Genomic DNA, 68,960 nt, shown 5'->3' on the forward strand with positions numbered 1-68,960 from the left:
ATGGCGGTGGCCAGAGGACATATGTTCAGGGCCAAGCCATTGTCCAGAAGGACAGATGGAACTCGGCGACCTGAATAATAATAATAATAATAATAATAATAATAATGGGAAACGGATGAGATGAAAAGGGGGTTGCCGACTGACAGTGACTCGCCGGTGGCTCTACCGGCGACAGTGAGGATGCACGGGTTTTCCGGAAGCAAAATAAATTAAAATTAAAATTAAAATAAAATGGGAGGAAGAAAATGGGGATGGAGGGACACTGGAAAAGGCGCCGGCGGGAGTGGGTGTTGAGGTCGTGCTGCTGGAAGGGAGGTATGGTGGAGTGCTGTGAAAGAGGAAAAAGAAGGAGAAGGAAAAAAAAATTTGGGGGCTGGCGTGTGAGAGTTCCGGGGGAGGGGGGGGGGGGGGGAGGGGAGAAGAGAAAAGGAATAAGAAAAAAAATGAGGGGGGAAAGGAGGCCGGAGAAAAGCCAGGGATCCCCCAAAAAAATTGGGGGCCGCTCATTCCTCCTTTGGGATTCGGGGAGAGGAAAAAATAAAAAAATGAAAAAAAAAAATCAACAAAGAGAAAGACGGGCTACCGGCTGGAAATGGGGGAAAAAGTGGAGGAAAACCCATTGGGGGAGGGCCAGCCAATCTTGGGAAATGGAGGGAGAAAAAAACAAAAAAAAAAAAAAAAGGAAAAAAGAGGGGGCTTTTGGACGTGGGGAGAGCATGGGGTAGGTGGAGGAAGAGAAGAAAGAGGAAAAAGAAAAAAATAATAATAATTAAATATATATATATATATATATATATATATATATAAAATATAATATAATAATAACAAATAAAATAAAATAAAAAATTAACATTTTTTTTAGAAAGTATTTTCCAAATAGTCTTTAAATCATTAATATAATTTTTTAATTTATAATTTAAAAATGAAAAATCCAAAAATGGTTAAATAAGAGATAATTTGATGGTTGTGGCATGTGAAGAGTAGTAGAATAAAGATAAAAATGAATCAAAAAATAGTATTTTTGCCCATTACTATTTCAATTTCTTGTAATCAATTAGGGGTGATTAAAGGACTTTATCTTAATTATCAAACTCAATTGGGCTTAAAACACAATTCTCCCAAATAAAAAAGCATAAAATACGGAAAGTGTTATTCTAATAAGGGAAGTTTAAGCGCCATTCTAGAGGGTGCTCAAGTGCCTGAGTATTTTTGTTGAAAGAGAGAGAGAGAGAGCAAGCGAGAGAAAACACCATTGTTCTACCCTCGTTCCAAAATCTCTCAAAGTCAAGATTTTATTTGGAAATTTTTGAAATCCCTGTATAACTCAAGGATTTGAGCTATCAAACATGAGCATATATAGTTTTGAGGTGATCTAATAAGGAGCATGGGGAATAGTACATTGCAAAAATGAAAAAGATGAGTAGATGCTGGTCAATATATGTAGGAGTTGTACCATAGTAGTTTCTAGATCAAGTGAAACTATATACATTTCTATCTAATTTGGTGGATTTTTATCACAATTGATGGATCATACTTTATGCATTTGTAGAGGCCGAAACAATTTCTATAGGTGGATTTTCACATATGATTAGTGTCTCATGTGTTTGATTGAATTTTGTTGTTTTACCTGGACTGTACCGATTCTCATATGGCTAATTAAAAAGGGAAATAATGGATTTGTTTTACCTGGACTGTACCAACGAGTTCGGTAACTGTGAGAATCGCCTGCGTAGAGGGATAGAAAAAACTTGGCTAATTAAAGACAATGATATCCAACAACTTGTGCATGTGTATAGAAATATTATCAATATTAGGAAGCAATTTATAGTGTTCAAGAAATATGTCTAAGGGCGCCATATACGAAGAGAAACTAAGGATGACAAAAGGCATGGTTTAATGGTTGCCAAACTCAAAGGACGATAAAATGGCTCCTAACAACACCTGAATATAAAATAGCATTGAGGAGAACGTGCACCAAAGGCAATTGCTGGCTACGCTGGTGGATTTTCTCCGACAGTACAGAAAGTAGTAGGTTGAGGGATAGGAATAAAAACCAACATTAGAGAGCTCAGAGAACTGAGGGTAACGATCCACTCTCCCGGCAGGCAGTTAAAATGCTAGTCCACTTGTTTGAATTGGCTCGAGCTTGGTGGCTAACCCCATGGCTTTGCCCGGTCCTTCATTGTGTATTGTCCATCTTCCTTCCGTATTGTATCATTCTTCTCTTACGAAAATTGTCTCAGCTCCCAAAGCCTAATCAAAGAAATAAACGATAATTTATAACACCACCTAAGAGTAGCACATGATATCAGGCTGAGTTAATGAAGCTCAAGAAAATACTAAAACGATAGCATTCGATATAAGTTTCACATAGCAATTTCTTATACACCCTGGAGGCGTCAACCATACCTTTTGCGGAGGAGGAGAAAATGCTGCTCGTTATTTACTTGGACTTGCTTTCTGCTGTGAAATTCATCTGTGGTAACTCTAAAAAGCGGGCAATCCTGCGTGTGCAGTTGTTCCAAGGATGGGCATTGAATACTTGCAAATCCGGAGTAGAAGCCTGTGAGCAGTGGAAGATTTTGCAGAGATAAATTCTTCAATTGCGGTAAGATGATCTTCTCCATTGCTTCTTCCTTCTGTTTTTCAACAATCTCCTTCACTCTTGATTTATGGGACATGTTACTGGATGCTTCTCCCTTATCTTCTCCAATTATTACCTCTAAACCACCACAATCCTCGATCCATAACTCTTCAAGTTGCAGAAGACATCGAGACACGGTGATGGCAAAGAGATTTCTTAATTTCTTGCACGCAATCACAGTTAAAATCTTGAGCTTGTTGAAGATTGCTAGTTCAGCAGGACCATTCCAAATGTTCTTCAGCTGAGGCAGCTTATCTAACTTCATTTCCCTCAATTTTCTCAACAAGATTTGTTCTTTCCCGAGCCCTTCAGACCTAAAGATGTCTTCCAAACTATTGCCACTCACATCAAGAACTTCCAAATTCTCTAGTCTTTTCAACAAATTTGGCTGCAGCAGTGTACCAACCAACTCATCACACTGTTCCACCTGAAAAAACTTCAGTTTCCGCAATGAACCGGGTGGTAGTTCACCAACGCACATCACTTTCAAGTAATCCATATTGTGGACACGCAGCTCTTCAAGGTTGTCAAAAACCGGTCTATTTAAAACATGTATGTCCGTATTCATGAGCTGCACTATCCCATAGCAACTCTGAACAAGGAGAGACTTGAGGCCATTTAGCCTACCTTGATCATACTCTGAAATAATGTTATGTAAACCACTGCCATGTATGTAGAACAGTTTCTCGGTTTTCTCAGTCACCACGCTGTTAAACCAATCTGGCAAGGTGTTGATGGTTGTGTTGAGAATCAAGGCTCTTGAACGAGCAGCCATGATTTTTGACAAATGCACATCCATGAGCCGCACGAATAAGTCCTCGCTCATGCATATGTTGAATTTTACCCAGTTTGGATTGGATACAACAGTTTGTGGAATGCATCCAGCATCTGTTATGTCCACCTTCAAAGTGTTTAAGTAAGGCAACCGTGTCAACTCATCGAACCCTGCATTTGTTTCTTGGTCCATCCCTTCAATCGGCTTCCCCCAGTCTCCAAAACTACCCTGCAGGTAGATTTCTTCTAACTGGGACAAGCTTAATAACAAGTTACTTCGAATTCTTTTGAGGTCGCTACTCATGGTGAAATCCAACATCCTTAGGCTGACTAATTTTCCTATTTCTTCGGGCAACTCCTCAATACAGGATTCTCTGAGGCTGAGAATCTCAAGTTTTCTCAACTCTCCAAGTATCGATATGTCTGTTGACTTGCATCCATCTAAACAAAGCGTCCTAAGGTTCAGCAGAAGCCCAAGTGACGAGGGTAGTGATGAGATATCCGCACCGTTCACATCCAAGACCCTTAGAGATTCCATCCTTTCAAAAAAGCCATCAGGAATCTCTTGAATGTCAATGTTATTCTGCAACAACAGTGTCTGGAGTTTCGGGCATACTAGGCCATCAGGGAGATCCTGGATTTCATTGGACATGAGTGAGATGGCTGTGTAGGCCTCATAGCTGTCCCTCCTTGGCCACTTCTTTAAGGCAGCACCAGAGTGCACAAGAAAGGCAAGTTCATCTCCAGCTGAAGCAATTGATATGGCGGTGTCCCGGACAACATCATGCATTTTCACGCACCCCTCTTGATCGCTGTTTAACAGCAAACTGCAAGCTTTAAGATGTTTGAGGAGGGAACTTGCTGCAGCCCTTGCTTCTTCCACTGTATTAGCATTTTGAAACAACCCTTGCCCGATCCCATACTTCACCAAGTCTTCGATGTTGATATTGGTGTCCTCCGGGAACAGGCAACAATTCAAAAAGCACCGCTTGGCGTCTTCATGTTTCAAGTAATCATAGCTAAACTTTATACATCTGAAAACCGTGTGATCATGATCATCTTTTGTAGGATTCGACATTTCAAGTTGTCGAGCAGCCTCTTTCCATTCTTCCAGGTCCTTGTCCCCCAGTGCTCTTGCAACTACTACTAGAGCAATTGGGAGACCCCCACATTCTTTGACAACCCTCCATGCTACGTCATGGAAATCAGGGGAATCGACCGCATTTCCTGCTTTCTTCCTAAACAACCTCCAAGAATCCTGCTCAGAGAGGATATGAAGAGGGACTTTTGCTTGGCTTTCCATGGCATGGCACACATTCTCCAGCCTTGTGGTCAATATGATTTTCGATTTGCAAGCTTCAAGGTCCCTGCCACTAGGAACTCCTATTTTTGCTAACTCTATTCTCCCCCAGAGATCATCCAAGAATATGAGGATCCTCCTTCCTCTCATTATCCTTTCCTTCAAATGGCCTGCCCTTCCGGCCTCAGTCTCATCGTCTAGCTTCACTGCCAACATATCTGCAATTTGACCTTGAATCATCTTCAGGTTGATGTTTTGCGAAACAACAGCCTTGACCACATGATCAAACAGTTCATCTCTACGGGCCTGCACGCTTACTTGCTCCACCATGGTTGTTTTGCCCACGCCCCCCATTCCATAGACCCCGATGACATTAACGTTATCATCCCTTAGTGCCTTCATGACCTCATTCATTGCCTGTTGTGTTGATTCGAAGGCCTCAAAATCTCCCGTGGAGATCATGGACTCAATCTCCAAGGGCTTCCTAATTTGGAGCGAGACCCTGTCAAATTTTCCTTTATCTTGAAGTTCACCAATGGTGACTGCATCTTTCACTGCTTTCCTGCTTAGCTTGTACCGCGATGTGCAATCAGGACAACACCCCCAAAAGCATCTCTTGTTCAATTTAAAATCATCTATCACTTTCTCCACCTCCACTATAGCTGCATCAGCCCCTTTCAGCCATATCTGCACCTGAGCTTTGATTTCTTCTCCATTCATTTCAGCTGCTCGCACAGATTCTTGGTTATCTTTCCTTAAGGCCTCTAGTGCTTCTACTTGAGCTTTGAGATTCTCCAAATTCTTCTTATAGTGGACCAGATAGCCTATCTGATGAGTAACCGGCCCCCACAGCTTCGTTCCAACACCCCAAATGAAAGTCACAATATCCATATATAACTATAGTTTTTGTCTTAAGATACCTTTGCCACCAGAACTTGAAAGTTAGTTATACTTCAAATGAACCTATGAACATCATGCATAAACAATACACTAAAGATTAACTAAAAATTCTTTCAATTGGCTTTGTGTAATACTTTTTCAAAGAATTGATCACCTAATAGTTACAATAGCAATTATCTAAAGAAGTGGATTATATATGAAAAACAAGATTAATTAGTGATTTTTCTTGAGCTCATGCATAAACAACTACACACACAAAACATAGTGAGTTAGGAAAGTACCTGATGAGGAGTCAGTCAGTTTCCAGCTTCAGTTGTTACAGACAGGCAGCAAAGAAGCTTAAAGCCTGAAAGTATGTAGCTGGTTTAATTTGGTTTCTTTGAGGAAGGACAATAGATAGTGGAGTAGTAAAGAGGACACAGACAAGCATATTTTCAAGATGAAGTGGGTGGTGGAATAAAGCAAAAACAAAGCGGGTTCAAATATTTGATTCTTTTGTACTCGTCCTATATGTTGCAGTCTGGCATGTTAGAATGAGCTGTAAGGGCATTGTTGCTATCTTTTCCATATGATTGTGTTCAGAACATTCTAGTTTCTTTTTGGGTTTGGATTAATTTAATTGAGAAAGGATCAAATGTTAAGATTGAAAATTTTGAGAACTTTCTCTTTTAATCTCTTTCCATCAATTTAATACAAGGGAAAACTCAATTGGCTTTACTTAATCCAACCCGATATTTGAATGGGCCTGAGTAATTAATTAAATTAATTTTAGTAATTTAGTATGGTTGTGGTTGAATCTTTTAACCCAAACTCAATTTAATTAAGATGGAACTAAATCAAATCTAGTTTAATATTTATATAAATTTATAATTTAGGTTTGATGTATGATAAAATCTTTTTAATATGCTTTTAACATATTTATGAAAAATGTATTAAATTCTAACTATATCATATATTATTTCATTTAATATTCAAGGGAATGGTTATTCAAATTGATTGTATGACAAAGTACTTTTCTTTCTTTGTATCCAAAATAATTTATTCCAAATGCCTTCTTGAGTCTGGCCGAAGTATGATTGGGCAATCTCAAATATCACTTGGACTATCTATCTGTGTTTACTCATCTTATGTGCCCTTTTATGAGTTGGTTTTGGAGGAAAAGTTCTTGTTAATTTGTGTTTTGGTGATGAATTTGAACAACATAAGCCCTTACAAATCCAGAAGGTTTCTTCGTTAAGAGTCAATGAACCATCACATTATTAATGGGTCCAATGATCCACATTTTGCTTCAAAAAGACAAGAAAAGAAGGCTAAAGCCCTAACCACTAAGGAGGTTTGTATAGGCTTTCAATGGGCTTAAGTGACTTGAGCTCATATTCGATTTATGTCACTTAATCCAACTCACTTAGGTTATAATCAATTAATTAAACTATTGGGCTTCAATTAATCAATTAACTCAATCTAGAAATAACATTCACAAGCTTTTGTACAACCTTACCTTTTCACCAAAACACTTTTATGCACTCATGTGTAAAAATAGCTCAACCCTCAAATACTATCACCTAGGAATATAAGTATAAGCAGAGACCATTAGGACCCATAAGAAAATACAAACTCCTTAAAAATTTCAATTCTGAAATTGACTCAATATCCCACTATTGAAAATCAACTACATTCCAATACCCTATGATATTAAATTGAAATTAAAAAAAAAAAAAAAAACTTAGATTTGTGTCCTACTATCCACTACTTGCAAAATCCCCATGAATGTCCATAATCTAAGGAGATATATACTATCAACCTCTCAAGATTACTTCTCCAATCTTTAAGTAACATATCTTCCTATTATGTGATCAAATGATATATCTAGCTCACAAAATGCATATGTCAAATTCCACTAAAAGAATTACTACGACACCATAGATTTCATGATCACAAGTCCTCAAGATCACCTAAAATAATATATTGTCTCAATGTCATGAAATATTAAGGTGACTATATTAAGAATACCTATTGTCATCAACCTCCATCAATATTGACCCAATCCATAAAGAATATATAACCACCTTAGAGTCTCACTCGTAGGTCAAAGCCTCTTAATGATTTCAGCACAAACCTAATATCCTTTTAAAATTGAGAATTCATACAATATAATAGTTTGACAAATCATAACTATTAGATAACTCCCATCATGATTCATGTAGGTCTTGTCTAATATATAACCATACTTATTAGTACACTCATTATGGGAAACTCATCCTAATGCATAAATTTCGTGAAGTCCTGCAAAATTAACAAAACTATAGGAAAAATAATGTGAATAAAAATTTGTATTAAAAAATTAATAATTGTGGAATACAATCTCAATGTCAATATTCTTTACAAAAGAATATTTTCCCTTTATTCTTTCACTTTGATCACAATTTAAAAGTAGATGACTAAAGTGTTTTCTTGATTTTGAAAGTCAATCGAGGGTTTAGAATAGCTTATTTCTAAATGGCTTTGTCAAAAGACGAAGAACACGTGTATAGTTCTTCTATAATTTTTCAAACTAGTAGGAAGATTTTGTGAAGCCTTAAGTCAATTGAGGGCCTAGAGTGGCTTATTCCTAAATGACTTTGATTACAACCCAAAAGTTGATGATGAAGGTGGTTTTTTTTTTTTTTACTTTAAAAGTCAATTGAGAGGCTAAATTGGCTTTTCCTTGATGACTTTGTCAAAAGGCAAAAAACACATATATAGTTTTTTTGTAATTTCTCAAACTTACAGGGAGATTGAATTAAATTTGGAATCCTCGAGACTTAGTTGTTTAATTCAAAGAATTTGGTTCCTTAATTTTGGTAACTTGTCTCTTTCATTAAAGAAATTTGTTAACAAGAGAATATTTATTTTTAATTCTCTTTTGACTTCGGAACATTTGTTTCCTTTATAAATTTGTCAACGAGATAATATTTATTTTTTTAATTCTCTTTTGACTACAATTAAAAGATTTGATTTTATATGCCAAACTAAATTTTGTGACCGTCCAAATTTCACCATGTGTCATCTTTTGAATATATGCCACATGTCATGCCCAAATTTGATTAAATTGGGAAGCCACAATTTTAAAGACCAATTTAGTAATAATTTAATTTAATAAAAAAAGTTGATATCTATATTTTAGTTATTAGAAAATTTGAAGGAAAATGTGAGGAAAGGCAAATATAGAAGAAAAGTAGAAGAAGAAAAAATAAAAAAAAATAAAAAAATAGATTTAAAGTTAGTAAATTATTTTTATGTACTACTTTAAACTCTTTTCACTTATTTAACTTGTCTATGTAAAGATTAAATAATTTAAAACTATATAAATTTCTTAATAATTTTAATTATATTTAATTTTCTTCAATATTTTTTATAGTAAGACCAAATATGAAAAAATTATTTTCCTTAATTTTTTTTTTAAAACCAAACATAACTTTAAAGTTCCTCTATCAAAATTTTCCCTCTTAATAGAATAATATCTCAATATGGTTGCTAGGAAACTTGAATTGAGAGTGCGGGAAAATGTGAAAATAGGCAACCAATATGATTTCAAATGGTTACAACATTTAAATGTTTGGAGGGTTGAAATGGATGTCGATCTCTTAACTTAGGAAATGGTTGAAATGAAACCGATTTAATTTAGCAAAATGAGAGGAGATTCCAAAGTCACAACAAATGTCTGAATAAAACATGATAAAGGAATACAAACTTACACATTGTACCTTATACATTTTGACTTAAATTGCATGGAATTGACATGTCACCTTCCAATACAACGATCATTTACTTTGCACTCATCAAATTAATCCAAGTATCTCATCACCCGACACCCTTGAATGGAATAAATTTTCGATGTATTGTATGATTGGAGCTGATGTAACAACAAAATTTTGCATTTGAGCATTCACTGTTGCCTCTGAAAACCAAAGACAATGCCATTAGAATGTTTTGTATATATTTATGTTTGCTAGTTTTATACACATATATATACATTAAAAATTGATAAATAAATGTAATTGGTCATCTCAACTTCAATGAGGATTTGGATAAATCATTAACTAGTGATTTTAAAAAGTGTTTTTAGTTTTTTTTAGTACTTAAAAAATAAAAAAAATTCAAGTATTAAAAATGTTAAAAATACTTTTTAAAATTAGTACCAAACGCACTTTAAAGAGCATTTGATAGTGATTTTAATAAGTATTTTTAGTCTTTCTAATACTTGAAAAATAAAAATTTTCAAGTATTAGAAAAGTCAAAAACACTTTCTAAAATCAGTACCAAACACACTCTAAGAATGCGTTTGGTAGTGATTTTAGAAAACATTTCTAACTTTTCCAACACTTGATGACATAATTTTTTAAGTATTAAAAAAATTAGAAACATTTCCTAAAATCACTATCAAACAGACACTAAAAGTATGTTTGACAATAATAGTGTTTCTATTCGAAAAGTTTTTAATGGAAATATTTTCTTAGAAAGTATTTTTAGAAAAATCACGTATCATATGTTTCTTTAAAAAATATTACAAATTATTTTTTAATATTATAAGTGATTTTTTAGATTTTTTAAAGTGTTTCCTAAGCTTTATCAAATACTTAATTTTTTATTTTTTTTTCAAAAACACTTTTTAAGTTAAAAGCACTTCTTAAAACGACTGTAAAACAAACTCTATGACTAAATTTAAGTACTACCCCATGGTTATAATGCAATGTGTTGACTGATCGTAGCAATCCTTACTAAGTTATATATTGAAACTAGTTCAAGTTTAGCACTATTTCACATGGACTTACCATTTTCATTCAGTTTCTTCATGAGCCTTGCCTTTGTAGGAAGAGTCGGTAATGAAGCAGAAACTGCTGTTCTGATCGCCCAGCCATGGTAGGGAGCAAAAACCTGTTGATATGCTGTGGAAACTGGACCCATGATGGAGTTTCCTCTATGATAATATCATTGCATTATCCGTGATCAATCCAAAAGCTCACTTATCGGATTACAAGTCAATAATATATATTAACTCGCTATACACCACCACTTAAAACTTTAACACCATTTTAAATTATCAATTTTAATAGAAACTTACCCTATGTTTGGTTCTCGAAAAAATTGAGAGAAAATATAAAGAAAATAAAATAGAGGGGAAAAGTAAAAAAAAAAAAAAAAATTAAAATCAATAAATTATTTTATATGTTTTTTCAAACACATTTAATTTATTTTCCTCAATTATTATAAAGATTAAATAATTTTAAAATACTTTAATTTTTAACTAATTTTAATTATATTTGATTTTCTTTAATATTTTTCATATTGAAACCAAATATGATAAAACCATTTTTCTTAGTATTTTTTTCTTTCTTTAATACTTTTCGGAAACCAAACATAACCTTAAATAAGCAATATAAAGAAATTTATTAACATACCTTCTGGCTAAAATTTGTTCGAAGATCACCTTGAGCATGTCAATTGAACGCTTTACTCGAACAAGGTTTCTTGAATTACTATTCGAGCTCTTTGCACAATTCAACCCAATTTCACGATCAATCATAGCATCTAGTGTACTAACATACCTTGATGCTTCCATGAGATTATCAACCTTTCATTGAGAAACAAATGAAATTGCTAGTTATGAAGCTAGCTTTTTTCACACAATTTTAATAACTAATATATTTTTCTTTATGTCAATAAAAGAGAATTTTCATATTCATACTATACATGTGAAAATATAAAACCCAAAAATAAACTTCTTAAGATTTTGTGTTACCAGACATTTAGAATAGATGCAAATTCTCCCAATTTGTGGCCTCCCATACGATATGTTATATAAATAGGCAAATGCTCATTTCCACTATAAATGGCAATAATATGACCGATCATTGTGGGTATAATGGTAGATGTTTGGGACGAAGTTACTATTATTTCTTTTTTCCACTTTATGTTAAGCATAGCAATTAACTTAAATAACATAGTCACTCGAATTCAAGTAGGATTTGACCTTGATTCAGAGCTTTAAGGTTTCACTTTGTTTAAAGCTTTAGATTCAATTCATTCTAGGGGCGGAGCTGCCATTGATTATAAGAAATATAACTTTATTAAAAATAAAAATAAAGGGGAGAGAGGGAGGATGCTTAACCACTAGGCTAAATTTGTATTTTTGCTTAAACCAGGTCCCTCTAATAACTTTGTAACAGTATTGAACTTACTGCATGCGTGCCTATTTTGAAAAAGAACCTGAGATCAAATGAAAAAGAAAATGAAACCAGCCTTCAAGGGGTGAACTTCTGTGATTAGAAAATCACCTTAGAAGAGAATTCTATCTCGACAAACTTGAAAGCAATGCCCAGGAAACCGATGAGAGGGGAGACAAGGCGGCAGGCACGAGCAAACTGGCTGACCTCAAGCCGGGGATTAGGAGAATTCAGAGATTCCGCAAGCTCTATGAAGGCATCTGCAATTTTTGTGAGGGGTCTATCTCTTGCTGCCATTATTGAAGAGAGCTTGCTGGCTTCTTCCTTCTAAGCTTTACTTATTCTTCATCCATGTGGGGTGCTGAAGAGGCGAGGAAAAAAGCAGTAGAAGCAGAAGCTGTTCCATCCATGAAAATATTCTCTACAGAGAAAAGGGAAGGGAAGTACGCACTTACATAGATGGAATATTTGTAGGCTAAAGCTAATTTATCAGAGACTGTGCTTTGCTAACTGTTAGCTTAAAGTAAAAGCCAATTTGCTGTCTCTTCACTATAACATTTTCTTCTTCTATCCTCTTATTACCAAGCAGCTGTGGCTCAAAAGAAGGCTTGTGTGTGTGTGTGTGTGTGTGTGTGTTAAGGGGTGATTATATTGATAGTTGACTCAGCAGGTCTTGACACAAATTGATCACAACATTTCAAATTGATATTAGGGTGTATAATATGTATATCTTAAAGAGCATGATATACATTTTGAACTGAAATCAATTATTCAACATGGTATCAAAGTTTGGTTTAACTTGAGGTTTGGTTTCTCATCTCTCCCAATGTGCAGTTCTTTGTATATGAATCTCTCCCTCAACTTGCAGTTCTATCTTGCACATGATTCTCTCTCCCGTCTATCATTCCACAAGTTGGGTATGGGCCACTAGTGAAGGAAGATGTTAAAAAGATGATATTATGTTTTAAAAAAATATAGAAAATGTCTTTCATTTCTATCTGATCCGAGTAGAATTATTATAAGTCTACATGCACGAATTGAGCTATATTTTTTTTTTATAATCGTGGATGTCCGAGCCAGTTTACGCGTACCTCGATTAATCCCATGAGCCCCTGAAGTTAACGACGGGGTAAACCTCTAGTGGTCCTGAGGGGACTCAAATTGGTGACCATTGGAGAGCAAATCCAAGACCGGACCAACTGAGTTAGCCCTCAGGATTAGCCAAACAGTTCATATATGAGGCATACTCAAGTTGATGCTAGCCTATAAATCAAAAGTACTCAACTCAACATACTCAACATGAGCCTCGACCAATACTCAACTCAACTCAACTCAACTTGTTTATATTTATTATATTAAGAACTAACCTAGTCACTTTTAGAAAGTAACTTTTGGGATATGAATTGATTTATTTACTTGATAATGTTAACAAGTTCAAAATATGTCAAAAACTTGAATACGATGTTAAGTTATTAAATTAATCTAAAACTTAAGTTATCACGAAATGAATCAAAGTATATTGAAAGTAAACTTGGTTGCAATCTTTGATAGTATTATAGGGTTAATTTCACTCACTTTTTTTTAGGATTTTGTTAAATATATTTGACCTTCTTTAATTTGAAATTTCATCGAAAACTTCATTTATTTTAATTAAATGAGAGAAATAAGTGAAAATAATAAAAAAGAAAGTATAGAAAATATATTTAATGAAATTTCAAATCAAGGATTAGATATATTTAGTAAAACTTAAATAAATAAATAAATAAAAGGTTAATGATATTTTTGGACCGGTATTTTTCACGTGTTTTCCCACTCGAACGATGAGATTCGCTTTTTATTATGAAAATTTGATTTTTTTTTTTTAAAAAAAAAAGTTGTTACTTATTTTGAAAAAGAGGAAAAACAAAATAAAATAAACCATATGTGACTCCTTATTTGGAAAAGACATATGTGCAACAACCGAATCTGAATTTAGGAATCAGGTTACTTATTAGGAAGATACGGTAGTGAACCCTAACACACCCCTTTAAACTCGTAAACCTATAGTCTGTACTAAACAAGTGAAAGTAACTGTGACAATTAATTAATTAATCATTGATACAAAAAAAAAGAATCATATAAATAAATATGTACAAGTCATAATAAAATCAAATCACAAGAATAAGCAAAATAAATAAAAAGAGAAAGACATGAATCGAATTATTAAATTAGTTTTAAAAAAAATCTTATTTCAAATGTCACGACAAAGAAATTTTGAAAGAATTTATTTGCATTAAAAAAATAAAAAATCAAAAAATCAAAATTGGAGGTAATGATTTCAATTTATAGGAAAATGTTTCAATTTATGAAAAACAAATGATTTGATTTGGTTTAATTTGTATGCAAGAAAATTATTTTCGCTTATTTTATTAAAAAAATTTATTGAAAACAATTTTATTTACAAGAAAATGATTTAATAATAATAAATAAAAATTACAAGTTATTTAGAAAAATATACTTTTTATACTCTATCTACCAAAGATATTTCAATTAAGTAAAGAAGACTTTTTACAATTTCATTTACAAAAAAAAAAAAAAAAAAATCAAAATTCAATCTAATTTTATTAATAGGAAAATGAATTTTTAGGAAATTATTAAAAAAAATGTTTCAATCCCCTTTTTTTATTTGCCAAAAAGATTTATTATTTAATTTTATTAAAAAAATTATTGAAAACAAATGTTTTATTGAAAAAGTTTTACAATTTTAGTAAAACTTTAAAAAAAAATTATCTTTGATTCTATAAAAAAGAGATTTCAAATTTATTACTTGTCTTCAAAGATTTGGAATTTATAAAAATAAAATAAATAAATAAATAAAAATAAAATAAAGAGTTCATCCAATTTTCCAATTTTTCATTTTTTATTCACAAAAGCATTCTAATTTGATTTTTTTAAAAGGAATTTATTTGAGAAAAAAAAAAAAGGAAATCTATATTTTGACAATTTTATTGTTTGGAAAAGGAAAAAAAAAAAAAAAAAGAACCTATGAGAGAATTTTATTTTACTTGTATAGAAAAAAAAATGATCCGTGAAGAAGTTTTTAAAAAAAATAATTTATATATATATATAATTTATTTCTTAACTTTATAAAAAAATTAAAATTAAAATTAAAAAAATCATTTTAATTTTAAAAAAAAAATACCTTAAAAAATAAAATAAATAAAATTATGAGTTTATCTTAAAAAATAATTTTTATAAACCTTTATTAAATACAGATTTTTTTACAATTTTATTTAAAAGAAATTTTTCCTTAACAAAAGAATTTGCACAAGTTTATAAGAAATTTGATTAAAAAGATTGTGTCTTTAAACTTAATTAAAATGTGATTTTTTTTTGGTTCAAAAAAAAGAAATTATTCCAATCTTAATTTTATTTAAGAAGACCTTAATAAATTATTTGGAGAAAGAACCTTTGCAAAATTATTTACAAATAAGTATCGTGATTTTCATTTTTATTTAAATATGACTTTTTGCTTGACTTTTATTATGTATTAAAAAAATTGTTTAAAATTAATAAGAAAATAACTTCAATAAATAAAAAATAAAAATAAAAATAAATAAATAAACGATTTTGGTTTCGGAAATGAAGTGGTTTTATTTAAGGTAAAAATAATAATAATAATAATAAATTAAAATAAAAATGAGTTTAAAATATTAGGTTAAAAAGATAATAATAAATAAATTAATTAAATAGGAAAAATTTGAGGTGTACAATATTACAAAAGTTCTATTAAATATGTATAATTAAATGAAAATAAAACTCTTATTAAAAAATATTTTCCAATTTTTCATATTCAACTATTATCTTCCATCCTCCCATCATTTCTCACAAATCACTAACATCTTACTCGTTAATGGTTGATCAAGTTTAATAGATTCACCCTCTGAAACAAGAAGTTCTGGTCTTGGAGGGATAATATCAACCACTTGACATCCATCTGATGCATCCGCTATGGTTATTTCGTACCCCTTTTTTCTTTTCGTATGATTTTGCTTACTATACATGTCGTTGTAGCATTATAAACTGTATTATTACTCTTACTCCCGTCAGGATAAATCTGACCCCTTCCCCTGTTCCCACTTACGTATATGGGATATTTTAAGAAGTGAACTTGTAAACCTAAGAGCACTTCACGAAATTTTTCACATAAATAAATAAGAATTCATTTGGTAAGAAATATTTTTAATCTAAAAAGTATTTAAAAAAAAAGTGTTTAACAAAATTTAAGAAACCCTTAAAAATCTAAAAAAATATCATTTTCTAAAAAATTACAAAACACTTTTATTAAAAATATTTCGAATAAAAATACTACCAAATACAAAAATAGTAAAATAAATTATATATAAATTTTTTATATTAATATAAATATTCTTTTTTATTGCTATATGTTTAAGGAGTCCAAGGCTTAGGATTTGATTTACCTTTTAATTATGTTTAGATTATGTTTAATTAAAAAATATTTAAAATAATAATAATTTTTCTCATATTTAATTATGTTAAGAAAAAATTATCAAAAAAATTATATATTTTCAAATTATTTAATTTTTCATAAAAATAAATCAAATTTGAACTATTACATAAAATTAAATTATTATCTTTAATTTTTTTTTCCTTTACTCTTTTTCTACTTTTTGTTTCTATATATATATTTTCTGTTAAGTTGAGGATTATTTTCTTCCAACCTTTGTTCATGACAATAAAAATAACATAATGAAACAAACAATATAAAACTCCTTTTTCATAATTAAAAATAATTTTTCTTTCCGCTCCAAATGGTTCAAGAAAGTAATGAAAAAATTATCTCTTCTTACCTTTTATCCCATAACAATGACATTTATATAAAAAATAAAATAAAAAATAAAAATCTATCAACATTTTCTCTTCTTTTTTTTTATTACATTCAAGCATTTAATGTTTGGTTACGGAAAATTTGAGAGAAAATGAAAGAAAATAAAGAAAAAAATAAAAGAAAAGAAAAATAATTTTTAAAAATTTATTTTACTTATTCTAATCCATTAAATAAAGATTAAATAATTTAAAATTTTATGAATTTTTAATTAATTTTAATTATATTAGATTTTTTTTCCGAAAACTATTTTTCAAAACGTAACTTAAAAGAAAAACAAAATCATTTTCGTACGGTTTTTTTTTATTTTCTTTTCTCGGTAATTTCAGAGGAACCTTGATATGAATTTCTCAAGAACCAAAAATAGTTAATGGTTTTGTACGATGAAACAATCACGATAACAGGTGAAAAACACAAAATCATTAATAAAAACAAAACCTTAATTCAAATATAATAGATAAAGAGAAGCATACACATGAGCCCAACATTATATTTCAGTCAAGAGAAGAATCAGTTTTGTGAACAGATCTGGAGAAAACCAGCACATCTTCAGCATCCTTCACTCCAATCTTCTCTTCATCTTCTCCACAGTTGGATTTGGTGATGATGGCTTCACGTAACACTGCCTTTGCCATGGGATCAAACGACGCCGTTCCCTTGGTACTCTTCTTTCCCTTTTCATCTTCTTCTTCCTTCTCCAACTGCTCTTTCCTCTCCTTGTACGCTTCCATGGCCTTTCTTCCTCAATGGCAAAGCCACCGCGCGCACCTCTCTCTTTTCCGTGGTTTATTTTCTCTGAATTTTGTTATACGTGTCAGGTTTTGAGGCCTGTTTCACATGCAAGCAAGTGGGTGACTACACGTAGTATTTCTTAATCCGATCATTTTTTATTTTTAATATATATATATATATATATATATATATATATAATTTTTTAAATAAAAAATAATAATATTTAAGAATCTAAGATAGTTTCTTATATTTTATATGAGGTATTATTAATTTTTTATCTTTAAAAATAAAAAATAGAAAATGCCTTGCAGGAGCTTTACTCTTTTGCACTATCACAAGCTTCGGGTAGGGCAGATTGTCTCAGGCAAAAGACTAGGAATGAACATTGTATCACTTCACATGCTTGTTAAATTGTTAATTTTGGTTGAGACAAAAGGGAAAGGAAGAGCGCTTATCCATGCAGTGCTTCTCTCTTTCACCCTGTTTCTCATATTCCATTCAGTGTTTCTCGAAGAAAGCAGGACCCCTGGTGAAGCATTGTTCTATCTCCCCAAGATTCTCGGTTCCAAACAGTTGGTCCATAGGCGCCTTCCCAATCCCCCCGATCACACTTTATCAAATCAAGAATAGGACTCCTTTTTGGCCCTCTTTCGCTCAATTCAATCCTTTATGATAAAAGTGAAAGCGAATAGGATTCATTTACCAGTACAGACATTGATGATGGAAGGTAGAAAAATACTCATTTTCAGCTAAACAAAGCTCGCGTCTCTTTGGTTTTCTGGGAGAAGAGAGACTGAGTGGAGAGATTTACTTTTTGAAGAAATTGACCACTAAAATGAAAAATTGGAATATATGAGGGAAACAGCAGGCATTCTATTAACCCATAAAATGCAAATTCCCAATAGAAATTATTTCCGCAGTACTAAAGAGAGTAGCAGGGGATCAGCCTAAGACCAAAACTCCAAAGAAAATGCTAGAAAATATGCAGATTTGAGATCTAAGCAAGGGATGAGCCGAGACGCCCAACCCAATCACCAAGAACTAAATGCAATACTAAGGAGGCGGAATGTTGGAATTCAAGGCGCAAGCTAAACTTCCATAAAAACAAAAATCTTAAATCCAACATCAAAATAGCAATGCTAATCAGTTTGCAATGTTCAGTAATGAAAGATAGGGAACTCTTGTCTGATAACTTCAATGGCCAAAAATGTAGCACAAAGAACCTCAAAAACTTTAATGAAACCATATTCTGCAAAAACCTAGTTCATCCTCCTGATGAGTTCATTAATGTAATCTTCACGGTTTCCAGCATCACCACCTTCTACGTAGTGATTTCTCTTCTTTTTAAGGCCACCCAGTGGTGCCTTAAGCTTGAATGGCCACAGGAAGTTGTTTGCCTCCTTGAAGTGTGGCCCAACAGTCATAATCTCATGGATGAGATCTTCAATGCAAATGATTCCAAACTTGCCCAAAGCCTGCAATAACATACCAAAATGTCATTGAAAAGCCAGTTTATAGCAATACATCGAACATATAAATGTTATTTAACCTACAACAAACCTGTTCAATGATTGAGTTATCAGTCAGAGCAGTTCTCTGCTTGTTAAGTTTTCCATAACCCCTCTTGTAAATCAGTTCCCTGACACTCTTTAAATTGGGATACCTGAAACAATCTTCAGTATATGAATAACAGATTGCATGTGGAGATATGATCCCTGAAGGTTATGAAGTTGGCAGTCAGAACACATACCCGTATGTCACATAAGGCTCAACCCTGTGCAGCATATTCATTGTTGCCTTGTTTACTTTCAGAAAGACACCATTAAATATCTGAAACCATAAAAGAATTCTTTTAAATACGACTACGAATCTGTAAGGTAACAAGGAAAAAATAACTTTGACACAACTAAAACACAAGGAAAACCACATGAATGACCAAAGACCATTCACAAAACAAAAAGTAAAGCCCGAGTAGAAATAGCATTATCACTGTAAAAAATGAATAAATAAATAGCAGCAGTAAGTATCGATCATTTCTCTCCAACAGAAATTTGGCATAAAAATTAATCAAGCCCAAAGACCAAGAAATACTGTGCTCCACGGTCCAATAAGATCAATGACCTCAGTGGATATGAGAAGGCATCTCAGGTACAAGTAAAATACTGTTCATCCAACTGAACCATGTTTAGGAATCAAATTCAGTAGCATCTTTAAGTTCCCTGTCTCAAATAAGATGAAATAATTGTGCTCAGAATGAATCATGTGAACCATTCAATCAATAAAAAGCAAATAGAGTTAACTATGATGTAAAAAATGGGCCACCAACCCAAACTCAACCACATTTACCGAACAACACAATCTGAAGTTCCCTCAATACCATAGCACTTAAGAGAGACTTAGATATCAATGAATCCATATAAGGAATATGGTTCAAATGAATAGCAATTTTCGATATCCATATCAATTTTGTCTTTTACATGTTTGGCCAACTGCTATATGAACAAATGGCATACATCTTTTCTCTAGATAAAAGTAAAAATAATCTTCCATATTTATGACATATAGCAGTTGGCACTCAAATATTCAGCATTACATGCTTAGGGCCACATAAACAAGAAGCTGCCAGGCACAGCATTAACCATTTCCACTGTTATCTTTGAACATATCAAAGAAAATAAATGAGAGTTATTGAAATCAATTGAAACTTTTCAAAAGACAAGAATTTTCAAACATATCATTCAAAGTATAACACTTTCAATACAATATAATTCTTGAGGTAACCGTGTCCTATTGGATTTCAATAATTAATACTATCATAGGCATTAATATTAAACGAGAAAAAGAGAACTACACAAATACACCAAAAGCTTCCTATCCTATCATTTCTTGAATTCATAAAGAAATCAACTGGTAAGCATCCTTGAACACATTGAAGAGGGGCATGGGTTCTCAAGCTTATTACTCTGCAAATTGTCATGCAATAGCAAAGAAGCATCCCTTGGGTAACAGAAGTTGAAAACTTTCACCTAATGACCAATCCTCTCATCCCCTTACCCCAACCAAAGAAAACCATTGAGTCAGTTCTGCTAGGTCAGATTCAATTTGATAAGGAATAAGGACACAGATAGGTGATAATCTAAATGTTTAGCAAGGAAGAGCAGGTACAGGTAATCATCTGACCTCATTAGCATCAGACATACCACTCATTCAACCACCTAGAGTAAGATTAGACACTGCTCATCAAATCACAAAGTTGCTTATTAAGTGTAACACAAAAGCAACAACGAGAAATCATAATCTTAGGAAAACCAAAGGAACTGAGCCCTAACAATCTAACCTAGGCATGCTTAAAATGACACCATTAGCATTACTATCAAGGTCCAAAGTTAGCAAAATTACAGTCAAGTGTTGACATTGTGCTGGATCAAAAAATAAATACAGAAAAAGGAAGTTAATGGATTCCATACTGTTGCACCAATAGTTTCCTATTATAAACAACATACTCATATTGACAACCAAATACGACTGCCGTTTAAGTTGTAGAAAGCATAGCAACCTCAAGGTTGCTGACTCTAAATCAAAAGGCACCAAAGCAAGCACTATGAATAATAAAATATGGATATTCTATTGGAGCTGTAATCATCAATAGCACATAAATAGCAATAAATTTCATGTGGAAAACCATCAGCAGAAACTTTTTTTTTGTCCAGTTATAATTATTAAAGAAAAGAGCAAAAAAACCAAAAAGAAAACACAAAAAAAAGTATCAATCTTTACCTGTCTCAATCGTAGAAGCTGCAAAATCTTCCTGGTCTTCGGGTGCATAGCATTGATCCTAAAAGATTCATAATTATAATCAACACTCCTTCACACGCAACAAGCTAATTTATTGAAAGAACATTGTAAATGACATACCCACGAATTCTGATAATGAACAGCAACTTGGCTTCTGGGCTAACATAGAAACCACCCTTCAATTTGGCCTCTCGCTTCAATTGAATCAGCTCCTTTTGCTGAACAAGAAGAAATAAGTATATAACACCCACTTAATCAAACTACTGCTATAAAGCATAAACTTCCACACCATCAATAATTTACAAATCCCAATAGTTACCTGCTCATCGTATTCCTTGGCATACTGCTTAGCCCTAACATAAATCAACGTGCGGTTTGTGGCATTCTTCTTCTTGGTGCATTCCAGCTCCTGCTTTTTGGCCAAAGCCCATTCTTCACTCCTCTTCCTCTTCTTCAGCACCGATTCTGGAACCACAACTCCCTTCACTTCCTCTCCACCCATCTCTCTCTAAAATCAGAGCCAATTAAATTTGAGTTAGAAGGTCACCCAATGACAAGCTAAATAGGCATTGCAGAACAATAACAAGTTTGACCATCAAGGATCAATTTTAAATGGAAACTTCATTCTGTTTCAATGCAAAATTTCAGGGGGCAATTTTCCCATTAAAAAAAAAACACCAAACATAAAGCTCTGCTCTAAAGATAATCGTAGGACATTTTACATTTAACAAATGAAAATTTCAAATCCTTAATCACAAACCAAATCTGCGCTCTGAACAAAAACAATTTTGATCATAAACAATCAATTTTTTTTCAATGGCTCCTTTTTCTTCCACCAAAACTTCAGATAAAATTTTTTTGGTAAAAGAATACAAAAAATCTGTGGTCTAAGGAAAATTATAATGAATATCGCATTAAGATTGATAAAAAATTTGACCCTAGCTCAATCAAAAGCCAAAATGGCCTATGAAAAACTTAATACTAGCTCAATCACATGCGAAAAGGGGCGGGGCAAACAACTAACAGCTTCCACCTTGAACAGTCAATTATCCAAATAAAAATAAATAAGTAAACTAGTGTTCTAGAGAGAGTAACAACAGAATCTTCATCGACACAAATGAAAAATGCACATCCAGCCCAATGGCAAGCCAAGTGGGCATTGCAAAAAAATCAACAATTTCGACCATAAACAGTCCGTTTGCTTCCACCAAAAATTGTCCAGTGACGAGAAAAGAAAACACGAACCGAATGCCAAGAGAGATCATAATAGATTTTCCATCTATCAAATGGAACCCTCGAGAAACAAAGAAAAGGAACTATCCTCAAAAGCTAAAATACGAGATCTGAAAGTCCATTTTCTTTCATCTTCATCCATTTTCTTCCATTTTCCTCACTTTTCTCATAAACCAAACAGCGGGCAAATCAAAAAGAGTATAAGATTTCAAGACATAGAAATCATATGATTACTCGAATCACAGATCTAAAGAACATAAAACAAAGATCAGAATAAAGTATTTTTTTCGGACTCACCGTCCTGTAGCTGGCGCTGAAGCGAGGGTTTTCGCAGCTCCTAACTCAAAGAGAACATATTTAGACTATGAAATTAGGGTTTTATAGTTAGGGTTTTGGTTTCAGTGTCGTGGGCTCAAATCATCCAACGGTTCATATTTGGCTAGCGACGGAGAGAAAGATCTGTGCCGTTGATTGGGATGTTGAGGTATCAATTGTCTGAATTACCCTTCAGGTCGATTGAAAACGTCCTGACTGCCCCCTGATTTTCCAAATGTTTTTTCTTTCTTCTTTTTTTTTTGAAAAAAAATCATAATTTAAATTATCAAACAAAGAAGTATTTAAAAAAATTATTTAAGTAATTACCCTAAATATGTGTTATATTGTTTTTCAAAATACAATTTCTTAATATTATTTTTATTTTAAAATTTAAGTCATTTTAACCTATAAAAATTTATATTAATCAATCCTCAATTGCCTTTTTGTATTGAAAAATAATTAAAAAGTTAAAAAAATGAAAAATACATTTGATAACCAGAAATTATTTTAGGTTTTCAAAAACAAAAATAAAATATTTTTGGATAAAAAGTTTTTAGTTGTTTTCAAATGTTTTTTAAAAGTTATTCTAAAAAATAATTATACAAGCATATATAATAATTAAAATAAAGTTACAGATATAAAAAGTATTTTTAAATATATTTAAAAAAATATTAAAAATATTTTGCCTTCTCAAACAAACTTTTATTTAAAAAATATTAAATAATATTTTTTTTTTTTAATCTTAAAAGCTATTTTTCAAAATTGTTTTGAAAAATAGTTATCAAACAAGAATATATATTTAGTCATTCTTTCTTTTAATGATACTAAAAAATTCTTCTAAATTTTATTAATTTTAGTTTACCATTAGCACTAATATTACAAGGATATATTTTTAAATTTAATTTAATATTTGTATAAGTAACTATATTAATAATTAATTAAGTATAATACTATAATTTTATAAAAAAAATACATTTTCTTTTAATGCTTTGATTGATAAGGTAAACTAGAATTGGAACAAAAATAAAATAAAATGTTGTGGACCCCGCATTTCGGCTCAATGCATTTCCCACTCGAATGGCGAGCTCAATTTTTATTTAAAAATGATTTATTGATTATTTGAAAATGACTTGGAGTCGCCACTTGTTTTTGTTTTATTTTTAAAGGGTAAATAAAATAAGAAAGAAAAACCCTAAGTGTGACTCCTAGTTTTGGAAAAGGCGGCCTGTGAAAAACCGGATCGAGTTCGGGGGTCAGGTTACTTATCGGGAATGTATGGTAAAGACCGTAGCACCCCTCTAAGTCCCTAAAGTCGGGTCTCTACTAATAGAATGAAGCTGACGTGGCAATCAACGAGAGAGTCAATGGATATTCACCTAAATCATGCACAATATGAGAATCAAAACACGCAATAGAGATTGACTAGAAAGGAAGTGGATGCGTACCTCGGCCACGAGCCACAATGCGCTATCAAGAAACGGGATTAGTGCACAATTAATGAATACAAAACATAGCTCATACATATTGGAGTGCAAAACGAAGCTCAAGCGAAATACAGTAAGCACGATAATTGACGGTCGAAATGGATCAAACATCGGGCCCCCACCAAAGCCCAATTTATGGTTCATGAATTAGTGTTACAAATTTCGTGTCCTAGAATTATGAAGAATTTATTTTCGTTTATGTAGAATCGAGAAGATCAGAAGACTATTTAAGAACCGAAATGTAATTAAAACTTTTCGAGTGAAAACTGGATTCTTGAAGTTTATTGGAAAATTGGAGTCTTGGGAATTAAATTTAAAAGATTAGAGCTTCGGTAATTAAAATGAAATTTGCCAAAGAAAATGAGAAATGAACTTTAGGGAATTAAACTGCAAGGATATAGATTTTGAAAGTTGAATTTGTAATAATAATAATAATAAGGGATGAGCTTTAGGAAATTAAGTTACGAGAATATAGATTTTTAATAATAATAATAATAATAATAATAATAATAATAATAAATGAACTTTACGAAATTGAACAGCTAGAATATAGATTTTTAATAATAATAATAATAATAAGAAATGAAATTTAGGAAATTAAATTGCAAGGGTATAGATTTTTAATAATAATAATAATAATAATAATAATAATAATAACAATAATAAGAAATGAACTTCAAGAAATTGAACTGTCAGAATATAGATTTTTTAATAATAATAATAAGAAATGAAATTTAGGAAATTAAATTGCGATGATATAGATTTTTAATGATAATAATGATAATGATAATAATAATAATAATAATAATAATAATAATGATAATAATAATAAATGAACTTCAGGAAATCGAACGGCTAAAGTATAGATTTTTTTAATAATAATAATAATATAATGAACTTTAGGAAATTAAATTACGAGGACATATATTTTTAATAATAATAATAAGAAGAAATGAACTTTACGAAATTAAATTGCAAGGATACAAAATTTTAATAATAACAATAATAATAATGATAATAATAATATTAGTAAATTGAACTGAGAGAGAGTATATATTTTTAATAATAATAATAATAATAATAATGATAATAATAATAACAATAATAATAATAAAAATAATAATAACAACAATAATAACAATAATAATAATAATAATAATAATAATAATACTAATAATAGTAATAAGAATAATAATAATAACAATAATAACAATAATAACAATAATAATAATAATAATAATAATAATAATAATAATAATAATAGTAGTAGAAATAATAATAATAACAATAATAATCCCTAGCAACCCTAGTCATAATAAAACCCTAGTCCGGTCCAAGTCCATCAGCAAACCTCAAGCCCATAATAATAATAAAATCACCCTAACAACCTTGGTCCAGCCCAAGTCCATCAGCAAACTTCAAGCCTCCAAGTCCATCAGCAAACCTCAAGCCCAAATCCAAGCCCATCATCAAAAGGGCTTTGGAAGTGGACCAATGATGGTGGCCCTGCATCTTATCTACAACTTGGGCTCCCAAGTCTCTAGCCAGCACCACGAGACATTGCCCCACCTGCTGAAATTCCCCTGATCTTCACTATCCATGACGGAACCTTCTAATGTCGCGAGACGCATGCGCGTGTCAGAGGAAAACTCAAACTTTGGGCAATGGAGCCACCAAGTCGGGCGTGTGTTCCAGTCTCATGCTCGGGCCTATCAGGGAGCACGACAATGGCATCCCTACACCTTGCAACTGTGACAATGAAGCCTTGATTTTTATAGTGAAAACGGACAGCACTCATCCTTGCCATTCTCCAACTGATTTAAGCGCTTAGTCCATCTCTTCTTGATGAGACAACTTGCAATCCAGCACACGGAAAAAGTCTAAGTCGGAGGAGAAAAAAAAAAGGTTGGCGAGCATGGAATGTAAGGAAATGGTGTACACGAGCAGAATAGTTTTGGTGGATATAGGAGGCATGGGATAGGTTAATGAAAACGGGCAATAGCATGGGTATAGAGACATGAAACGGATGAGTTAGTGTACACGGGTATGGAATGAAGAGGTGAGTTAGGCAGTGGGCATGTGGAATGAAGGTGGATGGTGGGTTTCATGGGATCGATGATGCATGGCAGGACAGGTAAGGGGGTGTCTTGAAGGGTACGTACATGCATGGATGGCATAGAGTGGTGTAAATTAATGAGAAAACCATGAGTGTGAAGGGTTGTGGTGTAGAGAGAGAAAAGGTGGCGAAATGTTTATGAGTATTGTGAAGGTTTAGGTGACATGCATGAGGGGTATAGAATGAGAATGGTGGTGAGAAGAATGGGTAAGCGGGTTTGGGATGGTGAAAACGGTGATGAGAGAGGTGTATAGTGAGAGGTATTGGGGAAGTGGATTTGATGGGTATGGGTACAGAAGTAAAGAGTGAGAATAGTGGTGATGAGCATGGTGGATATTGGAAAAACTGATGGTGCATAGCTATATGGTAATGGGTGTGCGGGTAGTGATGTCGGCTTGTCAAGCTAGGCAGAAAACCACACCCCGGGAAACTCTTATACGACCTCCAGAAAAAGACATCTCTACCTAGACTTCTTAGGTAGAAATGGGAGAATGGACACGACTTGGATCAAAAACCAAAGACAGGGAAAAACAACAAGGAGAGCAAAACAATGGGAAACCAAAATGGAGCCCCGCAAACCTCATTTCACATATTAATCAATGAGCTCAGGAATGGGCTGAAGTAAATTTCAAATGAGCTTTAAAACGAGACTAAAACGTGAATGCCAATGTTCCATATGAAATCCCAAAACAGAGGATACAAAATGGGCTAGAAGTCAAGGGTGAATCAAGTGAAAGCAAACCCGGATACCATAGAAACAAACTAGAGATACAAATGAACAGATATGGACACCAAAACAGAACCTAATGATACTAAAAAAAAACTCAACAAAATGATATGGAAATGGAAAAACCGATAGCTTGTAGGAACACATGCCTGTATCGATTCCTATCAATGCGATCCTTATGCGTGTTTCTCCTTCTCTCTGGCCAGTTATCTCTTCCTAAGCCCTCCAACTCTCACCGGATCTCCCCCTCTCCAGGACCTCTTCCCTCTCTGCCCTATCATTCCTCTGTTTTGTCTTCCCCCACAAGCCACGGACCTGCTCCACTGTGCGTCCTTGGAGCAGGTCATCAGCATCCAACCACCACCATGGCGAGCCAGCTCCACAGCCACCTATCCACGCATCTCCGCTTCAGTGGGAAAGGGTCCCCCCGTTTTCAAAAGGAATGAAAAAAAGAAACCAAAACCTAAGAAACAACTTACCGGGTGTTTTTAAAACCAAAGAAAGGACCCCCCCTCTTCCCTGTTTTTAAAGGGGTCTACAAATATGCCCCTTTTCGGTAGAATTCACGAATGTAAGGAACATGAACACTAAAGTAAAAAGGAAGTGTGAATAGTGAGTAGAATGAAGTGAACTCTACCGAAGAACCTAGGAGACCCCCATAACGACACTAGTGAAACACGAACTCACTTAAACTAACAGACAAACATGAAGGCTCTAAACCTGAGAGAAAATGATGTCTCGAAATGTCTCGGAAGCCACGCTGAGGACCCAGGCTCCCTCTAAGAACGTCTCCAGAAGTGACTCGAAAGACCATACCAAGGATGAGTAACGGTCAAACCACTCTGGAGAATGGAAAAGACTACGTCCAAAGGAGACTACCCGATCTGAGCTTCATGAAAAGGACGAATGTAAGGTGCCTAACAACACGATCAAGGTATGTGTCGTGAACTCAAGGGACTGTGTCGTGTGCAAATGAACAGGAATCTGGACAAGCAATGATGAATAAGCGATAAGCACAGGGTGACTGGGTGAGGTAAGTAAGGGTGAATGTCAAAATCAAGAGAATCAAATGCGCAATGCCAATGAATACAAATGCCGGGGGTCGTGACCCTGGATGATACAACCAAGGAGAAATGACTTTGAATGTCGACAGGGAAAAAAAACGTGGTGACTCAAAATGCATGAATGGGTATGTGCAATGGCTTTGAAAGCCAAACTAAAGAAAAGATGATAGCGGCACTGAATGCCAAATTGAACTATGGCTCTGAACGCCGACACTAAGGAAAGAAAAAACTCAAGATGCTTGAAAGGGTATGTGCCTAATGGCTCCCAACATCGGAACGAGTGATGCAGTGGCTCTGAACGCCGAAGTAAAGGCAAGTGATGTCTCTAAACGCCTGAACGAAGACGTAGTGGCTCTGAATGCCTAAATGAAGATAAGGAATGGCTCAGAACGCTAAAACGAAAATAAGTAATAGCTCTGAACGCCGAAACCGAGAATGCGACTCTGAACGTCAATCTGGGAAATGGTGATGGCTCTGAACGCCGAACTGAAAACACGGTGATGACTCTGAACGCCGAAACTAAAAAGTGACAATGGTTCTGAACGCCGAAGCTGAGAAGTGATGATGATGACTTTGAACGTCAAACTGAGAAGTGATAACGACTTTGAACGCCAAAATCGAGGATGCAACTATGAATGTCGATCTGAAAACCGATGATGGCTCTGAACGCCGAACTGAAAACACGGTGATGGCTCTGAACGCCGAGCTGAAAATGTGATGATGGCTCTGAATGCAGACAAATGGAGAAGTGGCTCTGAATGCCGAAATCGAGGATGTGACTCTGAATGTCGATCTGAAAACCGATGATAGCTCTGAACGCCGAACTGAAAACACGATGATGGCTCTGAACGCTGAGCTGAAAATGTGATGATGGCTCTGAATGCAGACAAATGGAGAAGTGGCTCTAAATGCCGAAACCGAGGATACGACTCTGAATGTCGATCTGAAAACCGATGATGGCTCTGAACGCCAAACTGAAAACACGGTGATGGCTCTGAACGCCGAAACTAAAAAGTGATGATGGCTCTGAACGCCGACAAATGGATAAGTGGCTCTGAACACCGAAACCGAGGATGCGACTCTGAATGTCGATTTGAAAACCGATGATGGCTCTGAACGCCGAACTGAAAACACGGTGATGGCTCTGAATGCCGAAACTAAAAGGTGATGATGGCTCTGAACGCCGAAGCTGAGAAGTGATGATGATGACTTTGAATGTCAAACTGAGGATGCGACTCTGAACGTCGACCTGAAAACCGATGATGGCTCTGAACGCCGAACTGAAAACACGATGATGGCTCTGAACGCCGAGCTGAAAATGTGATGATGGCTCTGAACGCAGAAAAATGGAGAAGTGGCTCTGAATGCCGAAACCGAGGATGCGACTCTGAATGTCGATCTGAAAACCGATGATGGCTCTGAACGCCAAACTGAAAACACGGTGATGACTCTGAACGCTGAAACTAAAAAGTGATGATGGCTTTGAACGCCGACAAATGGATAAGTGGCTCTGAACACCGAAACCGAGTATGCGACTCTGAATATCGATTTGAAAACCGATGATGGCTCTGAACGCCGAACTGAAAACACGGTGATGGCTCTGAACGCCGAAACTAAAAAGTGATGATGGCTCTAAACGCCGGAAGAAATGAATGACTCTGAATGCCGGAACTAAAGAAACGATGATGGCTCTGAACGCCAAACTGAGGAACGATGATGATGGCTCTGAACGCCGAAGCTGAGAATGAGGATGGCTCTGAACGCCAAAACTGAGAAGCGATGATGATGGCTCTAAATGCAGACAAATGGAGAAGTCACTACAAAAAAATAGATTTTTAATGACGAATCTTTAGTCACGGCCACAAATATTGTGACCAAAGATATTATTTTGTCACGGCCAGGGTAAGGCTGTGACTATATGTGTTAATCAAATTTGAAAAAAAAAAAAAAACATGTTTAGTCACGGTGATTTTATCAACCGTCACCAAAAGGATTGATAAGAGGTATTTTAGTCACGGATTTATTTAAAACCGTGACTATTTGTAAAATTCTGGAGGGAAATTTTGGCGCCTATAACTTTAGTCACGGTTATTTTATCATCCGTGACAAAAAGTGTAATGAAAAGATGTTTTAGTCACAGATTTTTGTGAAACCGTCACTAAATAGATATTTTGTGACTTTTAGTCACACCATTGATTTGACCGTGACTGTATGAGAACCTATTGTCACAAATTTCGTTTGACCGTGACCAATGCATAGAGGTTTTTTTTTTAATATTTTGAACATATGGTCATGGGGTTCACACAATCGTGACCAAAGTCTATTATTTATTTTAAACAATTTTTGGGTTACCTATTATAATTTTTTAGAAAATCTTATATATATATATATATATCATAAATAGAAATTATTATTAATAGTAAGAGCTCTTATTAATTATAAAAAGTTTAAAATTATATTACTATTTTTTTTTTAAGTTAAGAAACAAATTAGTGTGTTACCTATTTTTCTTTAGTTAAAATTATTTAATTTCCTTGTTATGATTAATGTTTTAATAAGAAGCAAAATAAAGTTTAATATATTAGTTTAAAAATATGATGGTTCAATTTGATATTATTTGATACAAAGTTTAAATGCAAGTGAGTGAGCAAATTAAAAAATAATTTTGATTTTATATATGATAAATAATTCTTATTATATTTAAAGTATCAATAGTCATGATAACTAAATTTTACTATGAACAATTACTAGTAAAATTGTTTATAGTTTTATTTAATTTTCAATCATAAAATATTATTTAATCTTTATGATTTTTGCAATACAGAAACAATTTATAATTACAAAAATAGCATTCTCTGTTTATGATTAAAAATAAAAGTTCTAAACTTTTATAATTCTTAAATTTGTAAAATTAACAAATTTATAAAGTTAAAATTCATGGAAAAATATTCTTAAATGCACCATTCTCTGTTTATGTTTATTATATTTAGTACCAAATGAAAGTCTGAAATTTTATTGTCCAAATGTATGATGAAATTAAGCTACAAGCATATGGGATAAGGTAGAAATTAATATCGTCAAATATGAAAAATGATACCATATGATAAAATAATAATAGATTGGTATAAGATATAAAGGGACACGTGGCTGAAAATAATGAAGACAAAGTAGGAGTAGGATGCACGTGTAACATTTCCAAGCACCTAAGGCCCACAAAAATACCAATAAATTATAGTTTTATTTGTGAAGTATTTTTTTATTTTTTTATTTTTATTTTTATTTATTTATTATTATTATTTTTTTATAACCGTGGATGTCCGAACCAGCTTAAGCGCATCTCGACTAATCCCACGGGACCCTGAAGTTAACGACCGGGTAAACCTCCAATGGCCCTGAGGGGACTCGAATTGGTTTATTTGTGAAGTATTTTGACATTTTCATAAACAGTTATACAAAAAACAGTTTTTTAAAACATTTTTTAAAATTTGTTTGCCGATGTATTTTAAAATAAAAGTTGATTTAGAAACCTAAAATATTCTTAATATATATTTTTTATGTTTTTAAATATGTTTAAAAAAATAATTTTTATATGTTATATTTTATTTTTAATTATTCTTTTTATTTATATAAAATTTTTAAATTTTAAACTTGATAATTTTAAAGCTTAAAAAACTTGATAAAACTTAATAAAAATTTTAAAATAACACTTTGAGTAAAACATTAAACTTTCAAAATTAATTTAAAATTTTAAAATAATTTTAAATTTTAAATTTTAAAAATAATTGTAAATTTAAAATTTTAAAATAATTGTAAATTTTAAAAACTTGATAATTTTAAAACTTGAAAAACTTTCAAAATTAATAGTTTTGAACAAAGAACAATAACAATAACAACAAAAAAATTTTAGGGTATAACAATAAAATTAAATTAATTTTTTTTGGGTATAACAATAACAATAAAAAAAAGCCATGAGACATTTTTTTCTAATTGAAAAATGTCTTTCTGTTAACCATGTGGGTATAACCCACGGCCACATCACTTTCCTAATTGAATATAAAGCCTTTCTTTCTCTCTCATGCCAACCCATTTTCTCTTCTTCTCCAAAACCCACGGCCATAAAACCCTCAAAACCTACCCATAGCCCCCATTGCTTGGAGGAAGCTATTGCCGGAAAAAGCTTATGGAAGTCATGCCGAAGAAGCCCCATGGAAGCTATGGTCAGTAAAGCCGAAGCCACCTCCAAGAAACTCCCGTGAAAATCATCTCTCTAGGTTTTGGTGAGTTTTGGGAATTTTTTTTTTTTTTTGGGTTTTGTTAGTTGGTATTTTGGAAATGTTTGTGATTAGGTTTGAACTTCCATTGTTATTGGGTTATTTCCATTGTTATTGGGTTTATTTTCATTATTATAGGGTTTTGGTGCTTTTGGAAAAATTGAAAATGATATATATTGTGAGTGTTTGAAATGTTTTTATACATTAAATTCTATTAGAGTAATTCATTGTTCTTAGAATAATTAAATTTGAAATTCATAATATAATTAAATTTCTCTCTGATTTAACACTACAAAAACCACACTTAATAGCTTCCCTAATTTGATATCCAAATAATATTTCCCAGCAATTGATTGGGCATGGTTTACTTCTTAATTTCCCTAATTTGGTACCCCTGCTGCAGCATGTAGTGGAAGTTCTTTTTGCTGTATTTATGATTTTTTTTTTCTTCCTAACTTGGAATTCTTGGTAGCTATGACTATGAACAATAATTATAAGAAAGGTCTGTGTGGGCTGAGGGCTGAGAGAGAGGCGGAGTGGGGCTTCCAAATGATGTAAACATCTAAGTTTTTTGTTTGTGTAAAGCTCATGAAGATTACTACTTAAATATAAAATATGTTTGTGTATCTCTATTCTCTATAGTATATCCTATATTTCTTAAATATAAAATTAATATCTATCCCAGATTACTACTTAAATCTTTTTATGGTATATTCAAGAAAGGAAAGATATAAATAATATTAATATTAATTGGAATTAAATTAGGATTACTATTGATTTAGTAATTGAAATCTTTTTTATTTTATTTTTCTTTATTCCTATAACCATAAAACATTCATTTTTATCTTATTACCATCTTATATTATTTAAATATAAAACTAATATCTTTATCATATATTATTTAAATGCAAAATTAATTAAATATAAAATTATATTTTATAATATTTAAATATAAAATTAATATATGGGTACACCTCATGACTAGATGTATCCCAAAGTAAGACTTTCTACCCATGTATTTATTTACTACTTAAATCTTTTTATGGTATATTCAAGAAAGGAAAGATATAAATAAGATTAATATTAATTGAAATTAAATTAGGATTACTATTGATTAAGTAATTGAAATCTTTTTTATTATATTTTTCTTTATTCCTATAACCATAAAAACATTCATTTTTATCTCATTACCATCTTATATTATTTAAATAAAAAACTAATATCTTTATCATATATTATTTAAATGCAAAATTAATTAAATATAAAATTATATTCTATAATATTTAAATATAAAATTAATATATAGGTACACCTCATGATAAGACTTTCTACCCATGTATTTATTTACTACTTAAATATTTTTATGGTATATTCAAGAAAGATTTATATTAATTGGAATTAAATTAGGATTACTATTGATTAAGTAATTGAAATCTTTTTTATTTTATTTTTCTTTATTCCTATAACCATAAAAACATTCATTTTTATCTCATTACCATCTTATATTATTTAAATATAAAACTAATATATTTATCATATATTATTTAAATGCATTATGTTTCTTTTTATTATTACTCTTAATAGGTTCATCCTCTAGCAAAAAGAGAACACGTGGCCTAACGCGTAACTTAGATTTACTTAGTATGAAACCCGGGGAAAAAAAAACTACACGATTCAATACCAGAGGGCAAGTTGTTTATGATGGAAAAGGGGAAAGATTGTCAAGCTATATGGGAACATTGTTGCGATCTCAATACAATGTACCCATCCAAGTTCAAGATTGGAATCATGTTAGTGAAGATGTGAAGGAAAAGATTTGGGCCTTAGTATTGGTATATGCTAGTTACTATTCAATCTAAATTGTAATGTTATTGTTTAAAAATGATACCTCTTATTTATACATGAGATTTTAATGCAATACAGGTAAGAGCTACATTCTTCAATGTTGTGGAAATTTGTTTAGAAGCTATAGAAATAAAATAAAGGCCAAGTATTATAACCCTTATAATACAAATGAGGAGAGATTGTGCCATCAACCTCCACACTTATCAGATGATGATTGGAGGTGGCTCATCCACTTTTGGGGTACACTTGAGGCCAAGGTAAAGATAATGATCTTTTCTTGATAATGTATCTTATGATACTTATATTCACATAAAATGATATTTATTAGTTATATCTAACCTAATACTTCATGTATATAACTTTTATTATGTTTCTATTATCTATATAGGTGATTTGCTATTTTTTCATTGATGTAGGATATCTCAGACAAAAACAAGGCAAATAGGGCAAAGCAAGTGATAAAGCATACATCAAGATAAAAAATTTATGCTCAAATTCGATATGAACAGGTTGAAAATTTATTATTAATATGATTTGTTTGTACATAAATAATTCATCATAAATAACTCTATTGTTTTACTTGTAAGAATAAGCACAAAAGAAGGAGGATCGAAGTGAGCCCAATAGAATTGAGATGTTTGCCTTGACACACACAAGAAAAGATGAGACGCTTGTTGATGATCATTCTAAGGAGATTATGGTAATGAAGTAAATAAATTATATATTCTTGTATTTCAATCATAGCCACATACTAAATTATTTTAAAAGTCTAACAATTTTTAATTTTTTTTTTTATAATTCCAGGATCAATTTCAGCAATTACTATCCCAACCTAAGGGGACATCTTCTTCTACTTCTGCATCATCTAGAGCATCTACATCTGTAGCATTTACATATGTAGATGAGATATATACTTAAGTCATGGGTCCAGAGAGGCATGGTCGTGTTCGAGGGTATGGATTTGGTCCTACTCCTACCTCAATCTTTGGTTCTACTAGTAGAAGGCGATTAGGAGTTATTCTTTCAACACAAATTGAAAACGACCAAGAGATGCTAATAGCTGCAGAACAAAAGTTTACAACTGCAACTGAAGAACTCTCAAATATGAAAGAGGAACTCTCACATGTGAAAGAAACATTTGAAGAAAGGTTGATAGAAGTTCAAAGGAAGACACGAGAAAAAGTGAAAGAAGAGTTTGAAGAAAAAATGATGGAAATGCAAAGAAAAATGCAAGCACAAATGCAAGCACAAATTCAAGAACAAATGATGCAACAATTTTAGCAAAAGCAGTAGAAATTTGAAGATTTTGCTACATCTTTATATGATAGATTCTCTTAACTTTTTTGAAAATTATGCTACTTATTTATATGATAGATTCTTCTAACTTTTTTTTGCTTTCTATGACTATTATGTAATGTTTGGTTGATTTGTTATATTATGTTAGAATGTGAAACTAAATTTGAATCTCTTTGTTATTTGTTTGTTTGGTTTGTTTTTTTTTTTTTTTTGTTACATTATGTTTTTTTTTATTTAATGACTTGCATGGATGTATAAGTTTTTAACTAGCTTGGGATAATTGATTGTAATATATTGAAATTGTTTTAATTGCTTAATTGCATATACAGGTCTAAAATGGGTTTGTAACAGGTTTGGGAAATTTGAATTTATAAAAAATAATTTTCAAATATAACAAATTTTAGTCACGGCCACTAAAAAATTGTGACTATAAGTGTACTTTTAGTCACGATCAATAATGAATCGTCACCAAAATTTGGGGTAGGGCGGCCATCCATTGATTAATAGACCTAATAATTAGTCACGGTCACTTAATTATCGTGACCATATACTTATATTTAGTCACGGTTTGGGGCATTGACCGTGACCATACGACTACATTTAGTCACGGTTAGGAGCATTGACCGTGACCATACGACTACATTTAGTCACGGTTAGGGGCATTGACCGTGACCATAAGATTACATTCAGTCACGGTTAGGGCATTGACCGTGACCATAAGATTACATTTAGTCACGGTTAGGGCATTTGACCGTGACCATAAGATTACATTCAGTCACGGTTAAGGCATTGACCGTGACCATAAGATTACATTTAGTCACGGCTAAGGCATTGACCGTGACCATAAGATTACATTTAGTCACGGTCATTTTTATTAACCGTGACTATAAATATACATTTAGTCACGGTTTATTACCTGACCGTGACTAAATCAACTTAATAAATAGCAAAGTATTCTTAACTTTTGGTCACAGTTTTTGGCTGGCCGTCACAAAAAAATGAATCCTTATGGTCACGATCACTTAGAAAACCGTGACCAATACTTTTAGCTACGCCTGGTATTGTGACGCTCGGTCACGGTTTCATAAGACCGTGACCATAGGTTTTGGTCACGGATATATAAGATTTGGTGACGGTTGGGAACCGTCACCAAAAATCCTATTTCTTGTAGTGAGTGGCTCTGAATGCCGAAGCTAAGAATGAGGATGGCTCTGAACGCCAAAACTGAGAAGCGATGATGATGACTCTGAACGCCAAAACTAAAAAAGTGATAATGATGGCTCTAAACGCCAAAACCGGGAATGCGATAGTGATGACTTTGAAAGCCAAAACTGAAACTGTGATGAGGATGGCTCTGAACGCCAAACTGAAAGTGTGGCATGGTGACTCCGAATGTCTTAAACCGTGAATGAATGGTGGCCCTGAATGTCGAATGAAACAAAACATGACTCTAAACGCCGAGTGAAGATGTAATGACTCTGAATGCCAAGCTGGAAATGGATAATGACTCTGAACACCAAAACTGGAGAGATGGCTCTGAATGCCCAACAAGGGTGAACTACGGCTCTGAACGCCGAATGAAAAACTAACAATGGCTCTGAACGCCGAAATTGAGAAACAATTGTGGCTTTGAACATCAAACAGAAAGTGGTAACGACTCTGAACGTCGAGACTGAGAAGAAATAGTGGCTCTGAACGCCAAACGGAAAGCGATAGCACTGGATGTCTAAATGAAAACGCGGCTCTGAACGCCAAATGGAAAAAGTGGCTCTGAACGCCAAATAAGAAAATGAACAATGGCTCTGAACGCCAAACTGAAACGGACAAATGGCTTTGAACGCCAAAACTGAAAGTACGACTCTGAACGCCAAAACGAAACAATGGCTCTGAACGCCAAACTAAACTGAATAACCATGAACGTCAAGCTGAGAATGACGACTCTGAACGTCGTAACAAGGAAGACACGGAAGCTCTGAACACCGAACTGAAAAGAGAATGATGGGGGAAATATGCCCCAGTGTGGCATGTCGCATATGCTCTCAATCCATCAAAAGGGTCTTAAAGAGACTCCATGAGTCTCAAAAGATGCTCTACTAGTGAGTCGAGATAATCACATCGAATGATCCACTAGGGAATCTCAAGAGAATAGTCTACTAGGGTAATTGTCACAATCTGAATGTCATGCTCCAATGAAAGCTCATCTCGATGAATATCGCCAAAACAGTGACTCATGAAGCAAATACGATATCCCTCGACTGAGTGATGAAAGCTGTAAGAGCTCTGTGAGAGAACAATCATCTCCGTAGATGAGGGGGGAAAATATGCCCCAGTATGGCATCAGATGTAACCGATCTGTCCTGATGACTCATGAGCAACTCGATGGGGGTGTATAGAAGATCTGACATGTACTCGACAAAATGATAATGTGAAAATCCATGAGCCTGAAACGACTCCATCCAAAAGTCACACTGACATCAGAAACTGTGAGCCTAATGAAACGACTCAAGAGAAAATCCATCAGAGTCATGGTGAAATGAAACAAAATCACCAATATGATGTATATCTCGTAGCTGGGGTCAATCACACAAATAAGTGGGAATCTGGAAACCTTGATCAGATGCGGAAATATGCCCCAGTATGGCATCAGGTGCACGATAGGTCGGGAAAATCAAATGACATCAAAGTCATGCATCAACAGATATGTAATCCCGGTCATCTGAATCTATAATAGAATCATGCTCACAGATCCAAGATGGATATCTCGGAAGGAAGCACGATGTCATTTGAGTGTCGAGAAACGTATGCCGAACTGGATGGTCCCCGAGAGGCTCTACTGAGAAATCATCATAAGAATAGTGACCAAGTCATCATCTCGGTGCGCATCCCGTAAATGGGGATAAGCGTGCAACTCCATCAAGATTTGTAAATCTCATCTGAAACAGAAATGTACCCCAGTGTGGCATCAAGTGTACGATAAGTCGGAAATCGGGTGATATGGGGTCGTCTATCATCAGACATGTGATCTCCGTGATCCAAATCAAATCCAAACATCTAAGGAACGTCTCTTGGAATAAAAAAGCATGAAAACATCCCGATGTCAAGAAATGCGGACCTGGATGAATGGCTCCACTAGGGATCCACTAAAGGGATCATCATAAAATAGCGGAAACATCATCGTCTCAGTGCATACCCCGCAAGTGGGGATAAGCATGCAACTCCGTAAAAATCGGCAAATCTCACGCAGAACGGAAATATCCCCCAGTATGGCATCAAGTGTACGACAGTTCCGAAGAACAAATGACATGAAATCATCTATCGTCGCACATGTAACCTCCATGACGATCCGTAAATCTCATCCGAAACGGAAATATGCCCCAGTATGGCATCAGGTGCACGATAGGTCCGAATAACAAATAACGTGAAATCGTCTATCGTCGCACATGTAACACTAGTCGTCTGAATCCATAACTGAATCATGCACATATATCCAAGATGTATCTCCCAGATGGAGAGGCATGATGGCATCCAAGTGTCGAAACTGATAAGCGATGGTGGCTCTAAACGCCAAAACTGAGAAGCGATGATGATGGCTCTGAACGCCGAAGCTGAGAAGCGAAACATGGCTCTGAACGCCGAAACTGAAGAGTGATAATGGCTCTGAACGCCGAACGAAGATGTGATGATGGCTTTGAACGCCAAACGAAGCGACACATGGCTCTGAACGCCGAAACTGAGAAGTGGTGATGGCTCTGAACGCCGAATGGGAAATGCTGATGGCTCTGAATGCCAAGACTGAGAAGTGATGATGGCTCTGAACGCCGAGACTGAGAAGAAATAGTGGCTCTTAATGCCAAAGCTGAGAAGTGATGATGGCTCTAAACACCGAATGGAAAATGCTGATAGCTCTGAACGCCAAAATGAGAAACGATGATAGCTCTGAACGCTAAACTGAGGAACGATGATGGTGGCTCTGAACGCCGAAGTTGAGAAGCGAAACATGGCTCTGAACGCCGAAACTGAAAAAGTGATAATGATGGCTCTAAACGCCAAAACCGAAAATACGATGACAATGACTCTGAATGCCAAAACTGAGAAGCGACGATGGTGGCTCTGAACGCCAAAACTGAGAAGCGATAGTGGCTCTGAACGCCGAATGAAAAACTAACAATGGCTCTGAACGCCAAACGAAGCGAAACATGGCTCTGAACGCCGAAATTGAGGAGTGATAATGACTCTGAATGCCGAAATAAAAAATGCGATGATGATGGCTCTGAACGCCGAACTACAAAGAAATGATGGCTCTGAACGCCAAAACTGAGGAGTGGTGATACAATAGAAATGCCCATAGATGCCAGTCTATGGTGGTGAAACTCTCAAAGGCCCACAGATAAAAATCTGTGGCGGTGAAACTCTCAAAAGCCTAAGGATGAAAACCTATGGTGGTGAAAATCTGAAATGCCCATAAATGTCTGATCCATGGCGGTGATAACTGAAACAAATGCTCATAGCTGAAAATCTATGGTGGTGATAACTGATCAAAGCCCATAGATGTCTGATCTATGGTGGTGATATAACTGAAATGCCCATAGATGAAAATCTATGGTGGTGAAACCGAAAGAAGAGGGAAGCCCTAAATAAGATGATAATAGGGGGATGCCCTAAACAAACTGAAAATAGGGGGATGCCCTAAACAAGACGACAGTAGGGGGATGCCCTAAACAAACTAAAAAAATAGGGGGATGCCCTAAACAAGATGACAATAGGGGGATGCCCTAAACAAGGTGACAATAGGGGGATGCCCTAAACAAAATGATAGTAGGGGGATGCCCTAAACAAACTGAAAATAGGGGGATGCCCTAGGTGATAACTTGTAAAGATCGACAAATGGGTCTGACAACCATGAAATCAACACGAGACGTGGCAAACCCAAAGAGAGGGGGAATGTCCCAGTGGAAAAGCGCTAAATGGGGTATGCCCCAGTATGATGACTCACAAAGATCAAGAAAAAGATCGAGTAGTGAGAAAGATCTGCAAAAGATCCGATGAACTCAAGGATGGGGGTATGCCCCAGTGTAGGATAGTAACTAACATAAGACATGGAATCTCACCATACAAGACACTCTGGGATATGCTCAACAATGATGCAATGAACAGGATATACATAGCCTCAATGAACGAATGCTAAAACAATACCAAACATCACCGAAACTATGCTGACAAAGCAAAACCAAAATAATGGCCCAAACAAATGCTTACCAGAACTCTAAGCCTGAAATATAAGCGAATCAAGACACGACATGTCAACTATCAACATGAGGACATCATCACAAATATATCAACAATCTAACAGGCCCTACCATCATGGGGGATGCTGAACCTAATGTCCAAAGGCATGTGAAAACTCAACTAGAAAGCTCAAGACTAGTCTGTATCTTCCTCTGATCAAGAGAATGGAATAAGGTCATGTAAGATGATGAAATATGTGGGCTCAAAAGATGTAAGGCTCTAATAAGATGGATGTAGGCATAATAGAATCCAAATGTAGGATGCATGGGTGGGTAACAAAGGTAAGTGAATATCTAAATCAAACTAGGTATGCTAAGAAGGCTGAGCCCAGGGTGCCAACAACTCTATGATCCATCGAAAGCAGCAATCACAAACACGAATGGAGCCTCAATGTCAAAATCAGCAAGGTGAGTATGCCCCAGTATGAATGCATCATCTTAGAATGGGTAAGCCCTCAGTGCAAGATAAACTCTGGGAAGTATGTGTCTAGCATAAACCGTCGTCTCACAAAATCGTCATCGATGAGTGGGCTATGCCCTAGTGTAAGCATCTCCAAATCAAACGTCGATGAGAGGAGTGCAACCAATCATACAACATCTGATCAAACTGAACCTTTGCTCCTCAAAGTCATCGTGGTAATGTGAAGAGAGTATCTGACCTCCTCTAAAGAAAGAGCATGTCCCAATGTGAAAAAAGATCAAGCAAGGTGGCTACGCCTCAACAAAAATGCGCTCAAACATGATCATGCCCCGATGTAAGCTGGTATCTCTAAGATCAATCGCCGATGAAGAGGTTATGCCCCAGTATAGGGCAAACCCTGAAATGACTAAACTCCGCTACATGCTCTCATAAGTGTCTGTGTCGCGACCCAATCATCTCAAAAAAAATATGTCCACAATGATGAGAAAGCTATGCTCCTGTGATCACATCAAAGAAATCATCCAATCATATCTCGTACTCCAATGTGAAATGAATCTAATCACCTCCAAAGAACAGGTATGCCTCAAAAATCATCATCAACCGAAAGGGGTATGCCCCTGTGTAAAGTACACCATATGAAACGCGCCAATCATGTCTCATGCTCCAATGTGAAAAAAAAAAACATCTGATATCCTCCGAGGAATGGATATGGCTCAAAAATCTGTCATCGACTGAGAAGAGTATGCCTTGACACAATGGTCATCCGATAAAAAAACTCTCTAAGATGGCTATGCCCCAGTGTAGGGTCATACCATAACTCCTGGTCCATCACAAACAGAATGCTCCCGAATCAATCCCAAGTATCACTCACATAAGAGCTATCAAACACAATGCATGATGGATCAAAAGAACCAGATGAGCTCAGATCACCCGTCATCGAATGCGCGATCCAAGTCATTCACATGTACAACTGAATCAGACCCATAGAACAAAAGGCGTCTCCCGGAAGGAAAGCATGATGACATCAAAGCATCGCGAAGTGCAGGCCTAACTGGGTAACTCTTGAGAGGCTCCACGGAGGAAACATCGTGTCAATGTGTGTCTCGTAAGTGGGGATGAGCATGCGACTCCATGAAGATCCGTAAATCTCGTCCGAAACGGAAATATGCCCCAGTATGGCATCGAGTGCACGACAGGTCCGAAGAACAAATGTCATGAAATCATCTATCGTCGCACATGTAACACTGGTCATCCGAATCCATAACTGAATCATGCACATATATCCAAGATGTCCTCCCAGACGGAGAGGCATGATGACATCCAAGTGTCAAGAAATGCGGACCTAGTTGGATGGATCTTGGGGCTCCGTAAGGTAACGATCATGTCCACGTCTTAGTGAGCATCGGACAAGTGATAATGATCGTGCAAGTCTGTGAGAATCCATAGACCTCCAAGTGAAGTGGGATATGCCCCTGGTGTGGCACCAAAGGTACGATATGTCAAAAATCAAGCGATACCAAGTCAATCATCGTCAAACTCACGATCCCGGTAATCCGAACACTACTGAATCGGTCCTACACATCAAAGAGGCGACTCCCAGAAGAAGAAACATGACGATATCTAAATGTCAACCAGATCTCAATCACCTACCCAAGTAGAGATTGTCAAAGACGACATCTGATTCCACGGTCTCAGGGTAGTCTTAAGACACGGGACGTAACGTAGGCTAAGGTGATAGGGTAATAGAAATGAAAGGAAACTAGGCTCAAATACCCGATGATCAGAAAAACATGCCCTCATATATGAAATGCAACATGTATAGTGAATCCCATGAGCCATGGACCTGAGGATGCCTAACATGAATATGATGTCGATAAGGAGACAAATGAAGCAAAATGAACCGATAGTGATATGTGTAATGATGATGCGAAGTGAGTATCAAACCCGAGATGGGTTGTTGTAATGAAATAATAAGATGTGAGGGGAATGAGATGAATCACAGGCAACAATAAAAACGACAGTGAAACAATGAATATATGAAGAATGGTGGTGATCGACTCAGATCAATCATGAAGTGAAGTCACATCAATAATGAATATAATGATGGAAAGGACAATGACTCGGAGTCCTTAGGAGAAGGTCACTCATCTCTCTCACAAATAGATATGACAAAGCAATACAAATAACATGGGATCTCAGAGAACTCACATACGAACTCCTAATGGCGAACATACTCAATAAAAATGACCTCAAACATCTATATACATACTCAATGATCGAGAACACTATGCACATACACACATGTGCTAATAATAATAATAATGATTTTTTTTTTTTTTTTTTTTTTTTTTTTTTTTTTTTTTACATATATACAAATACGCGTACCCTGAACGTGAATAAATAAACCCCAAAGATGATATCAATAACAAATGGACACACCCCCAAGTGCTAAGGTAACAAACAAACTCTCTCTGACAAGATGACCTTCTCAAACTAAGGATCTTTAAACCAGTGTCCACGAGATCGATGGTGGAAATGATGTGACTATCCTCCATGTGATGAACTGAGGGAGATCACCACTCAGGGTGGAGAGAATATGAGACAAACAAATAGTAGATAGGATAAAGAAGAAGAGATGAATAACATAACCAATAAGATGAGATGAAAATACAGAGGTGCAGTGATAGGAAAAGATAATGAGAAAAACATGCCCCTAGGTCCAAAGCTCATGAAACTACCAAACAATGCATGCATACATTAAAGGGCCCCTATTCCGGTGTGAAAATGTGAGTAAGGCGATAAGAAAGAAATGCTATAATACGCATGTGAGGCTTAATGGGCTAGCAACGGACTATGTATCAAAAGAGAATAACAAGGTATATGGCTAACCGAAATGAGGGCCACCCATCCTGCGACCATGGTCTCAAACATAGTACCTCTTCAGCTGATCTACATTAGTCGGCTCTAAAAATCGGTTTCCATCTAAATCCATCAACCATGCAGCACCTTCTGGGGTCAACTCCCTGATGAAATAAGGTTCGCTTCAGTTGGGTCTAAACTTCCATCTAGGATCATGTATCAACCGTACTCCGAATGCTCCATAATAACCTCAAAGATGATCCTCTCAAAGCAAAGTGAATGGTGATCTCATGAGGCACGACTGCCCATCATAAGCTAACTCTCATCATACAATATCAATCTCTATACTCACGGCAAAATAAGTGGCAGTCTCATCAAGCAATCGACCAATCCACATATCGTAAGCCACCCAAAGATCATAAGCCAACCCTCGCCATGCGAGATCAACCCTAGGCTCAAACTCCTCATATTCTACCTGGTCGAATCAGAGAGGGGATGTGTAAAGCTAGAAAAAAAACCGAGGATGGGAAGGTCATATAATGGTCTCAAGGGTAGTGCTGTGCAAAGCTCACAATGGATGGATGTAGGTCAAAACAAAGGCAAGGTGTAGGAAGTGAGCAAGGTACTGCTCTAATCATAAGAAGATGTGTCACAGTCTTGAACTCCCTAAGTCAAATCTCTTATCCTAGGCTAATAGGCTCAATATCCTCCATGATAGGTCAAGCCTCAAGACCACAATGTGCAAGTGAAAAGATGCCTCAAGTAAAAAGAACAACACATATCACAAAACACAAGCATATGTCCATAAAGAAAAAGACATCCAATGGGATAACCGATGAGTATATCATGCAAAAGAAGGATAACAAAGACAATACTCAAGAATCGAGTTATAGTCTCTAAAAGTCAAAAGTAAAACAAGACTAAACAAACAAAAACAAAAATAGTGACTGGTCGTGTCATCACATCGATCGAAAATCGAACCAAGGATCAACAAAGAATGAGGTACTGAGCCCGTGATAGGTGTGCAATGTAAAAAGATGATCAATGAACATATCCCAAAGTATTGAGTGAGTGATAATCAAAGTGAAGGGGTGTGTCGAGCCAAGAAATGAAAACGAAAACCCTAGGGAGAAAACATGCTAAACTCGTCAAGTGAAAAACACAAACTAAGGCGACCAGACGAAAGGTGAACCAACCGATACTCAAACTCATACCGATCTCCGAGCACTCTCAAATGGAGACTAAAAAGAGGGAATACCGGATCCGAACTGTAACTAAAAAGGCTCTAAAGGCCCTCAGACGCACCCACGTGTAGGGAGGGAGTCCTAATCGAAAGATCTACGGCTCAACCTACAAGGTCAAGGTGGCTCTAAATGGATATGGGTAGACTTTAAAGGATCCCTAGCAGAAGCGATCATACCCTCCGGCGGTACGCAACCCTCTGCACGCCTCCGAAGAGACGGGGCGCTTCCATGCAAGGTGGTCATCACTTCCACACATGCACTATCTCGACATCCCAAGGGATTTGCTATGGTCAAAGCTCTCACAACTCTCAGCACTCAATAATCGACTAAAGTCCACAGTGGGTGGTGTGGGTGCATCCGAAAACCCTAAGAAGCTAAAACAGGAGAGAAAACACACTGGTCACACAAATATCCATGAAACCTAGCTCCGGGCTATACAGGTCTTCAATGATCGGACTCCAATAAGCATCGATATGTCGGTCTCCTCCAGAATGCTCCCGTACATCGATATAGCCCGTCGCTAGACCCTACTCCTAATCTCTGGCTCGGTCAGAGAGCAAGCACACAGAAGGTCTCACACTTGCAATAGTGAGAACCGGGATGAAAGAAATGACCGAAACCAAGAGAGTTGGAGGTAAGGGGATAGAATTGAGACCCACATAGACAAGCGACATGCAATCATGTAGAGGGAGGGCAGTCATGCATCATACAGTCAGGCAGAGCAGGATATATCACCCATGTACACACAAGATAAGCGAGAATACAACAATCAAGACGAACAGTGATACAAACATCATGCTCAAAGACGATCAAAATAGTATACAAGTCAGAGAATCGACATGTCAAGATGAGTGATATACAGTGGTGAGCGTATGCATGTGAAATGATCAAAACAATCATGCCAAAATCAGAATCAATACCCTAAGCAATGCAATAAGATCAATCATCAATAATCCAGCATGTCAAAATCTCAAATGAATACGACATCTAAGCACGCATCAAGAAATCCTCAATGTACAATCAAGAGATGAGCATCCACTGATCGTCCAATCAAATGCCACGTTTGCTTCACTCTAAGTTCAAGCTTGACCCTCTAAAAAAATTCCCCAGTGGAGGCGCCATTTTGTGGACCCTGCATTTCGGCTCAATGCGTTTCCCACTCGAATGACAAGCTCAATTTTTATTTGAAAATGATTTATTGATTATTTGAAAATGACTTAGAGTCGCCACTTATTTTTGTTTTATTTTTAAAGGGTAAACAAAATAAGAAAGAAAAACCCTAAGTGTGACTCCTAGTTTTGGAAAAGGCGGCCTGTGAAAAACCGAATCGGGTTCGGAGGTCAGGTTACTTATCGGGAAGGTACGGTAAAGACCGTAGCACCCCTCTAAGTCCCTAAAGTCGGGTCTCTACTAATAGAATGAAGCTGACGTGGCAATCAACGAGAAAGTCAATGGATATTCACCTAAATCATGCACAATATGAGAATCAAAACACGCAATAGAGATTGACTAGAAAGGAAGTGGATGCGTACCTCGGCCACGAGCCACAATGCGCTATCAAGAAACGGGGTTAGTGCACAATTAATGAATACAAAACATAGCTCATACATATTGGAGTGCAAAACGAAGCTCAAGCGAAATACAGTAAGCACGATAATTGACGGTCGAAATGGATCAAACATCGGGCCCCCACCAAAGCCCAATTTATGGTTCATGAATTAGTGTTACAAATTTCGTGTCCTAGAATTATAAAGAATTTATTTTCGTTTATGTAGAATCGAGAAGATCAGAAGACTATTTAAGAACCGAAATGTAATTAAAACTTTTTGAGTGAAAACTGGATTCTTGAAGTTTATTGGAAAATTGGAGTCTTGGGAATTAAATTTAAAAGATTAGAGCTTCGGTAATTAAAATGAAATTTGCCAAAGAAAATGAGAAATGAACTTTAGGGAATTAAACTGCAAGGATATAGATTTTGAAAGTTGAATTTGTAATAATAATAATAATAAGGGATGAGCTTTAGGAAATTAAGCTACGAGAATATAGATTTTTAATAATAATAATAGTAATAATAATAATAATAATAAGAAATGAACTTTACGAAATTGAACGGCTAGAATATAGATTTTTAATAATAATAATAATAATAAGAAATGAAATTTAGGAAATTAAATTGCAAGGATATAGATTTTTAATAATAATAATAATAATAATAATAATAATAATAATAATAATAATAACAATAATAAGAAATGAACTTCAAGAAATTGAACTGCCAGAATATAGATTTTTTAATAATAATAATAATAATAATAATAATAATAATAATAATAATAATAATAAGAAATGAAATTTAGGAAATTAAATTGCGATGATATAGATTTTTAATGATAATAATGATAATGATAATAATAATAATAATAATAATAATAATAATAATAATAATGATAATAATAATAAATGAACTTCAGGAAATCGAACGGCTAAAGTATAGATTTTTTTAATAATAATAAGAATATAATGAACTTTAGGAAATTAAATTACGAGGACATATATTTTTAATAATAATAATAAGAAGAAATGAACTTTACAAAATTAAATTGCAAGGATACAAATTTTTAATAATAACAATAATAATAATGATAATAATAATATTAGAAAAATTAACTGAGAGAGAGTATATATTTTTAATAATAATAATAATAATAATAATGATAATAATAATAACAATAATAATAATAAAAATAATAATAACAACAATAATAACAATAATAATAATAATACTAATAATAGTAATAAGAATAATAATAATAATACTAATAATAATAATAATAACAATAATAACAATAATAATAATAATAATAATAATAATAACAATAATAATCCCTAGCAACCCTAGTCATAATAAAACCCTAGTCCGGTCCAAGTCCATCAGCAAACCTCAAGCCCATAATAATAATAAAATCACCCTAGCAACCTTGGTCCAGCCCAAGTCCATCAGCAAACTTCAAGCCTCCAAGTCCATCAGCAAACCTCAAGCCCAAATCCAAGCCCATCATCAAAAGGGCTTTGGAAGTGGACCAATGATGGTGGCCCTGCATCTTATCTACAACTTGGGCTCCCAAGTCTCTAGCCAGCACCACGAGACATTGCCCCACCTGCTGAAATTCCCCTGATCTTCACTATCCACGACGGAACCTTCCAATGCCGCGAGACGCATGCGCGTGTCAGAGGAAAACTCAAACTTAGGGCAATGGAGCCACCAAGTCGGGCGTGTGTTCCAGTCTCATGCTCGGGCCTATCAGGGAGCACGACAATGGCATCCCTACACCTTGCAACTGTGACAATGAAGCCTTGATTTTTAGAGTGAAAACGGACAACACTCATCCTTGCCATTCTCCAACTGATTTAAGCGCTTAGTCCATCTCTTCTTGATGAGACAACTTGCAATCCCGCACACGGAAAAAGTCTAAGTCGGGGGAGGAAAAAAAAAGGTTGGTGAGCATGGAATGTAAAGAAATGGTGTACACGAGCAGAATAGTTTTGGTGGATATAGGAGGCATGGGATAGGTTAATGAAAACGGGCAATAGCATGGGTATAGAGACATGAAACAGATGAGTTAGTGTACACGGGTATGGAATGAAGAGGTGAGTTGGGCAGTGGGCATGTGGAATGAAGGTGGATGGTGGGTTTCATGGGATCGATGATGCATGGCAGGACAGGTAAGGGGGTGTCTTGAAGGGTACGTACATGCATGGATGGCATAGAGTGGTGTAAATTAATGAGAAAACCATGAGTGTGAAGGGTTGTGGTGTAGAGAGAGAAAAGGTGGCGAAATGTTTATGGGTATTGTGAAGGTTTAGGTGACATGCATGAGGGGTATAGAATGAGAATGGTGGTGAGAAGAATGGGTAAGCGGGTTTGGGATGGTGAAAACGGTGATGAGAGAGGTGTATAGTGAGAGGTATTGGGGAAGTGGATTTGATGGGTATGGGTATAGAAGTAAAGAGTGAGAATAGTGGTGATGAGCATGGTGGATATTAGAAAAACTGATGGTGCATAGCTATATGGTAATAGGTGTGCAGGTAGTGATGTCGGCTTGTCAAGCTAGGCAAAAAACCACACCCCGGGAAACTCTTATACGGCCTCCAGAAAAAGACATCTCTACCTAGACTTCTTAGGTAGAAATGGGAGAATGGACACGGCTTGGATCAAAAACTAAAGACAGGGAAAAACAACAAGGAGAGCAAAACAATGGGAAACCAAAATGGAGCCCCGCAAACCTCATTTCACATATTAATCAATGAGCTCAGGAATGGGCTGAAGTAAATTTCAAATGAGCTTTAAAACGAGACTAAAACTTGAATGCCAATGTTCCATATGAAATCCCAAAACAGAGGATACAAAATGGGCTAGAAGTCAAGGGTGAATCAAGTGAAAGCAAACTCGGATACCATAGAAACAAACTAGAGATACAAATGAACAGATCTGGACACCAAAACAGAACCTAATGATACTAAAAAAAAACTCAACAAAATGATATGGAAATGGAAAAACCGATAGCTTGTAGGAACACATGCCTGAATCGATTCCTATCAATGCGATCCTTATGCGCGTTTCTCCTTCTCTCTGGCCAGTTATCTCTTCCTAAGCCCTCCAACTCTCACCCGATCTCCCCCTCTCTAGGACCTCTTCCCTCTCAGCCCTATCATTCCTCTGTTTTGTCTTCCCCCACAAGCCACGGACCTGCTCCACTGTGCGTCCTTGGAGCAGGTCATCAGCATCCAACCACCACCATGGCGAGCCAGCTCCACAACAACCTGTCCACGCATCTCCGCTTCAGTGGGAAGGGGTCCCCCCGTTTTCAAAAGGAATGAAAAAAAGAAACCAAAACCTAAGAAACAACTTACCGGGTGTTTTTAAAACCAAAGAAAGGACCCCCCCCCCCCTCTCTCCCCTGTTTTTAAAGGGGTCTACAAATGTGTACTTAGGTTTTAAAGAAATAAATTATAAAAAAATGAATAATAAATAAATAAAAGTAAATCAACTTTCTTACCATTGTTAGTCGTATTAACATATTCAAATTTAATATTATACTATTGCAATATCACATAAATTCACTATTTATGGCAAGAAAATTATTATTTGAAAATAATAATAATCTTGTCATATGAAATTCATAAAATTGGTTGATTAATATTCTATAAAGCGAAGAACCATAGGTTAAAAGATGAGGAAGAAGACCGATTTTGTCATATGACTATTTGACTTGGTGTTGTCTTCTCCTGATCAAGGTAACCATGTAACATTTTCTTGGTAGCCAAACAGTTTCCTTTTTTTTTTTCTTCCTTCCGTTTTGTGTATGGTAGGAGGTTTATAAATTGTAATAATTGATAATCAATCATTCAAATAAGTAATGATTTTTTAGAACAACTTAAAAGTTTTTATTAATTGTAATAATAAAAGTACAATTAAAAATAAAATAAATAAAAATAATTTAATTGTTAATGACACTAAAATAACTAAAATCTTTGCAGGAGGATCAATCTTCAACTTTATTTTTTTCCTTAACATGTAAAACAATAAATATATTTTAATATAAATGAAATAGATTTTAATACTATTACATAATATATATTTATAATTTAAATTATATATAAATATGTAATCGGATATAAGTTTGAGCCAAGCCCAATCCAAATTTAATTTGGGTCGATAGTTTTTCATCAAAGTCTGATCCAAATTACAAATCTTAATAAAACTTTTGTAAATAAATGTATGATAAATTAACAATATCACATAAATAATAAAATCTTCTATTCCCGAGTATACCAATATAGTAAATTAATAACCCCACTCGATATATAAAATAATAATTTTTTTTAGAAATCATTTAGAACCCAAAGAAATATAACTTAATAATAGATGAAATACATAAAAAAAATGATAACTAAAAATTTAAAAATACTATTAAGTAACTTTTTATATAAATTAATAATTGATGAATTTGCCCAAATTACAAGATAATAATGACAAATAAGATCTTAAGATTTGAATGTAGCAATTTTATTTATTTATTTTTATAATGATAATATTTGCCATGCTTCAACAAATTTTGATATATCTAAAAAAGGTAATTTTTTTTTATCATAATGTAGACCCTCTAGTTAGCGACTTGGGGAGAGCTAGCCGTTTGATTTTTCAGAAGTGGGGGATGGCTTTCCAGCTGAGCTGCGTGCTGGGACTTGTGGCAAGGACTACCAACTTGCCATGGTGGTGGTTGAAGCACTGGAGTTGGTGGAAGTTGAGCGTGAAGCAGTGGAACTAGTAGAAGCTTGGAGGAAAAAAAAAAATGAGGGAAAAGGTTTTGAAAAACTTGGTGTTTTGGGAACTGAAAGACAGGAAAGCAGATGAATACTTTTGCTGAGTTTGGAGGAGTTATAGAATCATGTGCTTGGAGCCAAGCAATCCATGCTTAAGGGATTGTTCAAGTACAGTCACCACGTACTCTGTACTTTCCCATTCTTGTGCCATTTTGCTCTATTTCTTGTAGATATTTGGGTTTGTCCTTGATGATTGAGTGTGGACATTAAAAAGCATGCATACCTGAAACCATCTGCATACATTTCCTTTTTGGTTCCTTTATTTCTATAGAATCTAAAATCATGTTTTGTTTCTTTGGCTCTATCTTGGTTTCTCTATAAGATGCTTACAACCATGTTTTTATTTATTTATTTAATCCTCCAACTATTTATATTTAAAGTCCATTTTGGTTTCCCCCACCAGTTAGCAAGCTCATTGATAACCCCCAATGAAGCCTCATTTGTTGATCTTGTTATTTGTTTTCTGTTATGCTCTGCTTCTGGAGGTATTTCCTTCTTGTGGTTTTCTTTTGCTCCTGTCTCTCATCCAAATGTATAGGCCATGAGAAAGGAGACCTAGATCTGTTTATGAACTTCTGTAAAACAAAAGAATGTACAATTGGTATAGCTACCTAGTCCTCTTAATGGATGTGGGAAGGTAAATGTGGTTGGAGTTGTTTATCAAATGGGTGGTTTTCTCATTAGAGTGCATCAAATGCTATTGTGGACAAGTTGGTAATAGGCTTGGATGTTGGTCCTAGAAGGGCCATGCAAACTGAAATCCACATGGTGAGGTTCTTCAATAGAACATCCATTCTCCGCGCAAATCTCACCATTCAAAAGCTGGTATTCAGGGAACCATAGGAGCACATTCAGTTTGAAATGGAACTTCATCTAATGATTCATCGGTTTTGATATTTTCAATCATGCTCTGATTGGGTTCATATACTTCCCCTATTCTTAGCTATGTTGCTCTGTTTTTCTTTCGCTCTTACGCCTTACTCCAAATGTTGCTCTCGAGTTGAAAGAATAGCAGGAAATGAGGAAACATTTCTTGCACCCATTAGTAGCCCACAGTCATAGAGAGCGGGCCAGAAATGGGCCCAGGTCCTCAACTCATCCCTTCAGCAAACTCAAAAGTCACACCGTGATGGAGCAAATAACGGTAGAAGAGAAGCCGAAACCTGCCAAGCCATCCTCTCCACGCATAAATTTCCCATGCCATGAGCCACTCTGGCTTAAGTATGTGGGTAAAGAAGAGGATAAAGAGAGTAACGTGAACCCAAGATCGTATTTAAGCGCTCTCTTCTAAAATCTGAGGTACTAAGTGAGCAAGGAGCCAAATGTCTTGTTCCAACTAGTTTTGGCATGGTTTATCCAGGAAATCCAATGGCTGCAAATATCTTGTTTTAATGTTTAGAATCGGACCATTTTGTTTGGCGACCTCCATCACCCTGTGAAACGAAGACCCCTTGGCTTATGGTAAATTGTATCAATGTCACCAAACTTCAGGAAATGAACAACCCATCAAGCTCACCTAAGAGAAACCTATTTAGCCATTTTGATCTGAACCTCTCTTCCTCCACTCGTCCTCCACGAGCTTATTTCCTCTTCACTGTCTAGGTGCATGAGACCCTCTCTTAAAATCCCTCCCCACTAACCCACCAAACCTCCATTCTCTTACTACTTCATCCACTCATTCCACCATACAAACCATGGTTCAAGGTCGCGGTATCGGTCACTGACTCGAAGGGTCCCGAGACGTATCAATCTCGGTGTATTGGTTTGGTATCGGGCAATACGTAAAATAAGATAATTAAAAAATTAAAAAATATATATATAAAAATATTATGTAAATCATCAGAAATATATATACAATTAAATAAGCTCAAAAAATTAATAAAATAACATTGTCTCACATTTAACATTATTTAAATAGTTATAAAAGTATATGCTCAAAGTTATTTATAATAATGCTAATAAAAAATTTTCATTTATTTCAAATATAATAACATTTTTACTAACAAACATACAATACAATAATCAATTCCATGTTGAATGACAAAGGGATTCAAAATCATCATCATCAGTCTTATGACGAGTATACAAATTGGGGTGGCAATTTCCGTAGTGAGGATATGGTTGAAAAAGTTGTTCATAACTCGAATATGTTGGCTGTGATGATTGGCTTGATGATTCATAATCAAAAAAATATGGTTTCAAAGGTTGTTCGGGATCAACACCATATTGATAGTATCCAAAACCTCGATAAGCAATGCTACTGCTACTAGAAGATTGATCATATCCATATGAATCACTAGCTCATGTTCCAGTATTTGAATATCCCTCTAGATGCATCATTGGAAATCAATCAAAATCATTTCTACTAAAAGTACTAGAAGAGCTATCACGGTCTCTAAAGTTGTGATATGATCTATTATCTACCCCTCTAAAATACGGCCTTGATTCTATAAGTGCTCATCAATACGATGTTAATTTGATCTATGATAATCTTGCCCACTAGAATAATCATCATCGTTGGGAAATGTAGTTAGTCTTTCCAAATGCTTTCGTTGTTCCCATATCTCTGGTCGATATCCATGGTCTGTATCTTGTGTGGCATAGTAATTTTCACCTCCTTGTGCCCATGACATGCCAGGATCTACTTTGATAAAACAAAGGCTATGAATAATTAAGGAAAATACCCAAAAGGGGGGGGGGGGGGGTGAATTGGGTTTTTCAAAATCTTTTTCCACACAATAATATATGCACAAAATAAATAAAGAAAAAAGATAAAGTTAGAGAATTCAAACTCGGGTTTATAGTGGTTTGGCACTCCCTTGCCTACATCCACTCTCCTCAATCTCCTAACCGAGTGAGGGTTCCACTAACTTGAAGCTTCAATCAAGCTTTCAATCTTCTTACACTTGGATTCCGGCTCCAATGGGCTCTTACACAATTTCTTCAAGATTTGAACCACTTGAAGGCTTTCACACTCAGTTTACACAAAGATGAAACTCTCAACCTAGCTTAAGGATGGCTCAAGTACAAGAGAAAGCTAGAATGATTTACAAGAGTGCACTAAGAATATGCAAGTGATTGTTTAATGCACTAAGAAAGAAATGAGAGCTTTTTTATCAAGAACAGGTAGGTAGGTTTTGAATGCAATTGTTCTCTTAGTCATAAATGAAGTGGAGCTCTCAATTTATAGGTTTCTAAGCCCGGGAGACAAAAACAGCAGAAAGTAGCCTCGACCGGACGAGCAAAGGGTCGACCGGATCACTAGCCGTTGGAGCATTTAATGCATGACAGGTTACCGTTGCCTCGACCGGACATAGACCGGACCTCGACCGGACAAGGGTAAGGCTCGACCGGGAAGAGAAAGATACTGGGAGAGAGAGAAGGTTTTTGTGCCTCCTTCGACCTGACCTCGACCGGACAAGGGAAACCGGTCGATCGGTTCCCCAACCGGTTGAGCTGGTTGGCCATAGTCTCGACCGGTTGAGCCTTTTGGCCCCGAAAACCTATCCTTTTTAATTTCTTTCTTTTCCAATACCTAGGCAAGGTCTTTAGGTGAGTTAATATGCCAATTTTGAATCAATTTGCCTAAGGTATATTTGATAAAACTCGGGTTTTAAAGAAAATCAAGTTTTAAAGAATAAACCGAGTTTTCTAAGATGCATGAAAAGGTATGAACATCCTAAGTGCACTCATGCTATCATCTTACATTCATTTCCTATGATCACAAGTCTTCCAAATGATCTCGATCCCGTATTCGTTTGGTCCTTGATGAATTTTTGAGATTATGCCTGAGATTCTTAACAATTTAAAACAATTAGTCACTTAACCATGGTTTGTTATCATCAAAACCTGATTAGGAGAACCCTTGGGCTAACATACTTGACTAACATAACCGCCTCCAATGCTACCATCTCATCCAGTACCCTCACCAGTGCCACCACCCTGCCTACTGCCCCTATTGTCACCATCATCACTACTAGAACTTGAAGAAATTGTTCTAGGAACTTTACCTTTATGACAGGAATCAACATATTTTTCTTGTGTAGCATTACTTGTACGCCTACTAACTCTACGATTTGTGGAACCATCATCTTCATGAACTATTTTTCTACTTTCTTCATTAGTGGGAAGACCTTTATCCAACCAATCCAAATTATCATATGATAAAATAGGCTTTTTTCCTTCTCGTATCCACTCATTTAATATATCATCATCATTAAAGATATGATTCAGATCAATTGAATTATAAAAATCTCCTTTGTTTTGCTCTTGCATCAAATTCTTAACTCCAAGTCGCATATTGTAGTGCACATAAACTAACTTATGCAACTTTTTCATTGCCAAACAGTTGTGCAACTTTGTGTGAATCAATGACCATGTGCTCCAATTTTTTTCACAACCTGATGAAGAACAATTTTGACTTAAAATTTTAACAACAATCCTTTGTAGATGTGGACCTTTGTCAGCATGGTTGTTCCACCATTCAGTTATAATAAAGAAAATGCATACTTATTCATCACTATGATATATTTAACAAAAAATGATGATAATTTCTTATTTGTAATATATGTAAATGTATTGAGTACTTGGAAGAGATTGATTTATTGCTTTCTTTATAAGTGCACTTCCAAATTCTCCTCGCCCATTAACAAATAATTTCACCTATATCATTAACATTTTTTTTTGTTAATGCACATTACATATACAAAATGTATTATATAAAGGTCACAAACTATTATTATATCTTGTTAATAACTTTTACTTGTCTATCCAAATCTAGCTCTAATCTCTTGATAACCTCCTTTAATCTAACTTTAATTTTCCGGATGGTTGGAGAAATGCTTTGAATATTAGAACATTGCATTTAAAAAATATGATGTCATAAGTTAAATAATTATCAGTTTATAATAATCTGTACTTGAAAAAAATAATAAAAAATATATAAAGAATTTTTTTATTACTAGCAGCATGCAAATGTCTGTGCAATTGACCTTCCCACCTTCTATTAATGACTTCCCAATATTTTTCCCATTGTTTGATTAATGTCTTGGTAGCCAATTTAGCTCTATCCATTGCTTCATAAATGATTGATAGTATGAGTTTTTTTTATCTTGATCAACCAATTTCAATACTTTGACGAGAGGTTCCATGATGGTTTGAACTTCCCCTACCTTTTTCCAAAATCGATCAGTTAAGATAAGGTTAGATACCTTATCTCTTAGACTTTTTATGCTCCTATTTTTATTGAATTCACACCACTCATTTGTTGTGCACATGCTCTTCAAATCAGTCTCATAACATATAAGACTCTCAAGTGAAATGAATTTAGTGGCAAAACGGGTTATTTCTGGACTTAACAGATCTTTATCTTTGGTGAACACTTTCATCAAATTCACTACTTTCAAGCTATTATAAATAAATCATGTGATCATCTTAGCTTGATCTAATGTCTCCTTAATTTGTTTCATGCTTGCAATATCTTCAAGCATTAAATCAATACAGTGGACTGCACAAGGAGACCAAAACAAATGTTTCCGCTCCTCCATCAACAACATACCGACTGTTTTAAAACTTGCCTCATTATCAGTGACTACTTGAACAACATTTTTCTCCCCAACCTCCTCTATAACTTTATCCATAAGGGAAAAGATGTAGTTTGTTGTCTTAGGTATGTTGGTAGTGTCAACTAAAGAATGATATATCATACTTCTATCACAATAAATCATGAAATTGATGATAGGCTTTCTAGTCCTAGAACTCCAACCATCACACATGATTGTGCACTCATATATAGGCCATTTAGCCTTCAATGTTGTTATATATACCTCAAGCTCTTGCACCTCCTTTTCCAAATATGTATTTCCAATTTGGTATCTCGTGGGACCCTTGATGCCTGGACTTGCTTTTGCTATGGTATCAATCATTGATTGATAGTAAGGCCCACTATCAGTTGTATTAAAGGGTATTGCATTAAAGAGAAAGAATTTAGAAATAGTTTTACTCACTTTCTTCATGCCTTCAGTAGAAAACAAGCTTTTTATTGATTTCTGCTTTGATGGGAACATGTAGGGATCAATTCCTTTTGGAGGCTAGCTCCTTCTCTTACACTGAAGCTACGTGTCAATCCACGTTTAATCCCAACATTAAAAGGTTGTGAGGAACTACCACCCTTCTGATGATCTTATCTACCTTCTTCAAAAATTCGACAACTTTCTTTCATTGCTTGTTTTATTTGTCTTCTTTCAAAATCAGCCATAACAACTTTCTCAATTTCATCATTAGAATCACCCTCATCAATTTCATAGAAATTTTCTTTATTTAAGGTACTCAAAAGTTGTTTTTTTTTTTTTTTTTTCTTTAATAGTGTTTTTTCTTTTGAAGTATCAGACATATGTTGTCTAACACTATGTGACACTTCTACTGGTACACGTGGACATCTTTTCACTTGTCCGGATATATGTGCGATGTGTTGCTTTAATCTTGTTATACTACCATGTATAACTTTCCCACAATATTTACACTTCGTGGTTCTTCTACTACCACCAACAGGTTCTGCATGCTCCTAACCAATATCATGTTTTGAAGTCATTTTGAAATTTTAACCTAACCATGTATAAAAGGAAAACAACTTACTTTTCAAATTAAATATATATAAACACATTTATATAAGAATTATAATATTCAAATTTCCACTCACTTATATGTTTCATATTGTTACCATATAAAAATAAATTCTACTAAAAAAAAACAATAAACACGATCTCACCTAAGTTCATCATCTTTTGTTTTCCACTTATTTATATGTTTTTTTAATTAAAATAAATAATAGTTAAATAAATTAATATTTTTATAATTTTTTTAAAAGTTTATTTTGATAATTATTGATTTCCTATTGTAATTTAATTGTAGAATATTATAAAATAAAAAATCTACATGATATAATGAAGTAAAATTGATTCAAATATAAATGTAATTTACCATGTAAATGCATACATTTCATTCCGTATTATTAAATCATTTATGATTATTTGAAAAAAAAAATGTTTTAAATAATTATTAATTTTCTAATGTCATTTAATTTTTCAATATTATAAAATAAAAACATGAATTAAAAATACAATATTTATACCATATAAAGTTTACCATATAAATGTACTTTATATTTTTATACCATACAAAAATAATTTAGTGAACCAATTTATTGTTTTGATAATTATTGATTTCCTATTGTAATTTAATTGTAAAATATTATAAAATAAAAAATCTACATGAAGTAAAATTGATTCAAATATATAAGTAATTTACCATGTAAATGCATACCTTTCATTCCGTATTATTAAATCATTTATGATTATTTTAAAAAAATTGTTTTAAATAATTATTAATTTTCTAATGTCATTTAATTTTTCAATATTATAAAATAAAAACATGAATTAAAAATACAATATTTGTACCATATAAATGTATTTTATATTTCTATACCATACAAAAAGAATTTAGTGAATCAATTTAATATTATAAGATAAAAAAAATCACATAATTTAATAAATTAAAAATATAATATTTATATAAAATAAAAACATTACATATAAATATATTTAATATCATCATAATATTATCATTATGAATTCTCCAATTTCATATAAACATTATTTTCCAATTCTTCAATTTCATAACATTACTTTACACTGCATACATGAATTTTCTAATTTTACCAATTTAAATACATGTAATCAATTTAATATTATAAAATAAAAAATTAAAAAATTTAATAAATTAAAAATATAATCTCAACATAATAAGGTAAATCAAAATTTTAAATATATTTTTAATTGATTCAAATTATGTAATTTTTTTAATCTAATCTCAAATTATGAATCAAATTAGCCAGCAAAATTAATCTACCAATTTATATAATTAGATTCAGTAAATTAAAAATATAATCTGGTGTGACTATGACAGTGTGGGTGTGTTGATTTAAATAACGTAAGTGTAGGGGTGTTTTGATTTAATTAAGGTAAATTAAACTTTACTTTAAAAATATAATTTTGACTATGGTAGGGTGTTTTGATTTAAATAAGGTAAATCAAACTTTACCTTTATTATCTGTTGGATTCTTCCCCAAGAACCATTGCTTGCTATCTTCTTCCCCACTACGAAGACCATGATTTGCAGCCTCACTATCTTCTTCCCCAACACACCACGAAGACCATGATCTGTAACCTCTCAGATGACTCGGACCTTCCCACTGCTACCATACAACCACAATCAGATTATCGGATGGAGGAGGGTTACAATCGGAGAAATGAGGGTTGCCTTGCCAACATCCAGTCACCGTTGCAGCACCGACAGCGCACCAAAGATGAAAAATCAACACTCCGACAATGGTGGATTTAGGGTTAAGTAAGTTATTCTTCAATCGTGTCTATTTTTAAAGGCTTTTGAAAGGACTACAGGTTTGTTTCAGATTTTCATGGGTTTTCTTTTGCAGAGGAATCTCTAAAAAATTTGATTCTTGTTGTGATGAGTTTCTTTTGCAAGGAATCTATTAATTGTTTTTTTTTTTCGAGTCGACCGAGTTAACTCGGAATATCGGTCGAGTCATCCGAGTCCAACCGATTCAAGGCCGAGTCTAGGTATAAATTATATCTGGTATCAGACTCATCGCGGTCGACGTTGAGACGGATACGACTCGACTAAGTCGTACCGAACTCGGCCGATTTTTTGAACCTTAATTCAAACACCACCCGGCTTTAGTCCTAACGCTACCAATTTTCACCAACCACTTCCCATTTGCATCACCATCAACCCTCTATCATCCTGTTATAGCCTGCACAACCCACACGACCTAACCCAACTAGCTACCAACTCCCACACAGTCACCACATAGCTCCCAAACAGCCCTCCAAAAGTCCACGGGCAAAAATGTTGCGTTTTGAAACTTGAAGACGAGTCGTTAATTGACATGAGTACGTTTCTCGCATTTGGGAAGGACTGTTTGGTTTGGAACCATGGGAATGCTGGAAATTTCGTCCATCTACATGTGAAACAGGCTAGTTTTTGAAGATCGATTCGTGTAGAAATTGACACCTTGGGCTGCATGTTTTGACCTTATTGAAACTGTGGAGATTTTGATGAACATGCTAGTCCTAAAAATGAAGTACATGTGCGTGAAATATCTAACAACTATGGGAGTTTGCATATGGTATTGTGCCAAAGGTTGGTGGGCTGTGAGAAAAGGTCTTTGATTTTTGAATTGAGTAGTTGGGAGGGAAGAAGTTTGGAGTAGATGCATGGAGTGCACTGATGAAGCCATCATGGATTCACGAAGATGGTTCCTCAACTACATGGGCCCCATTCCTACATGGCCATGCATGGCCACTTTTGACATGCAACCTAAAAAGCCAAGTGTCCTCCTCCTAATCCGTCATCTCTTGGTATAAAAAATATATATATATATTTTAAAAAAAATCCATTTTCAAATAATTTTTCAAAATTTCGATTTTCAATTTTATTTAAAAAAAAAATCAATTTTCAAATAATTTTTCAAAATTCCGGTTTTCAAAATTTTATTTTAAAAAAATCAATTTTCAAATAATTTTTTCAAAATTCCGATTTTCAAATTTTAATTTTAAAAAATCCATTTTCAAATAATTTTTCAAAATTCTAAAATTTCAAATTTAATTGTCAAAACTTCCATTTTCAAATAATTTTCCAAAATTCTAATTTTAAAATTTAATTTTAAAATTTTCATTCTCAAATAATTTTTTAAAATTTCAATTTTCAAATTTAATTGTCAAAACTTCCATTTTCAAATAATTTTCCAAAATTTCAATTTTCAAATTTAATTTTCAAATAATTTTAATTCCACCCTAGGCCCCACTTCCGCATGAGAATGTATGGTCACCCTCAGCATGCAATGCCAAATGTCACGTGTTCTCATCTTTTTAATTCCTCACACTTATTTTCAAAACTTGATTTTAAAAAATCTGTCTTTCAAATGGTTTTAAATCTTTTAAATTTATTTATGAATTCATTTATTCATATAATTTAATTAATTAATTAATTAATTATATTATTTTACTCTATTTTATTTATTTATTTATTTGTTATTATTATTATTATTTATTTTTCTTCTTTCTTCCTTTTTCTCTTCTTCATTAAAATCTTAAGTCACCAAAACCTAATTTTTAATAAATCATATTTTATTTAGGTATGCATCTTGTGATTTTATTTGATTTTTAATAATTTTCATGTTTTTTTCCTTGATCTTTAATAAGCATGAAGACAATTTTCATAATTCCAAAATAATGAAATTCATGAGATTAATTCATGCAAAATAAATTGGGCTTTGGTGGGGATCCAATTTGATTTTGATTGGTTTTGTGTGAGATATTTTACATTTATCATTGTGCACCAACTCTGTTTCATGATAGTGTTTTATTAACTGATATCAAAGTACGCTTTCATTTTCACTTTGTTTATTTATTCGTTATCATGACTTGCTTTTGATCTATGACTCATGATTGGTTTTTTACATACTGTTTTTCCAAATAAGAAGTCGTACTTATAGTTTTCTTTCTTATTTTGTTTTCCTTTAAAAAAATAAAACAAAAATAAATGACGATTTTTTTTAAAGTGAGTCACTCCCATTGAGTGGGAAGACATCGTGCGAAAATACGAGGTCCACACATAACTTCTTATTTATATCATTAATTAAAAAAATAATATTTCAAAAAATCATTTCACACTAATGTTTTATTAAGTCAAACTTGACATATTTTTTATTCAAATTAATAGAAAAATAATATTAATTTTATACTATATATATATATATATATATATATATATACATATATCAAAATTTTAAATATTTTTAAAAACTAATATTTATTTTTAAGGGTATCCAAACTACTAAATAAATAAAGTTTCCTCAAGTAATAATATTATTTTTTAAACTCTTTAAAAGCCTTTTTTTTGTCCACCCTAAGTTGTAAACCCTAGTTGTGTCTTCACACCGCAACAACAACAATAATAATAATTCTCAATCTTGATTTATTTAATAAAAAATTATAAAAGAGTGAAGTGTTTGTTGATTTTTTTCTTAAAGTGTCCTTATCATTGCACTTATATATATTTATATTTTATTATTATTTTATTTAATTAATTTAGATAATTTTTTTTTTATCAAACTAAAAATTAATTTAGATAGTATTTAACTTTAAAAAATTACCATTTACTTGTAGTGTTTTTAAAAACACTTTTTGTCTAAAAAACGTTTTTGAAGAAAAATAAAGTGTTTAATAAAATTTAGATAAAACTTTTAAAATTTTGATAAAATTATTTATAGTGTTAAAAAATTATTTGTAGTATTTTTTAGGAAATACTTGATAGGTAATTTTCTTAAAAATACTTTAAGTAGAAACACTATGAAATAGACTCTTAATTATTGTTGAAATTTTCGGATGAAAAAATAAAAAGAAGATTTTTTTTTCTTTCTAAAAATGCAAACTTATAAAACAACCTAAAACTCGATTTTAGATAATGTTTTTCTTTAAAAAATTATCATAATTTAACTAAAAAAATAATATTTTTGAATGATATAATTTTTCTTCTCTAAAAAATTGATAATAACTTATATTTGGTTATAATTAATTTACTCACTAAACTATTTAGATAAATATTATTTTCTTTGATTCTTAAAAATAAAAAACATAAATATTCATTGCTTTGGATTAATTTGCTTTTCAGTTCTTTTTTTTTTTTTTTTAAAAAAAAGAACTTCTTTAATAATGTCTATTCAATTATATAATAATAATAGTTTTCATTTTTTTTATTTAATAAAAAAATAGTTTTAATAATATTTTCCTTTTAACATGAAAGTTAAATTTTAATAGCAAAAATTCTTGTTAAAAAAAAAACTTGATTTAGATAGTGATTTTTTAAAAAAAAATTATAATTTAACTGAATTCAAATTTTAAATAGGGATTTTTTTTATGTGTATTCAGTCCCTATAATCTATATTATATAAAAAAAAAGTATGAATTCCTTTTTACGTTGTTCTCTAACTAATTTGTTTAATAAATTTTCATGAATTTATTCTTATACCAATTCAAATTGACTTTTTTTTATACCTGATCAAGAATATGAATCGTTATCCATTGAAAAATCTCATCCATTTCCCCTTGTATGCATTGGTTCATTTATATTCATTCATATTCCCATAGTGACTTTTCAGTTAATATTCCCCTCTTATATCTATTGACACCCGTTCATAACAATACCTTCTCAACTCATACCATTCTATCCATTAAATAATTTACAAATGCATAAGTTTATAACTAGCTTTAATTATATTTGATTTTTTTTTTGTAATATAGTCAAATATAAGAAAAAAATTTCTTAGTATTTTTTTTTCTTTACATTTTTGTGAAACCAAACATAACCTTGAAATTCATATTAAAAGTAATATTTTAACACTTTGGGATTCATGCGTGTTTGTAAAGTCTTAAGTGGTATTTGTTTTTTAGCTGAATAGAAAAAACCAAATATTTTGACTTTTTCTATTTAGCTAAAAATAAGTTATTGACAACATCCAACATAATTAAAGTGAATTTGTTATTAATAGGTTTAATTTAGATATATTGATTGATATCAACAAGTTACTTCTAACTAAATAGAAAAAATAAAATATTTTAACTTTTTTTATTCAGTAAAAAAACAAACGACATCTTAGTATGTTGAATTGTGAAAGAAGATTTTAAACTTTTCTTGTCTAGTTTGTTAATTTTCTTTATTGTTATTTTTATAATAAAGATAAATATGTTTTTTCTTTCTCCTTTCATTTAATTTTAAGTTTCTTATATGTTTCATTGTCTTTTCCTTAAATTAACTTTTTTTTTTTTACTTAAAAGGAATAGTTGGAATCTAAATGGTAACATTGTCAAAAATTATGTTTAAAATATATTTAAAAATATTAAAAATAGATTAAAAACCTTTTAAATAGATTAAAAATCTTTTAAATTCACATTTATTTTACAAAACATTAGAGATACCTTTCTAAAAATTATAATAAAAAACTATGGCGTTAATTTCCCATATTTTTAGCAATTCTTTCTTCCAATGATACTAAAAATTTCTTCTAAATTTTATTAATTTTAGTTTACCATTAACACTAATATTACCATGATGTTTTTAAGTTTAATTTAATTAAATATTTGTACAAGTATCTATAATAATAATAATAATAATAAATTGATTAATTAAGTAAAATGCTATTTAGTTGGATGATCCCACCCATTTTTTTTGTCATGAATAATCTTAATTTTAGAAAAATTATATTTCTTTCATTCTTTTGATTAAAAAGGTAAACTATAAATTGGACCCAAAAAAATAAAATATTTATTATTAATATTAGGTGTTTAAAAGAAATCAATTGTAAAACAAGGAATAATAAATAAAAGAAAATCAACTTTCTTACCATTGCTAGTCATATTAACATTTTAAAATTTAATATTCTATTATTGCAATATCACATATCACATAAATCCACTATTTATGGTAAGCAAATTATTATTTTAAAGAAGTTTTTCTTCTAATATCAAATTCATAACTGCTTTCCATCAATTACTATTTTTAATGGAGATAAAATTGGATGATTAATATTCCATAAAGCAAAGAACCCTAGGTTTGATAGATGAGGATGGGGAAGAACATTGATTCAGTCATTCGACTTGGTGTTGACTCCTGATCAAGGTAAGCATGTAAGATTTTCTAACTAGCCAAACGGTTCCCTCTTTTTTTTTTTCTTCCTTCTTGTTTGTCTATTATAGGTTTTTGAATGAGAGGAAAATCAACTACGTTGATATGCTATTTTCCTAGGTGGGAAATGAAGAAAACTTCAATATCTTTTTTTTTTTTCACCATTTTCTTAACAACCAAACAAAACTAAGGTTATCTCACGTACACAAACAAAAAAAAAGTGATTTTTTTTTATTAAACCTCTGGGTGGATATATGCTTATCACATAACCATTTTTTTTATCTTTTATTTTTATTTTTTATTAAATTCAAAATTTTATAAAAGATTAAAATATAATTCTTTTTGTCCCTAACGATAACTCAATATCATCTCGTATTTCTATTTTCCTTCTCTCTTCTTTTCTTTTCCTTGTTCTTTATTCGAAAAAGAGTTCATGGATGAAAGTCATGTCCAAGCAATTGAAATGAGACTACTAGTGAAATTTAGCAATTAAGACTTCTTTTCAGACATGGATTAAAATTTCAAAGCATATATTTTACCTTTATAATTCAATCATAATCTTACTCCATTTGACCATCTTTTTCCATTGCAGCCATAACTTGGATTTTGGGACCAAGTGTAAGGAAACCCTAATATGTCTACATTACTAATATTTGTTGTAGCATGCTCCATCGTGGTTCCTTCATTTTACAAGGAAACAATGTTCACCCTTGTGTTGAGAACGACAAGACAATTGGCCCAAGATCCCCTCAGCTCTTCTCTATTGTCTACCATTTGGGATGAAACTTCCTAGTAGATTAATCTACATAATCTTAGATTTGTAACTTTGGGTTTCATTCAAAATCCTAAGGGAATCTCAATGTTTTCATGCATTTTCTTCTAATTTAATTTCTTTTGTATTATTAGTAAGTTCCAATATTTTTATTTTTATTTTTCTTAAAAATGACTCATGATTCCTTTTATAGTTACAAATTGTATTTGATTAGTTGAATAAGATACCGATATATATATATATATATATATATATATATATATATATATATATATATATATATAATTTTTAATGAAATATATTAGGTATGAATGAGGAATAAAATAAAATAATGTATATTTTAAAATTAATAAAATAAAATATCAAATTGGTTTTTAATGTTCCAAACATAATAATAGACTCATGGCCAAGGGCAGAGCCATAGGAAAAAAAGGTTCTTCCATGGGGTTTTAAACCATTGCTCTTAGAAGGTTATCATCAACTATCTAATTGATGATTTTTGTTCTTTTTTGCCCCCTGAAAATAAATTTGTATTCTTGCCCCTCAACTTATTTTCTAACTCTCATGGCATGACAAGAAAAAACAACATTCGGAAGTAATGGTTATAATAGATTAATTGAGAAAAAAATGTGAAGTTAGATGCTAAAAGAAGCTTCTTAGTTATATATTTGAACGTTTGGAAAATAATATAATTTGGATTCTTTAGAAGGAGGAAAAATAATTATGCGCAAAAGGAGTTTTCTTATAGTTTTTTTTTTTTGGTAATTTTTTTAAAATAGCATTTTCTTCTCATGATCGAATTTCATTTTTTCTTTTTATTTTTTTTATCTGATTTTCTTTGGCGCACTAAATATAAAATAACTTCATATATAAATTAAAGAATAAAGAGTTTATATAAGAAGTATTGAGTAGTATGCCAATTGGGCGGGGCGGGGCAAGTAAGGTAGATTTGAACAAGGCTTTACCCAAGTTCGACCTAAACTTATTGGTTTTAAATTATGCTAAGCTCAGGTTAGTAAATATAAATTTGATTGATAAGGTTAATAAGCATTATATAAGCTTGACATTGTTTCTCCAAATGTTTGACCAAATCAGTGTGTATTTAATAAATAAAAAATATCAATTAGCCCTTTTTATTTTAAAAAGAGGCTCAAAATGGCGTCGCTTTGGAGCTTGTTCTTTTAAAATAAAAAACTTTCGAAATGATACCATTTTGACCCTATCTTTCATTCCAACCCCTTTTTAGGTTGTTTTCAACCCAACAATACCCCAAAAAATTGCCCTAGCCTCTGTTGTGCTGTGAAGAAGCGAAGAAGACGAAGAAGAGGAGGAAAAATAGACATACATTTCTGGGACTTTGGTATTTTTATCTTTTTTGCATTTTTTTTTCCGTTCTTGTCTCATAACTCTCATTGACAATTTTTTTTTAAAAATAAATATTGTATTTTGACATGAAAATTTTACTAAATAAAAATAAAGAAATAAAAAACACTTTAATGTGCATATTTTTTTGTTAATATAATGTATATATATATTCAATTTTTTATTTTTTTATTTTATTATAATATTTTGCAAGATGGATAATGAGAGTGAAACTCAAGTGGATCCTAATGCAAGTGGAATAAGAGATGCTGGATGGAAGTATACTCGTTTGCCAAATGAAAAAGATTTGAACAACATCATATGTTTTTTTTTTTGCGATAAAGTAATCAAATGAGGCATATATAAACACAAACAATATCTTGTTGGTAGATATAAAAATGTTAAAAAGTGTAAAAAAAATGTCTAAAACATGTTCGAGAAGTAATGGAAGAGTATGAGTTCCAAAAAAAGTCAAAAAGAGCAAATGAATATGGGGAGCGAAGATGTTAATGAAGATTTGTTTGGTTTGGAAGATGAAGATTTTGGTGAAAAGATTAATAATAGAATGAATGTCATCAACATTTCTAATGGAGGTAGTAATCGAGGAGGAAGTAGTGGTAAGATGTTTTCTTCAAAAAAACCAAGACAAAAAGGTCTCATGGATCATTTTTCCATTCTTAATGCAAAGATGGTTGTTCAAAATCAAAACAGTAGAAAATTAACTAAACTACTATCAATGATGCCTACAAAAAGGAAGCAAGAGAAAGAGCTTGTATGCTCATCACAAGGTGGATGTATGAGACTACAATTCAATTTAATGTAATCACATATCCGAGATTCCAACTAATGATTGAGGCTATTGGCCAATATGGAGTGGGTATGAAGAGGCTAACCCTTCATGAGGTAAGAGTTAGTAACCTCAAGAAAAAATTGACTTGTACAAAAGATTTGATGAAGGATCATATGGAGGAATGGAAAAAAATGGAAGTTCAATTATGTCAAATGGATGAACCGATAGGAAGGAGAGAACTTTGATGAAATTTTTGGTTAATTGTTCAAAGGGAACCATGCTTATGCAATCCATTGATGTTTTTTCGATGATTAAGATGGGAGAAAAGATGTTTGAGTTACTTGACAAATGGGTAGAGCAAGTTGTGAGGAGAATGTTATTCAAATTATAACAGATAATCCCTCAAGTTATGTGATGGCAAGTAACAAATACTATTTCTTGATTTTTTTATTTAATTTTAAATTTTGAATTATTTATCTTGAGAATTTATGTAAATTT

At 33.3% G+C, this 68,960-nt stretch overlaps 3 protein-coding genes and 1 long non-coding RNA gene across 7 annotated transcripts; 1 reads left to right on the top strand and 3 right to left on the bottom strand.

The window, feature by feature from the left end:
* Positions 1-1,791: 1,791 nt before the first annotated feature.
* LOC104880791 (probable disease resistance protein At4g27220) lies at positions 1,792-5,981 on the bottom strand. Of its 2 annotated transcripts, XM_010658581.3 has the most exons (3): positions 5,900-5,981; positions 2,410-5,638; positions 1,792-2,253 (listed from the first exon to the last, which is right to left on the bottom strand). In XM_010658581.3, exons 2-3 carry the CDS (start codon positions 5,607-5,609, stop codon positions 2,226-2,228), a joined length of 3,228 nt encoding a protein of 1,075 aa, XP_010656883.1. In that variant the 5' UTR covers positions 5,610-5,638; positions 5,900-5,981; the 3' UTR covers positions 1,792-2,225. The 2 variants fall into 2 exon arrangements, with proteins under 2 accessions (XP_010656883.1, XP_019078424.1); XM_019222879.2 differs by having other exon boundaries at positions 2,410-5,975.
* A 3,276-nt stretch (positions 5,982-9,257) lies between these two features.
* LOC100242716 (accelerated cell death 11) lies at positions 9,258-12,404 on the bottom strand. Its single transcript, XM_010658579.3, has 4 exons — positions 11,933-12,404; positions 11,057-11,229; positions 10,430-10,575; positions 9,258-9,555 (listed from the first exon to the last, which is right to left on the bottom strand). The coding sequence occupies exons 1-4, from the start codon at positions 12,116-12,118 to the stop codon at positions 9,437-9,439; spliced, it is 624 nt and encodes a 207-aa protein (XP_010656881.1). The 5' UTR covers positions 12,119-12,404; the 3' UTR covers positions 9,258-9,436.
* A 6,103-nt stretch (positions 12,405-18,507) lies between these two features.
* Positions 18,508-22,887, bottom strand: LOC100242794 (large ribosomal subunit protein uL30y). Its single transcript, XM_002262661.4, has 7 exons — positions 22,764-22,887; positions 21,553-21,741; positions 21,354-21,451; positions 21,216-21,273; positions 19,189-19,268; positions 18,999-19,101; positions 18,508-18,913 (listed from the first exon to the last, which is right to left on the bottom strand). The coding sequence occupies exons 2-7, from the start codon at positions 21,733-21,735 to the stop codon at positions 18,698-18,700; spliced, it is 738 nt and encodes a 245-aa protein (XP_002262697.1). The 5' UTR covers positions 21,736-21,741; positions 22,764-22,887; the 3' UTR covers positions 18,508-18,697.
* Positions 22,888-32,225: 9,338 nt separating this feature from the next.
* Positions 32,226-35,756, top strand: LOC104880790 (uncharacterized). 3 transcript variants are annotated; one of them, XR_002031106.2, is made up of 5 exons: positions 32,226-32,449; positions 34,367-34,545; positions 34,705-34,797; positions 34,876-34,988; positions 35,093-35,756. It is a non-coding gene; the product is annotated as an uncharacterized LOC104880790 (long non-coding RNA). The 3 variants fall into 3 exon arrangements; XR_786935.3 differs by having other exon boundaries at positions 34,705-34,988; XR_786936.3 differs by lacking the exon at positions 34,367-34,545 and having other exon boundaries at positions 32,235-32,449; positions 34,705-34,988.
* Positions 35,757-68,960: the final 33,204 nt, after the last annotated feature.

The sequence above is a fragment of the Vitis vinifera genome, chromosome 11, assembly GCF_030704535.1.
Source record: "Vitis vinifera cultivar Pinot Noir 40024 chromosome 11, ASM3070453v1".
NCBI lineage: Eukaryota > Viridiplantae > Streptophyta > Magnoliopsida > Vitales > Vitaceae > Vitis > Vitis vinifera.

What these genes read in the sequence shown, in the direction of transcription:
- LOC104880791 (XM_010658581.3), bottom strand. Translation starts at nt 5,609, where the DNA reads ATGGATATTGTGACTTTCATTTGGGGTGTTGGAACGAAGCTGTGGGGG. An exon ending in TTTCTCCTCCTCCGCAAAAG is followed by an intron (nt 2,254 to 2,409) that starts GTATGGTTGACG and finishes TTCTTTGATTAG; the next exon opens with GCTTTGGGAGCTGAGACAAT.
- LOC100242716 (XM_010658579.3), bottom strand. Translation starts at nt 12,118, where the DNA reads ATGGCAGCAAGAGATAGACCCCTCACAAAAATTGCAGATGCCTTCATA. An exon ending in AGATAGAATTCTCTTCTAAG is followed by an intron (nt 11,230 to 11,932) that starts GTGATTTTCTAA and finishes TCTCAATGAAAG; the next exon opens with GTTGATAATCTCATGGAAGC. An exon ending in GAAGAAACTGAATGAAAATG is followed by an intron (nt 9,556 to 10,429) that starts GTAAGTCCATGT and finishes TTTGGTTTTCAG; the next exon opens with AGGCAACAGTGAATGCTCAA.
- LOC100242794 (XM_002262661.4), bottom strand. Translation starts at nt 21,735, where the DNA reads ATGGGTGGAGAGGAAGTGAAGGGAGTTGTGGTTCCAGAATCGGTGCTG. An exon ending in GAGCCTTATGTGACATACGG is followed by an intron (nt 19,102 to 19,188) that starts GTATGTGTTCTG and finishes AGATTGTTTCAG; the next exon opens with GTATCCCAATTTAAAGAGTG. An exon ending in ATAACTCAATCATTGAACAG is followed by an intron (nt 18,914 to 18,998) that starts GTTTGTTGTAGG and finishes ATGTTATTGCAG; the next exon opens with GCTTTGGGCAAGTTTGGAAT.